Source organism: Gymnogyps californianus, chromosome 12 (assembly GCF_018139145.2).
Source record: "Gymnogyps californianus isolate 813 chromosome 12, ASM1813914v2, whole genome shotgun sequence".
Classification (NCBI taxonomy): Eukaryota; Metazoa; Chordata; class Aves; order Accipitriformes; family Cathartidae; genus Gymnogyps; species Gymnogyps californianus.
In genome coordinates this window covers 20,254,147-20,326,235 of record NC_059482.1, presented here as the reverse complement: position 1 = coordinate 20,326,235, position 72,089 = coordinate 20,254,147, and positions in this window count along the sequence as shown.

Genomic DNA, 72,089 nt, shown 5'->3' with positions numbered 1-72,089 from the left:
AACTCTTCATGTTTGTCATAAGTTACTTATGCAGACTGTTTTGGAAAGTCAAAACAGTGAACATATGAAGGAATACTTACTTCATGCTGACCTCGTGATCTGGTAAGGTAGTGTTATGCACCTGTAGATTGACTCTTGCGTTCCATAGCCTTTTCTTGCAGGACCAAAACACAGACTAATGTAATTAGATGTGGGCATCAGCAGCCTATGTGCTGTGTGTCAGAGAAACTTTCAGTAAAGGTTTCTATGTTCAATAAAGATTTAGCTGTGCCTGTACCTTTTCACCTTACGTACTTTGGATACATTACTGTTTTGCTTTGGAAGACATAAAGAGGAGAATATTGGGCTAAAGCTGGAGGTTCTGAGAAGTGATCAGAAGGCTGGCTTTAAAAAGTTGCAATTATCTATTTCTGTCACTCATGTTATTTGAAAATTAATAGTTTAACAAGGAAGCTGAAATGACAAATTCAGGGCCTTCTCTCAGTGAATAAAAATAATTTTATACCCAAGATATGCCCATCCATTTCCAGCAGTATACAATTGGAATTAGGTATGCCAGTCTGTGGTAGCCAACTTCTCGTGCTTCATTTCCATTGTACATTGTTCTTTCAAAGGAATGCTTATCACATAACTGATACCCTGGCAGCAGCTAGAGTCATCTACATAATTGCACCTTATCAGGACAGGCTTTTTTCAGTAATTTTTCTACCTTTGGTGTGGGAGTAAGAAAAGTTTCCCCAGGACTAGAAACAATGAAGTGCTGTTTTTAGACTGTACAGTCATCTTTACTTTTGCATTGTCTTGCCATGTTTGAAGGGTACATGCAGCTTAAAGTTAAAACTCTATAGAGCTTTAAGTTTCATCAAGAAAAAGTGATGGTATGTGCATCCTCTATGACTAGCAAGAATCCTCATCTCCAGTGTGTGTCAGCAAAATATGCATCCTTATGCTCAGGAATTAATTATGGGCACTAATTGTCAGGGTCTCTTTCTCCCTCTCTTTCTCTCTCAAAGAGGCACTAAGGGATTCCAACATGGATTTTATCCTTCTTCCCTCTCACTCATGGGGACAAGAGAACACAAACTTCTCTCTACCCTCTGAATAAATTTACTAACATATCCCAGCCCACACAGAAATAATAAATTAACAGGATTCTTATCTTTCTTCATTGGTCTCTGCCAGTTCTTTAGCTTGGATAAGAGACTCCTGTCTATGTTGTGTTTTCTGGACTCACTCTGTCTTTTCCTTCTGCTGGTAGGGTCATCAGTGGAGTTCAGCTTTGAGTCAGATGAAGCACTGCTATAGAAAAAGCTATGAAACTCTGATCTCTCATCTGTATGGCAGTACTGATTTCACAGAAGTAACTGTGCTGAGGAGTCAGGAACTGAGTAGTTTTTCTTCCAGTCTCTGATATTTGAAGGGTTTCAGGGCACACTCACTATTTTAATGTATCTTCACTTCACTTGTCATTTCTCACTGAGACAGAATTTCTCATTGTTTTCAGTATCAGTGGCAGACAGTTCTGCTTAGCAATATGGGAAGGGTAGAGTAGCCTGTATAGAAAGCTACAGCCCCTCAACTGATAGCTGCTAATTTTTTTAAATAATATTATCTCTTCCCAGGCAGGGTTAAACTCTGCCTTTTCTCCATCCAGTAACTGCTTAGAAAAGAAAGAAAACAAAGTTGCACAACTTCTTGAGGTGAGTGATCAAGAATCTTCCTGCTAGCCTCTTTGCAGTTACCCTGAGGGAGTCTGGATTTTTACACCTTTTTCCAACATGGCTTTGTCAATGTCTGAGTAAGTGAAGGCAGTAAAGTGACTATTTAACTCCTCTTTTGGCAGAGAGGAGATTAAAGCAAGACATCCTGCTTAAAAGTGAATAGCTTCTACTGTACTTGAAGCACAGTATAGGTGGGAAAGAACAAAAAGAAAAAAACAAAAAACCAAAACCTGTGTTGAAGCAAAACTGTTAATCAAATGTTAACTTGTTCAGAAATAGTCAAGAGGGACAGATGGAATCTTGTGATTCTCTCTCTTCTCCTCGAGTCAGTTTTTAAAATATATTAAAAGCTTGTGTACTTTTGAGTGGCAGATATGGCTTGTCACTTTAGAGGTTATTTTTGCTATTGTTAATGCTGAAATAGATTGTGCTTGAGTTACAGTAGTTGATAGAAGTCTTAAGTACCACAGAGAAAATACTTGTCTTGCATTTATTATCTCAGCTTTCAGATTTAAGGAGCTGTATGTGATTAAACTTTGAAATTATGTAACAGTAATAGAATCCTGTTGAAGTTGATGCCTTTTAGTAAGCAAGGGAGTGGTGTGATTATACAGTAAACATGTTAAACTTTTTTCTTAAGTGTATTCTTTAAGACAGTATTCAGCTACCCAGAACGGTGCCTAGGACATGCTCTCTGCAGTTTGCACTGACCTCATAGTGGATCCTGTGGTATTTTTCCCATGAGACAGTGATGTAAGTCTAAGCCTTGATGTACTTCATATTTAAATCAGAACTTCTCAGCTTATGTTGTCTAATTGTAACCCATTCTCTGGTAACATTTCTGGAGTAAACACCCTCTTGATTATCTGAAGAATATGCATTTTCGATGATCTCAAAACTGAACAGAGTTGTTAAATCTTGTTCTAATTCTGTAGTTGAGCTGTGTCATAAGTCACGTGCTAGTTTCCAAAGTGCAAGTTTCAACAGATGCTGTGGGAATGTTAACAAAGGGCACCTTTAAGAATCGTTTCCCATATTTTTCGGATGCCAATTTAACATTTATCTGCTCTGTATTTGCGACGCTGAAGTTTTAATGCACTTCCAAAGCAAAGATACCAAACCATGTCACCAGAGCTGCTCTCTACCTGCAAATGTAAGCAAGAATAGTCCCTATCTGCAGGCATAAAGCTAAGTGGATAGGCAGAGGCTAAACTTCTGAGTGGAATATTGGTTGTGCATAAATGACTCTTCTTTTATAATGTTTGACACATCTTGGGTCCAAATCTAAAGAAGAATGTATAACCATGTTAAACTGAAGCTAATGGAAATTCTGGCTGTTGCAGAAGTTTTAAAGAATTTGGTCCTGTGTGTTTCATATGGAGTACCTAAGATGGCTGTATTTGCAAATTTTGTAAAGTTGCATTTTTTGAGGACGAGTAGCAAGAGGTTTAAAAAAACCCCACCTGTAACTTTTTGATAGCAGCCTCAGTAAGTCTCAAAAAAAGCAAAAAAGAAACCTGAAGAATGATAGAATAAGTTATTTTGTGCAGTTCTCACGAACAGATGCTAGTCCAGGCACATCATCTATGCTACCTGTAGAATAGCAGGTGACTGAAGAATACAAACTACAAAGTAGCATTTAACCTGAAGCCTAGTAGGCCAGCAGCCAGAGGGAATAATCATCACACAGACAGAACAGCAGGCATGCTGCCCAGGCATCCACTCCCATTGAGGAGACTGGGGTTAGCTCACACACAGAGTGCTTTCTTTCTGTTCTTTAAATATACTTGTTAAACCTCAGACTTGTAGCATGAGATTCAAGACTGAGAGATTTCTCAGTCTCCCTCACCTTCACTGACATTTTCTATAATGATGAAGTTGCTTGCTCCTGCTTTGACTTAAGAGGATGCTTGCTGGTCACTTAATTAAGGTATGGCAGCATTCTGCCTGCTTTTAGAGTAAAAGCTGAGTGACCCTGACAGTGTAGCCATCAAAGGGCAGTATTTGCATGACTAAGTCAGGAATCGCCAAAATCTGGTGACTTCCCAGTGGATAAATACAACCTTATGTGCAGGGCTTGCCCTCTATCCCATCTTCTTCCTCTTCTTCCCCCCATCCCAAGCACTAGAAACAAAGTTGAGTAGAACTTCGTCAAGAAGGCAAATCTTGTATTCATTGCGATTCTACGTAGATACTGTCCCCAAACTACACATTTCTCAGAAACTAGTTGTTCAAGACAAAATAAAATGGAAGTGAATCTTTCTGCACAAATCTGTCAGCATTGTATTTTCAGCCCAAATTATGGACTGTTCCTTTTTACAATGGTACAATTCAACCGTAGTCTAACGTTTTCCCAGATTTTACAGTGAGTTTTACCTGCAGTACATAAAAGTACATGATTATAGCAATCATGCTTGGAGAGTGGCTACAATTTTCTTCTGTTTACTCCTGAGTGTTGCGGAGAACTTACTACAAATGCTTAAAATCTATAGTTAAATATTTGCAAGTTAGGAGCTCCACCTTCAAAAATTACTGAGAATATTACTTGCTACTTGAAGCAAGTCACTGGGATTACTCCTTTTAAGTTAGCAGGCCCTCTCTTGTAAGAGGAAGCAGTTCAGTAACTGCTTATTGCATTGTGCATTTGAATATCTTCTTTGAAGGGTAGACTTGGGAGTATCATACTAACAATTTAAAGACATTTATGGGGATAAGTAAAATCTAGTTATATTTAATGCCAAGCATTGCTAGAATTCAAGCAGAAAACTGGCACTATACAATACATAAAATTATTTTTTCTCTTTTTAGAATTGTAGAAAATACATAGGCCATCTCAGCCACAATCCAGGGAACAGAACAGCATATTAAAAGATTTTTTTGGTAATACTGGGTACTTTGGTTCTCCTTCGTAAAGTTATGTGTCTTATCACTCTCCCTCATACAGATAGCAGTAAAAAAGCACTAGTTTCTGCTTTTCAATAGCACATGTTGATTTTTAACTATAGCATTTTTGTACAGATTGTGCTTATAAGGATTTTTTTAATCTTTTAAAAAAAAAACACCCTTACTGTGTTGCTGTATAGTGTGATCATAACAGTGGCTCTAATGCTAAAAATATTTCCAGGTCAGTTTTTTATGCAAGTCTTTTTGAAAAATAGACTTTTACTTAAGTGTAATGGAAACATTTCCATGACTTCAGCAGTCTACTATAGAAGTTAAAATAAACAGTTCCATGAAGAGATTGCAATTTGAGATTTACTGTACTGTGCTGAATGAATGATAACTGGACAGGGAAAGTTGCAGTGGATCCTACATCAGAAAAATATTGATTGTTTATTGCCCAAGCTGACATGTAAGTAATTAGCATAAATGTTCTATTTGCAATAGCCTTTAGCGTAAACAATGTCGGGGTAACAGAACTGTCCTTTTTAAAATATTTTGGGAAGACCAGATCGTTGGCTCTATTAAAAGCATGCTGCACTAGCTTCATTAGCACAAAGCAGCTTTGTCTTTGTCCTAACTGACCAGGTAAAAATATGAACGTGGCAGCAAGCACAGAGTCTCGGTTTATGAATTATGGCAATGTAGGGGTGTGGTCAGAGCATGCTGCTTAGCTCTTCTGATATTTTAGTGGCTTCTCAAAGGCTGTTGCAGGCAGCAGCAACTGAAAATATACAACTGAAATGTCTACAGTGCCCTTCTGGTATTAAGCCTCTTTCATTCCTACCCAAAAATGAGAACCTATTTTAAGGTTTAACAGTGTCCTTCTAAATTAGAAGCAAGCTGCCACAGTGAGATATTCAGACTGGGTTAGGCAGTGTATGCTATGGTTACCATCACTAAACAGAGCTAGATCTGTTAAGATCAAAATGGTTGACTTGTCACTCTATAGTAATTGTTCCCCGTGGAACAAATTCAATAGCATAGCTTAAATCGCACATAGCCAATGACTTGCTCTGAGGCTTCTATGGTGCTGAGACTAAAAGCCAGAGGTAGGGAGGAGCTGTGTCAGGAAATCTTTTAATTCTGCTGGCGGGGGGAACGCTTGCCTTGCATACAGTCATACACACAAATTGAATTTTAATTTTACAGTAATGCACTGTTATAATTGTTAACTCGATTCCTAAAAGGCTACTTTTAAGGGCCTGATGTTATGCCCCTGCATGTCCAAGGTGCCCACTGGAAGGAGAGTTTTTGGATGTGTGATGACTGTGAGATGGTACCCAATCTGTTCAACTTCTTTTTATTACAGTAAAGCACAAAAACTGTTAAACTGCAGCCTATATAAGACAGATTGAATGCATGCTCTCCTGGAAATGTATTACATATATGAACCTTAAAATCATTAGTACAAAAAAAAAGTCAAGTCAATGAAATACGAGAAGTACTAAGTTTCTATCCAGACGGGAGAATCTTTAGTAACATGGGAACTGATGCGAGTCCCATCAACTTGCTTTTAAACACCTGCCTTACTGATCCCAGCAATTGCCTTTCTGGCTCTTTTTCTGGTTTAATACATGATATAGTAACATAGGGAGCAGGGGATGCTTATACGCAAAGAAATTCTTTCTTGATACAGGGCAGAAGTGTTAATAGTATGCTAATTAGACTGCATTTGATTTTCTAAAGGAAGCAATCTTTTAATCTTAGTTTGGTTCTTCAGTTTCATGTCAAAATCAGCATAGAAACTGTGCAAGTTCCTGGTTTGGCTGCATGCAGTCTCCTAGGTTAAACTTTTCTCGCTATCTACACTCGAGAAAAGTGCAGAGTTTCTGTTTTGCCAGCCTCCCCCTTCCCATGCCACTCTGAGAAATTGTAAGTCAACCTGTATTACCAATACAAAAAAAAAAAAAAAAAAGTACAGCTGCAGCCTACTCTATCTAGAGTAAAACATATGGTCTTTTGATAGCTAAGGAATACTCACCAATCCTTTGACAACAGAAGCTACTACACATACAAGCAGTTAAGAACACTTGCTGCTTGATTATGCATATTTAATATGCTTGCTCAGTTCCCTATTCATCACCCAGCACTGAGAGGAAGCCTGAAATATCAGGTATAACAGCACAATGCTTGGCTGTAAATGACTTCATGTAGGATGTAACTTGTCATTTGGTCTTAAATACAGTGGAATTTTTTCCTCTCTTTTCTGACACCGATTCACAGAAACACTGTGTACACTAGTCTGTCTGTAACCTTTTGCTGCTTGTCCTAGCTCTTTGGGGCTAGTAATCCACACAGAAATAAGTAAGAAATTAGTGCTGTGCAACATCTACACAAGCACTACAGCTAAGGAGGGTACTCAAGGAAACCATTTTGCAGTCTTGACTATAGCACTACCTTACCTGTACGACAAACACTGCCTTTATCTTTTCCACTGCTGAACCATGAGAATAGGAACGTGATTCCAAGAGCAAATTAATATATTTAGGTGGTTTTTTATCTATATATAACTAAGCACAGACATTTGCAGTTAACCAGCCATCCCACTCTTCTCTTCCCTTCCCCACCCCCACAGAAATTAAAATAATGAAACTACTTAAAAAGCATATGCACTGCACCGCTTTGTTCCCCGTGGTCCCCCTCGCGGTGCTCGCTCCCCGCCAGACAACTCGCCTTTCCATCAGCCTTCGGCTCTCGGGTCGGCAAAAGCCCCTCGAGCCGGGCCCCGCAGGCAGCTCAGAGCAGAGGGGCGGGCGGGGATGCAATGCGGATGGGCGGGGAGGGAGAGGCTTTACCTGCCGCGTTCCCCCGCGGAGCCAGAGGCGCCTGGAGCTGCTGCATCCACGCCGGGGCGCGGCGGGCGGGCGGGCGCTCAGAATGCCTGGCGGAGGCGGCTGAGCGCCGGAGCCATGGCCGCGCCGGGGAGCGGTGGGAAGGGAGCGCCGCCGGAGCCTCCGTAAGCCGGGGGGAGACTCAGCACCTGGGCGCTGAACAGCTCCACGGAGCGCCACAGGCGGGGCCGGCGCCGCGCTCCCCGCCCCTGGGCGCGGGAGGGCCGCGCCGCCTCCCGCCTCGCTGCGCGGCGCTGCGGCCGCCCCGCCCCGCCCCGCCCCGCCCCGCCCCGCTCCGCTCCCGCCGCAGGCGGGGACCCGGCCCGCGGGCGGCGGCCGAGCAGAAAGGGCGGGAATGACCACACTTCCCAGCCGCCCTCGCGGCGGGAGGAGACGGCTTTGCTCCCGTGGGCAGCCGGGAGTTGTAGTCCCGTCGCTTGTGGAACGCTGAGAGGACCGGCGTCAGGGGCTCGGCGGGGCGGTGCCTCCCGCCGGGCGCCGTGAGGGGGGCTGACTCCCGGCCAATCTCTCCCGGTGTGGGCCCGCGCGCGCGGGAGAGAGGCGCTCGCGCCTGCCGCCTCAGGGCGGGACGCGCAGACGAACCAACGGTTTTCCGCTCCCTCAGAGCGGCAGAGCTCCTCCTGCCTGGCGTTCCGCGGTGCCGAGGCTGCCCCTCACTGGTATGTTGTCAGCGCGTCGCTGCGCTTTTTGTGGAGACTTTTCAAAATGTTTGACTGTGTTCTTTTCTGTTTGTTTTCTCCCCTCCCCCTCCTTTTTTTTTTTAATCAAAAGTCTAGTTCTTCCGCAGTGTTAGGGGCCTTTTTAGGGGAGAAAAAAAAAAGTGATATTATAGTTCTTATGGTCTTCGAGAAGGTCCTGAAAGCTGTGTTCCCTTCCTCCCTCCCACCAAGATGCAGAAGCTAGAAGATATATCTAAGCAGCTAAACAGTCAGGACTCCGCCTTGCTAATCAAAAGCAAAGCACTACAAAAAATGTAGCAAAAAATACTGTAACCCACTTGCAGTTGGCCTTCAGAAAGGCATCTCTAGTACCAATGTTTATACAGGGCTCTTCAAATAGTTATGAAGCATTTTATGAAGCAGGGTGTGTTATTAGTTAACTTACAAGTGAACTGATACAGTTTTTCTATTTACTTGCTCATCAAAAGAAAAAGTCATTATTCAGTGTAGTTTTAATTAGAAGTTAATTTACACTTTTGGTAATGGCCAGAATAGAAGAATCTTTAAAGAGTTGTTTAAAAAAACGAGTTAAGGTTAACGAGTTAATTTAGAAGTTTGAGCACTAGCCCGTCTCTCACCCTGAATTATGTGGTGTTGAAAGGTGCTGAAGGCTTGCATATAGAATCCTGTATGTTACGGTTGCATGCATGCCTCTGCTATTGCTGCTTTGAAACCCTGATGTCCAACCATTGCCCTCATCTAGGAGAAGGTTTTTAGCAACTGTACTGCAAGCTAGCAAGCAATATGTCAGAAAGCTAGGACAACCAAATTAAACTAAGTAGTATGGGTTTTTCATACTATGCTAGCAAAACCTTCCTTTGGATTGTCTTCATCCCTGTGTGGTTTATTCTAAACTAGCGGTGCGGAAGAAGTTAGGTTTACTGTTTCTTTTTTTCAATGGGTAGATATTATAATGATTTCTCATCCCCTTTCAGATGCTTTCTTGGATAGTTCTTAACTGTAACAGGTTTCCTTGATAGCAACTGGAGCACGCAGCCACGCCCTACCGGGCAAGTTCACTTCTGCAGCTATCCTAAAAAGATGAGAAGTTGACACCAACTCTGATATTACATGTTGCGTAGTGATTCTTGGATTTAAAGTACTGTCACATTTGTGTTGTAATGTACGCCTGCTCTGATACTACACTATATGCCACCAGCATACTAACTTGATCACAGCGTAAGTAAAGTCTGTGGAATACATACAGCTGTTTGATAATTATTCTAATCTTTGCTACATGATGACTACTAAATTACTTCCTGAAGTACCTTCCCCAGTGTTTTCACAAGACTCACTTAGATCAGAATTATGTATTCTCAGTTCCCTACCTGAACTTTTCAGCATTATACAGTTGTAGCAAAGTATAGTAGATAAGTTTAAAACAGTATTTACTTTATTACAACTTTTATTTGACTGAAGCAAATTGTAGGTGTGGAAAGAATTTATGGAACTGTAAGGCAAATGCTTCACTTTGAATAATGACTCTTGAGATTATTAAAAATGAGTTCTTGGTATAGTAAAGAAAAAATGAAAAACAATTTCTTCCTTTTGTCATTGCCTTCACATTCAAGTAACAATAGAATGTACTTCCTCAAAGCTGGGGCTTTGGTGTGCTATTTGAGCTCCCTCTCCAGGGGGCGTATGCTGTGTCTGAGACAGTAGGAAACTTGCACTGATAAAGAGCCTGGCTGAGGTAAACAGTATAGATGAGGAAAACTTTCAGTAGTATATGCAGCTCTAGGGAACTCCCAAGTTACAAGACCACAAATAAGCAAAGCTTTTGGTGCTAATGTGGAGGAGAGCCACTACAACTCCCTGCTCATTGCTCTTTGTTTCCTCACCCCATTAATCTTAATGAAGCCAAGTTTGTTCTTTTGTTAGCTGAAAGGGTGCTACTAAAGCAGTAACCATTTTCTGCTTTGCAAAGCAGAAAAATTGAAATAGAAACACATCCAAAATGCTTTCAAAATAGTTGTGAATAATCTAAATATATTAATTCAAACAGTAACACAGTTCAGATTATCTTTCAATTAAAGGATTTAGTGACTAAAGCAATCTTATGTAAGTTGCAGTAACTTAGTTAATCCAAACCTCAGATCTCATATCTTTCCTACTCTCCTCTTCTCTTTTGTACCCCCAGTTCTGAACTATATCTTTTTGGGCACCAAAATAGAAGAACAAACATAACTTTGCTTCCAAACTCACATAGAAATTCCTGAGAACTACCTTTGAAACTGAAGTCAGCTCTGCCTAGGTTAAGTTTATTACAGTTACACATGGTTCCAGACAGAAGTAAAAGTGGAATATCTTTATCAAATCAAATATAAAAAGTTCTTTAAGATCTTACACAGGCAGTTGTCAGCCATTCAAGTACAGACGAATAACTGGATTCGTGGATCCTGGTTTCTGCTAACAGCAGCTGTAGTGTGCTGTTGTCAGCAGCAACCAGCCTGCTTACCCTGCAGACAGTGACTCCCATTTTCCTGCACACATAAAACAGATTCAGGGAAACCCAGATAGAAGATGAAATTTCTTCCCAATTTCAATGAAATTCCTGCATTTATCTCAGCAGCTCATCTATCTTATGAAGGAAAGCAAGAAAAGATTATTAATGTTATTTTCTACAGATACTTCAATGTGTTGCTTATATTCAGTTTGTTGTATATCTAAATTCTTATTGATGGGCTTAGTAAACGTTTAATTAGACATACTGAAGGATCACTGATCATTCTGTCTAAGGACTGCCCAATTATGCTTCCAAAGGTTTTCTCTTATTAAGTGAAAGAACAGCAGATGTCATGATTCATCCTCACTGCCTCCATTTTCTCATCCTCGGTAAATTATACCCATACAGGGTCAACACTTTGTTTGCCTTGCAAAGAAATAAACTGACAAAATAAAGGAAGAAGAATTTCTGTCTAGTTGATAACAGAATAGAAAAGCAGAGATTGTGCCAAAAGGTGTAGCTAAAATAAATGGCACAGCCATATGCAGTAAGAGCCTCATATAATTGAAAGGATATATAAAAGAATAAATTCAAGGTATTTACTCAAAAGCGCAACAAACATTTTATAAAATCCTTCTTAGAGACAGCTTTGATCTGCCCTTAAGTAGTCACTATCTAAATATGTTTTTGAAATTATTTTTAGACCTTCCAGTTCACATAGAGAGTACTGAAAACTGATTTCAGATGCCCTGCATAACTCTTTCATGATGCTACCATTTGAACGTAAATGTTTTATCGGTAAGAGGTACCATGGCACAGTATTCTATGCATGTAGTTGTAATGGTTTGTTTATCACTGTTCAAGCGTAGTTATCAAATACACAGAAAAAATAGGCTGAACTGAGAAAGCAGTTGATTTTAGAATATCGGTTAACAAACCAGGAGTAAAAAAGCATGAAATAGTTGTAGAAGGGGAAGATTTCAGAGTTCTGAAAGGGGAAATGTCAGACAATAATGCTAAAAGGCATTAATTAGGCAATCTGACCTTTTCTGGTAATTCTCAAAGATTTGGGGAATCTGAGAAGATGATCAGGCTGGCTTCACAGAAGGTGACTACAGCTGTCATGTTAGCAGAAATGAAGTGGAGCACAATGCAGTACCTCTAATTGTGCTGTATTGTTGGAAAGCAGTCAGGTAAGGGAATTAAAGTAGAGAATGAAAGAAGCAGAGGAAGCAAGGTATAGTGAAGACTAAGGCAATGGGGTAGGTATTGGAATTATTGCCTGCAAGTTCTGTTCTGTCACTGCTATGAAAAGATATTTTTTAGTTATAATATGTTTTAATTGTATACTTTCATTTATTAGTATCCATAGTGGAAAGTTAATTTTTCCAGTCTAACTTTATGCCATGGCTTCTGACACGCTCACTGTGGAGCCCACATGAAGAGTGGAAAAACTTGAGTCAGGAATATTTTTTTATAAGAGAGAAAAACCTATGCCTTGTTCATCATAAGGCAGCTGTCCTTTGTGTAAAGAAAAGAGAATTGATTATACTAACTGTCCTACTGTCAGCAAGGAAGGGTAAGAGGTCTTGTAATGACTAAACTATATCTGAAGCTATTGGGAGGTAAAAGGTGATCAAGAGAATAAAGTTGGGTTGGTTTTCCATTAATAGTGTTGTATTGATAAAGAAAAATATTTTACGGGCAAGGTCCCCAAAAAGCAAGTTTGCTTAATCTTCTGCTGCACCTTTAGTTTAACTTCTTCAGTGGAGTGGCATTTCACGTCTCAATTTCTGAAAGGCAGGCAAACATGGCATGGCCCTATAATTAAGTTTAGTAAAAGGTATGTGCTAATTAAACACCAAATCCTTAAAAATAAAAATAGGATTTAATTCAGCTTCCTAAATACACAGTCAAAATAATGCCCATAAACCCTGGCTTTCAATATTACTTGGATTTGCATGACAAGAGAGTAGCAGTTGCTTCTAAATTCAGCTTACCATCAAGAACTGAAGGCCTGTAGTGTACAAAACCACTATTGCAGCCTTATAAAATTGATTTTAAATCACTTATTGGACCATACAACCGGAAGGCAAATTACCATAGATTAAGACACAAAGACATCCAGTACTTGACAGTTAGTATTCTCATTTGGTATTTATGGTACATGAAGTTAGCTTGAGGCTGCCCATAATTTATGGAGGGACTTTTTTATTGGTATGGATGAGAATTATCATTCTTTAGCAGGGGAAAAAAAATGCAATACTTATAATCTAAGAACATTTTTGACCATGACAGGTTATTTCTATTGCAGTGTAAGGGGAAAAAAACCCAACTCTGTCAGTGTTGTTGCTGGGTGCAGCCCAACAAAGGTTTCTTCAGGCCACTACCAGAAACTTCATTTTAATCACTTTCATGCTCTTAACTATAAACTTTTTTATCAAAAAGCAGTATGTTGTTGAAAAGTTTCATTAACATAAATTGCAGTCAAATCAACTATATAGAGCAGATTGTATTTAGAAAATGTTGAGAGTTAAAAATAGGATAATTAAAGCAACTTTCTTGTACTTTTTTTCTCTCAATATTTCTCTCAACTCTTGGAGTTTATATTCAAGACAACAATACCACACTTAATTTAGTTAGCTATCATCAAATACCTAGTGCTAAAAATTTTGCCAAGTTCAAAATCATAAAAGGTTTTGTTACCTCTTATAAGGTGACCAGGGTGGGTGATTTATCCAGTATCTGGATGATATCTTTAGGGAGCAAGATGTTTTGAGGTTTGTAGGTAGGTTGTTTTTTACCTCATCAGCTTTGAAAAACAGTCCGAAATCTTTTGTGGTTTTTTTTCTCTCTTAACTTCTATTTCTCTTATTTGTTCATTAGAAATCTAAGCAATCTCATTTTAAAGCCCAGCTGACAAATGTCTTGAGATCTTTATGTGGAGATCTTGTGGAAAAACAGGTAAAAGTGAAAGATTAAAATTAGAGAGTAACTACAGGAAAACACATAAGCTTAGGTTGAGGGCACACAATCCATTATTGTGTTCCTTGGTAGAGTGCACAAAAGACAGCGAAGCAGGGGTCAAATGTTTATTTTCAGCTTCAGATCTTTTTGTTGCTCAGCAAATTGAACAATTATGGTTGGATCTGTCAACTTTTAAGCAATGTACTTATCCAGACTAGTGGACTGTGCTTCAGATTTCTGAAAGAATGGGTATCCTTTTCCAAGTCCTATTGGCCGGGATAATTGTAGCATCCAAGTGAGCAACAAAAGATGAGGATAGCTATTAGCCTTGTCCTAATAATCAGAAACAGCAGGGCATCTCATGCTCTTGTCCTGTGAACAGTTTTAATGAAGTGTAATAGATACTACAAACCTGGTTTCACTGGATAAATAAAAATGGCTCCAATTTTTGACCCTCCTGTTCAGAGCTGTACACTCATCTGTATTCCTTCTTCTTCACTGTCCATCCTTGAGAATGCAGACAGATTCCTTCGTTATTGGATTTATATAACATACAAAGGTCCCCAGTAAAGGGGGCCATTCCCCTTTATTTAAAAAACCAAACCAAAACAAAGCAGAATCAGCACATGCCCAGTGCATGAAACACTCTTACAGCTCAGTTACTAAATTTGAGGATTTTTCTGATTAGTCCTTTGTACTTTTGAGTGATTACTGGTTTATGTTGATTTTTTGAAATGCTTCTCCCTTCTTGATTTTTGGGCTTGCCATTTAATCAGAATTGAAATTAGTATCAAGTAGTAGGTGTAATCTCCTAACTTGATTTTTGGCGATTCTCTCCCCTTGCAAGTATTGCCAAGTTTTGAGGATTATAGCTATTTCAAAATAATAGGCTACCTTCTTCTTAGGGCTCAAATTTTATTGATTATTTCCCTTCACGTCTAGTGTTTGAGTTTCCCTTGCAGAGAGGAGGGGTATGCACAGCTTCTATTTAAATCTTGAGAAAATAACATTAAAGCAATAATTTGTCAGCAAATATAAGGATTTGTCCTTGCATTTGGCTTTAAAGCTCTCCAAATCATGCTTAATATTTATTTTTCTGGATAGCCCAGTGGTGGGGGAACTTATGTGTGCCTACAGATCTATCACTCAACACTTAGGATGTATACTTTAATAACTTGGAAATTTAAGTAACTGTAGAGAAAGTGGAAAATTCAGGTATAAAACAAAGGTGATTTTTTTTGAATGAATGAAGTGTATTAACAGGTCAGATATTTTAATGTAAGGTAGGAGTTCTGTGGCTTTTTAACCCTGCTGAGAAATTGTTCTGAATTCTTTGAACATGATGGATTTGTGAGTTAGATTGTTACTTTCAATATTTCAGAAAAGTTTATTTTTATAGATGTTAAAATAGGTATCAAGGAACACACTTCACTGCCAGCCATCAGTAAAAAGCTCCTTGTTTTGGAATACATTACCAGCTTCTGTCTGTGAGATGTTTAAAATACTCTTCTGGGTAATCACGTAAATGATGGGTTGCCACAGAAATAGTGAGTGTTCATTCTGAGATGATTTTCTGAAGTGGTTCAGCAAAATCTCCATTAAAAACCTTCATGAAAGGTTACTCACTTTCAAGAAGTTAGTGACAAGGCATGATTTAATTAAAAATTTATTTTATGATTTTCTAAAGTCTGCCCGGATGTTTTACTTAAGATGACATCATAGAGATAAAATGTTTAAAATGTCCTGAAGTTCAATATAATTGATGTCCTATAACATGAGTACCTAGATGGGAAGCTTTTCAGTTATACTGGATGAATGACCGATTTTATAAAGGGTTTTCGATAGTGCCAATATCTGAAAACAACAAGAAAGACGTTTGGACTCCAAAAGATGTTTGGCTTTTGCTCAGAGAAATGGAAAATATTAAGATTTAGTTTGTGACCTGTCATTGAAACTGTTCGAAATGAGCGGCTGTCCTGGTTTCGGCTGGGACAGAGTTAACTCTCTTCTTAGTAGCTGGTACAGTGCTGTGTTTTGGATTTAGCGTGAGAATAGCGGCAACAGCAGCTGCATGGTGCTTAGTTGCTGGCTGGAGTTAAACCACAACAGTGGCCCTTCCCTGTAAACTGAGATTATGAGAGAACTTCTACCTCACTTCATGTCTTCCCAAAGCCTCTGTAGCACTTTACTTTTTTGGGTTTTTTTGGAACTGTGTAGCAGATACTTTTGTGCAGCAGTACTGCTTTTGAGAGAAAGAGAAGAAAAGGAGGGCAGACAGGCAGATAGGAGAGGAAAGACAAACACTTCTGCATTTGATACACAGTGCTGTCTATGCTAGATAGACATACGTTATGATTTGGAACACAGAGGAGGAAAAAAAGCATTTAAACAACTTAGCGTAGGTTAGACAAAATGGCCATGAATACAGAAACACTTCAAGGGGAAAAAATGGTTCCTTAATAAAACCTTAACAATGATTGTATCACAAAAGATTAGTCTGTCAGAGAATAAATATAATGTGAGCATGCTATGCAAATACTGTGTAAACATGAGATCCAAAGAGAATATCCTAATATTTTACAGGCAACTTTTAAAAGTACTAAGGAGAAGTTTTAATCTGTTGCTAGCCCTTAGAAGGGCAAATATCTAATACCATTGAACTGAACTAATCCATAGAATAACAGGGAAGTAATTATCACGGAAATGTAATTTTTCCATCAGATATCAACAGTGCTGTAATGCTAACAAAGGCTGAAAAGTCAGTCTGAATACTTATTTTCAGATTTTGCATCTTTTCACCTCTGAAAACTGCTTTTATTTGAATGCCTAAACCAGTTTTATTAGTGTACCTAAAAATGGAACTAGAGCTAAATTTCCAGTTGTAATTTCAAAATTTTGGATGCTTTCATTCTTGGGGGTGCCTGATGCAACTTTTTTATGGTGGACCATTCTGATGATTCTCTAAAAATGTTATCTTTTTAATGAGTCAGCCTGGATCACTTCTAGAAGAGTAGCTTTCTAGGCTTGACTTCAAGAGCACAAACTGGAAAATACTGGCTGGACTCTATAGTTAATATTTCAGAGGTCCAGTTAAATTGTTTTACATAGTTGGATGTTTGTCATGTTGTCAAAAGAACGGCACTAGTTAAAATGTGCTGTGTCTTGTATATTTGAGTCTTCTTGTGTCTGGTTCTTGCTGTTCCTAGGAAGAACACGTGTACCTTTTATCAGATGTGATCTTTTATTGGAATTTCGCTTTCTAACGCAACCAGATAATTTCTTACCCTGTGGACAAAATGACTCAACCTTCTGCTGGGCCCAAAACATGTTTAATAGCAGTAAAGACTGATAAGCTGAACTTGCCCTCTGTGTTGTGACAAACACTTCGCAGAAATCATAAACTCCAAAATGGTTTGTTGCTTTTTCTCCAAGTTCAAATTGTGTTAATAAGGTCCAGCCAGTCAAACAAAGCTTTAGAAGATTTGAACATCATCCTTCACAAGGAAAAGTCAGTAAGCTAAATGAGGGATGCTGGGAAATGTTTGTATTGCTTTCTCCTTTAAAAAAAAAACCCAACCAAAAACCCCAAATGAATTTAATTTCTGGCTGACTACTTTTGGCAATGTCTCCTGTATCTCACACTAAGCTTCTAGGAGGATTATTGATTGTGTATGGTAGCAGCTTCCAGTTTCCACATTAGCCCTAGGAGGAAATTAGGTGATCTATAAGTAAATATTGTAAGCGTAAAAACTGTGCTGAAGCCTTTCATTATTCATTTGAATTGGATGCTTTGGTTTTTAGAAGACAACTTCATCGATGTTATGGATGTTTTTACTGTTTTGTTTAATGTTTTATTTATGTTGGAGTATAAAGCCACTTATTATGTTACTTTTTAATACAAGAACATTAAAATATCATTCTTCTTTTGTGAGCTATTTGGAAAATGAAAACCAAGTATTTGCCACTTTCATAACCCTTCAAAAATATTAAGTTTGTGCAAGATTTAATTAGTTAAGCCTTATTAGGCAATAAAATAATTTTACTTGGCATATTTGAAAAGCCAGACCATTAATTTAGATACCTAAGCATAGATCAAGCTGCCTACATTTGGACATCCAAGTTGGGAAATTTCAGAATCCTTTGTAATTCAAATTAGTTTAATATTGAATAATTGCCATAAACAGTTTGCCTTATTAGGTTCTAGTAAAAAATTAACTTTGATTCTCAGATTAATTTTGAATAACAGATTATTTCAAGAAAATTTGATCTGCGCATACATTGTTAACTAGTACAGGGAGGGAGGAAAGTATTAAGCAAAATATTAAGCACGGATTAAGTAAAACAAGATTCATTAAGTATTAGTCCATACTGAAGCCATATGCTGCCTATCTGGTGAAAAAATTGCTGTAATAAAAAGTTAGGAAAAAGTTTAACAAGATTCGTGAAACAGACTTCATTATCTGCTAAAACAGAAACCTCTGAGAAAATAATATTAGAGATGAGATGTAATTAACACATTGCATAATGAAGCAAATCAAAAGATCAGACCAAAGTCTAGAATTGAGCAGCTTCTCTATTTCCTTCTAATTTTCTTGATGGAAAAAAATACATTGGAATGTATTTGTGGCTACTTTTCTTTGTTTTGGGTGATCTTGCTTGTTGGCTTTCTTGGTAGATTTGTTTGTTTATTGAAGATGAAAAAAAGTTAAGTAACGATGAGCTGTCCTCTACCACCCAAATACTCTCTATTATATGATTCTTTCCTTTCTGTTTTTGGAAGAAAGATTTCAGCATTTAAAGCTGTATGTTCTACACGTTTTTGATTTAAGTTGTTCCCACTAGGTGTTTAGTTTTAAAAACTTACTGATTATTTAAATCCTTAATTCCTCTAAGGACATAATTCAACAAGATAATCAGGAGGTATAATGAATGTGAACGTGAATTTGGTAGAAATCTCAGTGACTTGCTGACTCAGTATTTGAGAGGTTAATTTTTTTCTAATGTGACATGGTATTCTCTTCCAGTGAAACATTTTTAGTTTACACTATCAGAGAGAGATTTGTTTTTCAAGTGATAAACTGCCAAGTTCCTTGCTTTTATCTCCTACAGACACTTGAGTGCCTTTTTTGAAACTGTTAGCTGTGGTAGGTGCAAAAATACCTCAAACTGTACAGTAGGTGAAAGATCATCTCAGCTGCAGAATACTGTTCAGGTTAAATGCTAACTGAAGACTAAAAACTTGTTCCAGACTGGATTTCTGTGCTAAATACTTCCTTTCTCCAATGCTAACTAAAAGAATACAAAGATCATATTGAATGCCCTAATTTATTTTTCAGAGTTCTTTTTCTTTGTGACGTCGTCCTTGAATTTCCAGTTTTAGTATTTTTAGCAGTTTCACACCCTGTGACATAAAAAATGGATTGTGTCAACAAAACAATGTAATTAGTTTCTTATAATTTTATGATACTTTCCAAAATATCTTCAGTTAACCAAAAAATAAAATGAATTTGAACAGCAGGCAAATTATTATTAAAAGGATTGTGAACTTTTATCTCTGCTGAGCATTTGCCACAAGCCATTTAGTTGTGAAATTGAGAATGAACAGAAATGTGTTTTCATTTAAAGCCATTTAGATAACTCCTCGTTTCTCCTTCTCAACTCTGTTTCCTTTTTTAAAATTGTATCTTCACTGAATTCTGAATCAAGTATTGGATTGGCGGGGGGGGGGGCGGCGGAGGGGGCAGGTCATTACTCCAAGGAAAATTTTTCCCAGTCTTCACTAATGGCTTTCATAAAGGCATACGCTCTGGAAAAGTAGGAAGTCAGCAGTTCAAGGGAATATGACAGTAGAAGTGCCAGAAATTGCAAGCTATTTAATCACTATTGCCATCAGAATATTTCCTGCTAAAAACAAGCTTTCCAGTACTCAAGTTGTATATTTAAAATCTAGAAGTTCTTATGATACAATTCTGCAGTTTTAGAAAAAGTGTTTACTTACCCTCTGCTTTAACAGGCAGATAAGCTTGTCAACCCTTTAATAATTACTTTAGTAAGAAATTTGCCTATGTCAACCGAATATGAAGATGTGTTGTTTATCTGTATACACTTGAAGGAAGTGTTTTAACAGATGTTTTAAAAGTTTATGCTCTGCATTATTCTTTCAACTACATTTTAAGTAGGTTGCTATTTATTTGAGTGACTGTTTCCTAGGTATAACAGTAGTCTTGTAGCTGTAGAGTTTCCTGGCATGAAGACCCCTGATTTTAATCCCCAAAGAACTGCAGTATTAAATAGCTTATTTATGACCGGCTTTGTACATCCTGCTTTTTTCCAACTTAAATTGTGAAGGCTTGGTAGGTTAGCACCCTTTAGTCTGGAAAAGAGACAACTAGAGGGAATAGGATGAAGGTCTAAGAAAATTATATTAGTTTGGAGAGAGTGAATAGCGATTGTCTCATTGAGTACAAAGAAGGGGAGGTCACTCAGAAATAGCAAGAAGCATATCTAAGACAAACAAAAATATTCTTTACCAAGATTAAGCTATAGTGCATCTGAGAATCTGAGCTAATTTACATATTGTGAACTGAATTACTGTTTTCAGGTTTATGAAGATAATAGAGTATATACAATCCTGCCCTAAGATTAGGTAATATATTTTTGGAGATGATTTTCAAGTGGCCCTAAGGCATAGTATTTGTCCATTGCAAAACCAGTTCTGAAATTCAAAATCAGAGTAGATTTTAGGAGATGAGGAAGTAAAGGTTAGGAAAGCTCGGTAGCTCGTTACGGCCACGAGCAGTAGACTGGCTGTGTGACAATATTAGTGTATAAGTAAAATGATATGGTTGCTGAACAAGCGCATCATGAGTCTCCCAAAGATTTAATACAGATTAGCACCTTTCTTGAAACTGCTAGCATAAAAAGGCCAAGGAATGAATGGCTGTAAGTATTTAACTATTTCTTTACACATGGAACCCAAAGTGTTGGATTTCCTTGCGCTGATGATGTATTAAGTACCTCTTATGCTAATTACTATATACCATTTGGGGCTGAGCAGTTTTGTAAAAGGCATTTGTCAGTTTATTGAACAGGCCTGCCTAATTTGTATTGTGCACCTCCCTAGATCATTGGTGTCAAAGGTTCTGTCACCTATTTGGGCAGATGGGTGAAATATCTTTCGTTTTCAAATGCTTAGAATGTCCAAGTAATCAAGGGAATTCTGCAGCTTATGCAGAAATAAAATATACTCTTTTGGTCATCCTTATGTGTATTTATTGAACACACTATTAAGTTAATTTGTGCGGATTTTTCTAAAGGATAGAGAATGAGAACTGAAAAAAAGCTTTAGCTCATCTAACAGAATTTTAAAACTCGTAGTGTAGAGTTTGCTTTAAAGGTTTGTTCTTAATGAGAGCAGGCTCAATATTAGCCAAAAGAGGTGGGCTGACTGTTGGAGGTTTCATTATCTATTTTTGTGCATTGTGTCCAGAAGATTTTTGTCAAGATATGTATGATTTCCTCATTAAGCTTATTTACCACCTGGCAGTTCTGCTTTTATTAATGCTGTGTACTTTGCATCATAAAAAACTTATTTCCCGTATCTTGCAAGTTCACTTTTTTCCAGGTCACTTCCTCAGGGCTAAACAAAGCATAGGTTCAGAGCAAAGGAAGGCAGCACGAAACCTTTCCATTCTACAAACATACCTTTGTACAAATACCAGACACACTCACAGACTTTCCTCTAGAAGATCACTTCACATTTATGCACAGTACCTACCCAGGAAAAGTTTGGGCCCTCAAGAGCTCATCTAAACAAAAGGTTACAGGGGGGTAAATACTCAAGCTGGATTAAGTCATACCAGCTGTTACTGAAACAGTATGTTTCAGTGTCCTCTGTATCCCAGCAAAGTTCAGCAAATAAAAGACATGATATTGTCTTATATTTTAGGAGTTCACAGGTGGGTTTTAGAGCAGAAGTTGTTCATCTGTTCACTATGAAACTCCTGCAAGCAGGTGCTATCCAGTCTCATGACAGAGATGGGGAAATGCAATTTCTGATTTCAGGAATCATAACTTAGAATTATCTGACTTTCATTTCAAACCTAAACTAGCTTAACATGATATTAATTCTGATTTGTATATTTATTTCCTTATCTAACAAAAAATTTTCTTTGTACCTGATTCTGTCTTCCTTCTGATATGAAAGGTGCTCTTCTGAGGTAAGCTACCATACAACAGAGTGACAGTGGCTCTCCTAAGTTGGCTGGGAAACTGAACATAGCATGTAAACCACTTCACTATTTTCTGAATCCAGTGAGATGGATTTTTTTTTTTTTACTATACTTGGTAATAATTACCATTACCAACAGTTGTATGCTGTGGCACTGGTACACTGTTCGCTTAATTGGTTAAGACTTGTTGGAATGATTTATGCATCACCCAATTGTCACTTGATACTAAAACTTACCAAGAAATGTATTTACTTACCATTAATCTAACTCTAATATAGAAGAGGTGCAGAACTAATCATAGGTCATGAGCTGAAATCAGATAGCTGTTCTTTGTGTTGTTAATAAATCACAGGGTTTTTCTGTTTTCTTAACATCAGAATGTTGTCGTTAGGCATCATCTGCCAAGACTGGTATCACAGGTCCAAAAGAAATTAAATTTTCAGTCAGGAGACTAAAATAAAAAGTATTGAAAAATACTTGTAGTCCTCTGGAAACATGTCTTGGACATAGATAGTGAACAGCATTAAAGTTTGGTGGGTTTTTTTTTCCTTTGACTCTGTTTTAAGATAACTGAGTATGGAATGTATTTAAGAATGAGCTAGCAAGTACAAAGACTTGATATTCTGTACATTTTTTCAGACAGAAAATTTAAAAATCATGTATGTTCTCATATACCTTCCACTTACTGGAAAGGAACCCAGCACAATTGTCAAGTCCTTTTATCTGTGTTTATTAACACAGAGAATGTGAAGTGGACACATAACTTCTGCAAATGAGAGAGACTTTCTGGCAAATTTTCATCCTTTTCATTCCTTCTTACTGTGTGTATCTTGACAACAGTGCATTTTGCATAGCTTCTGTGTGCAAAAGCCATGGTGGGACACAACACAACTTGTTATTTCTTGAAAATTACTGTCTGTGAGCCAAAAAATAGAGAGTCACTATCAACAGCACATTGAGAAATATAATCTCTTTCCTGAACTTTGCAGTTTTGCATTTGAGCTCTGATCTCTAAATGATTTACTTTCAGGGTGCATGTCCTAGTATTTGTTGCTTCGTGAATATTTATCTGTTAATGTATGAAATCCCATCAACAAGGAAGTACTGAGGCAAACATACTGTCTGGATGGCCAGTAGCTTGGGTGTTAGGAGCTAGGTTTGGATTAACTAAACCAAGGATTTGCATCTGAATTCATCAGTGAATACCTTGGCTGCAAACCGGGTGTTTCTGGGACAAGAGTTCCCTCTCCTTATACTTCCATGAACACCTGTAAAGTCTTGATTTCATTGTGATCTGCAATGGATTCGTTTTTCATGTCAGAACACTGAAGACTAGGAAAAACACTACTCTGTCAGCTTTACTTTTAACAGTAACTCCTCTTTTTCCGCTGACTAATACAGACTGTTCCTACTTTCAGTAGATTTTTATGAGATTATTTTAGACTTATGTATATGCTTCATTAAATAAGAGTTAATTTGGTATTTGAAATATGCTAGTTGTCTTGCTCATTTCAGAAATTCTGACTTGCAGGTTAAGTTTCTATTAAAAGGCATAACATTGAAACTAATCTTCCAGTAAATTAATTAAATGGTCTAATGCCATGAACACTGTTGAAGTTTTAAGCAAATAAAAGTATAATCTCTGTGCAAAATGTTCACGTCTCCTTTCACTAGGACAAACTAAGCCTGGGTTTGTTTACTTTTTTCTTGTACTGTTTTCCATGACCTGCAGCAGGGATCTTCCTGGCTGCCACAAGAATTCTCGAGAGACACCTTATTTCAAATGTGTAAGTGGTTACATTATTATGTAGAACTAGCTTCTTTTACAAATAATTAAGATGTTCACCTTTGTCATGTTTTCCTTTACCCACCTTTTGCTCAGATGCACTCTGAATTCACTTGGTATATCAAAAAAATACATTTTTCCAATTTTGTGATCTTCTCTCTGTTTTTTCAAACTGAAAGACTGCGTTATACAACATGGTAAATTTATCCAAATATAGTATGCTACAATGTAGCGTGAAACCTAGTGTAGCTCTTACTATAACTAAAAGTAGAAAACTGAAATAAATCCAGTTGCTCTGGTGTCTTAAAATGTGGTCATACCTTTGTAGGCAATTCATGTGTAGGAACTGGGAACAACCTACAAGCATCATAGAAAAGGAGGACTAAAGTGTTCACAGCACAACGGCTTTCACAGAAAGTAGCACTTAAAGTAGTTTTGAAACAAGTTCATTATTTAAGCTCCTAGTGTTGCCTTCGCCAATAATGTAGATAATCTTTCTCAAGAAGTTGGGTCTGAGAACCTGTTAGTTTTGTGTTACCATGGTTGTAGCCTAAAGGAGGCTCAAAAACATGCACAGATATTCAGACTTTGTTGTACAGCTCCACTTTTTAGTTTAGAAAGGACTGCCTTTTCTAATACATGTACTTCCTATGAACAGTCTTCTCTGAAGCCTTCCCCAGTTCTTTTCAGCCGTGACCTTTTTGTGTTCGTTCTTGTCGACAGACTGGGTTCTGCAGGGCCTATTAAGTCTGCCATAGTGTTCTCTTCTACCACAAATACTATAAACCATTTTATCTTCTCTCTTCAGTAGGCTCCCAGTCTGATCTGTAAAATACTGCTCCCAGTATCTAGAAGCAGAATTGGTAAATAGTTGAGAAGTAGACTTTAGAGCCCTCTGGAAGACAGCTGCTCCTAAGCTGACATAGGAGATGATTTTTTTGTTTTTTTCTGGTTTTAACTACAGAACTAAATTTTGCCTTTTTATGTATTTTAGTATGCTTCATACTACATTAATGTTGGTTTTTTTAAGAATGTGCTGTACAACTTTCACCTATATAGCAAATGAAGACTTGGAGACTAACACAGTAACGCCCTAGTTTGTCTATAAAGTGGATTCAAAATTCCTACTCTTTTGCAATCAGTGTCTGATACTGGCCAGCGTCAGAGGCAAGACTGAGCTAATCATAGGCATTATCAAGCTAATATAACAATTCTTGTCTTTCTAGTTTCTTGCTCAGTATGGTAAAAATATCATCCAAAAGGCCTGATTTTGAAGTCTTTGCTCAAGTAGATAACTTAATCCTCTGTGTATAAAATATCAGTTGAACAGTATTTAAGTCTAAGAAATGTAAAATAAAAGTTGCTAAAACATCAGTCACCCTGGATAGATCAAGATAGCATAAGGAAAGAGAACAAGTCCAGTAGTCTTTGGAAAGCTACTATGCATCATCCTCTTTCTCTTTTCAGTTCTGAAATCTATATGCAAATGTGATAGACATAAGTGGTATGGTTTTGTATGAGATTGAAATCACTTTCTTTGCATCACTTGGCCTAATTCTAATCTCTGTGATTATATTATGGAAATGAGAAAACAACACAAAAGATAACAAGAATAGTTTAATTTTTTCAGTTTTACCAACTAGACCTCACAAATGTCTACATGTGAGAATGCAAAACTGTTGCAGTTCTTAAGCTTGATTAATTTATGGGTGGAAGGCAGATGTGTATTCCGTATAGTATCTGACACCTAAGGATGAAATCTTCCTTGATAAACAGCAAGAAAGCTTTGTTTGGCAACAGGCTGAAAATAAGGCAGAAATGAAATTATTACTTTTGTCATTCACATGAACCTTTTTAACCTTTATATGCTGGCTTTTTTGGGAGGACCCTAAACAGCCCAGAATTGAGTTTTGGCTTTTGTTTGCTTTTTGTCAGCCAGAGTCATTTCCAGAAGAGGTTTTGTAATGACTCAGTAGTCTGTGATTTCTTGGCCTGTATGTGTAGACAAGCAGCTGCATTAGCAAGAATTCTGATTGAATGAACTGTTGTAACAGTTTTCTTGAGGTTAACGTTAAAGGATTTTTGCAGACTGTTCTAAGCATTCACTATCCAGAGAAAGGTTAGTTAGGTTTCACAGTAACCCTTTGCCTAATCTGTCCACTTAGCAAATCAGGAACATATACTTTCACATGTACTAAACATGGCCTATTAAAAAGATTTAATGATCCTACCAGAGAATCTGTGGGATTCAATAATGCATTTTAAAACCATGGAGAGCACTACACAGAAATGGGTTTTGGTTTTACTCAAGTACAGGTGGATTATAAAATACACAAACCAGTAAGAACTCAGGCTATACTTCCTAGGAAGCTGAAGGCAAAACCCAGCCATCTGTGATCAGAAGTTTCCAACCTGCTGCTGGTCTGACACTGATGCATATGCAGTACTGTGATTGTGCTTTTCAGAAAACTGGTCTTGTGTGGTGAAGATTTAGTTTTCCACTCCCAAATTAGTTAACTGTACGTGCCTGTGCTGGTGGAAGGGAAGGGGCTGAAATAAACATCCCTTACAAAAGAGAGATAGCAGGAATGCAGAAGCCTGTATTTAGCTCACTTTGAGGGTGCATTTCCATGTCATTTTAGTGATTATGCATTTGTGTTCTGTTTGACTTGGCATAAGTGAGTGCTTTCCTTGGGTACAAGTGCTAGGTCTGTTCCGACTGACTGGGATACTGGCAGCTGTTGAGCTGCATTAGCATGGCATTCTCCTTCAGCTAACACATCCCTAACCTGAAGTAACTGAGGTAGATGAGACATTTTGGTATGATACTACATTGGTTTATTTAGATATAATGCTCTTTAAATCCTAGAAGATAGCAGAAATCAATCAAGTGGCATGGATAACCTTGGTAGAGCTACACTTTCTTGCTGAGCTGGTCTGTTCAGGCTGGAATAGATTTCTTACTTTAGATCTTTTGAAGATGCCAGTATTTCTTTCAGCAAGAAGTTTATTATGTTCATTTGCTGTGGCAGTATCACAGGGCTGGCCGCTACAGTTTGTCAGCCTTGCTCATTCACAGGATTTTGCTAGCTGTTCTGGTAACAGCTGTGATAGATGACATCTTTCTTCTTGTGATATGTGGTCCAGTAATGATTAAAGTAGAAGGGCCAAAGTTCTGCTTAGGTTATGACATTGAGTAGTTCCAGCTTTTAAAATAATTTTTACAATGAAATTAAATGGAGTTTGAGTAGCAACTGCAGTGGCTGTGTTGCACTCAAGACACCAAAATCTAGCTTGAAACCAACTGACCTGTGATTAACTACTGCTGAGGAAAACATTTCTGTGCTACTTTGTAAAATTTTACTTTAGTATGCAAAAGTACTTTTACTGCTCTGCTTTCCTGTGCTCATGATAACTGTCACCATCTTTGCAATTATGTTGAGTGTTGTCACATAGAAACAAGTTTAAAAGTTTTCCCAAACCATGGAAATTAAAGGCTGGTGACCATGATGTACTAGTTTAAGCCTGTCTTACTTTTTGGTTTGTGGCATCTGTGCAGCCAGCAGCTAGCAAGAGAGTGTTTTAAATCCTTAATTTCTTGCTGTTGCTTAAGCTTTATTTTTCTAATTCTGAATTTACTGCCTGTCTGTATAATAACAGCTAGCACTTCTCATAGTAAAACACTAGAATTACTGTGATTTTTTTAAAGCAAAAATGTTTATTCTTAATTTATCAAGTTAGGGGAGTAATTTCAGAGATGTATGTGGTCCAAAACATCTTTGCTAACTAGTGTATTTTCATTTTCTAATTTAAGCAATAAAGAGTGAAACTGAGACCACGGAGGAGTCTACCATTAGTTTAAGGAGAAGCAAGCCTTGCAATTCAAGCCTTCTGCTATAGATAGACCTGTCATTCAGATCAATTATGAGATCTTTAATTTGGACTGTGCAGTGACTTTTATATAATTATGTTTTCTTTGAACTGCATTGATGTGGCTCGCTAGCAAGCATTAAAAAACAAATATGAAATCTGAGATGCTGTGCTTACAAAGAAAACATTGAGAGCTGTGGTCATGACAGTGTAATTTCTGTCTCCCTTGATCTCCTGGGAAATCATAACAAATGAACAGAGAACTTTCGGCTTCTGAAGCAAGAGGAAAGAAGAATCATCATCCTTCAGGGAGCGATGAGAAATGAGGAAGCTGCACTCTCTTTTACACCATTAAGCTTTCAGTTAATACTCGGTCAACTTCTAGGTTTATGTGTTTTAGAAACAGTTACAGCAGAAGACTATCAATATTGAGACAAGCAGAAGAAAGCTTACAAATATGGCTCTTGTTCTAATGTTGCAGAACCATCATACTTCTCAGATTTATGCACCATGTGTTCTGTCTTTCCAATGGTATTCATTTACTGGTGAGCTTCCAATTGGTGTCTTTCTCAGAAGTAAGTCTCAAGAAGGTGCTTATTTATTGATAGTCATTCCAGTTATTTTTCCAGAAAATACAACTGTTTAATGTACTGTTAACTCTTGGATCAGTTCCTTTGATGTGATAATTTTAGATTTGGTCCCAGGTGAATTAATTATTTCTTTTTTAGTTGAAACTGTTAGAAAGTTGTGTGAAGACACAAATGTGATTGTGTATAAGGTCCTATGCTTTGCTTTTGTAACAACCAAAAGATCCATTATCAAAACTCAAGTCTTCCCCTGCCGAGGCTGCTTCACCAGTATAAGATAATGAAGGTAGTCTTAGTAGAACATAGGACAAGTCTCTTTGTGGAAAGCTATTTATTTATTTATTTTTATCACATCAAAATGCCTGCCTTCTGTCTGTCTTCTAGAAGCAATACAGAAAGGTTGGCTGGAATGTGATGCTCTAACATTCACTGGAAAAATATGGCTCCTTTAGTTTTCTGTGGCCAGTGTCCAGGTTTGTGTCAGTAACTGGAAGGTCAGGAAGCACTCCTAGAAATTCCTTTTTCCTACAGTAAAGGATATAGCTCATCTAGTATTTCGTGTTTGCACGTTTTGTCTCTATCTAGATGATACACAGCCAATTTATGTGTTTTATGCTTCTTCTGTTCTCTATGGTACACCTAGGCCAACAGGAGGGAGATGATGATGTTCTTTGTGCAGGTACTGAAAAAAATGCAAATGAAGGAGTTCTTGTAACATTAACTCGGTAATTTGCGGAAATAGATTCTGAAATACCTTAAGGAATTTAAACCATGTCTAACACTAAGTAAAGTATCAGAGAGCATAGGTCACAGCAAAGGAATTATGCACATTATTCTTTTCTTACAGTAAAGGATGGAAGAAATACAGATTATTTACCCACCACCACAAGTTAGCAAAAATCACTCAGAGTACACAAGGGAATGGAGTAAAGGTTGCCAATTCTAGAGGCATTGCACACACAATGTTACGAAGGTCTTTGTTTTAAACTGTTGTGAAGCGTATGAGGATTAGTTCAGTAATTTGGTAAGTGTTGAGGAGATGAATTGTTTGAGGTGCAGAGATTGCTATGCAGTGGGAAGTCCCTTAGTTGATCAGAATGTGAAATTATATGGTTTTCCAGTATGAAATGACAGCTTATATTAAGGAAAGCGTTTTCTAATACTTCTTGTTCTAAGGACAATATTTTTAGAAAACTTAAACCTTCTAGCTTCAGTTCCTTTCTCACCTAGCTGAAAACATGGTCATGATGAGCAAGGAACAGCTCATATTCCTTTGTCAGGATGCTTTTTTAATGGTTGGCATTATATATATTAAAATTTTTTTTGGTATTATTACTGATCTCTAGGGTGAACTATTCCTTACCACAGAAGCTGACCGACTCCCCTATCACAGGTCCTTTAGCAGAAACCATTCAATTGTAGTCTGACGATAAAGTACAGTGAGTCTCTCTTCAGATAAAAATCCCACTTTGCAAAAATGCTACAGGTTCTAGGGACTATGCAAGTTACAGCTTAAATAAGTGATGGTTTTCTTACTAAAAAAAAAAAACAACTTTTTTCCTCTTCAGAAAAGTTTATCAGAATTCCGGATGTTCAACTGCTAAAACCTTGTGAGGGATTTTAAAGGTTTAGGCATTTGCCTTGAAATACAGCAGGATAATGGAGAAATTTTCTAGCTAATACTGGTCACAAGAAGGTTATTTTTCCACAGCAATTTTATGCATTATCAACTCTTTAATTGGTCTGGAATTTCTGCTATCCTTTTAATGCCTTTTATATTTCATTGGGCGCTGGAAGACTGGTCAAGTACCCAAAGGAATGGAATGAGTAGCATATGTTATATTCATGGATTTAAGGACACATTTTCTTTGATAGATGTGTGCAGTGATGGAATAAAATTACAAAAAGATGTTTTCAGACACTTCAGTCACCTAAATTGGAGCAAGTTGGAAATTCTGATTATCTAAGGTGGAATGATCTTAGAGCTACCTTTGGCTCACTCATAACAGCCTACTTCTAACCTAGGATGTAATTTTTATTTCTTCCTCGTACTTTCTGTTTACCTGATCCTCATTTTCTGTGACTGGGTACTTGAGACAGTACAAGATATTATTGGGGATAAAATTTTTCTACCTCCTTCCCCTCCCTGCCACCCCCAGCTTGTGAAGGCCTGAAATTTTATGGTGTATCTTAAATAGCACTGTAGCTCCTTTTTCTTCATTATACTTCCATAAAGTATGAGTGGTTGGAATGATAAATTCAGTATGAGAAGTATGGCTGATGTAGACTCCTTTTCAAAATTTATAGTTGAGCTTTTTATGAACTTTGCACAAAGATTGCACGTGATATAAAACAACAGAAGATTGAGGGGGACGGGTTAGGACAGGTTTGCTAAAATTGCTCAAATCCTAGATCATGTTTAGTTAGAATTCAGGGAAACAAGTAATAAAATGATCATTCCAGTGTTCTGGAGCTTTGCTGTAGAATATCGTACTTTCAAAAACAGATGACTAGACTATTAAGATTTGAATGTTCTGATGAAGTTTTGGAATGCAGCAGCAAAAGCATGTCTGTCTTTCTATTAGATTGCAACCTTTGTAAATGAAGTTGGTATGAAACCTTCAATTTAGATTCCAGAACAGATATGGATTCAAGACAATGACTTTTCTATACTATATGTAGGTTTTTGTTTTTTTTCATTATGGGAAATACCACCTTAGTCCATGACTGGTCTCACTGCCTTGAGTAGAGCTACTCATAGTTACAAATGTTAGATTAAGAATATATACTTTTGAGGAAATATTTCAGTCTTCTGTACCAAAAAAATCTTTGAGGATTATGACAGTGAATACCTATCAGTTGTAAAAAAATTACTTGAGAAAACCCACAAGGAAGTTGGCATGCCTAAAAAGAAGGGCAAACCTGACTATGAGAAGCAGAAGGCATCTTTCAGAAATCTGAACTGCCTCCAAATGAGGAAAAGATAAAAGATCACAACTCTGGCAGCTTAAATGTGCATTGCAAACCTTTTTTTGACTTCCCATATAAGTTTGCACATGTACCATGCTCATAATATATTGTACAGTGAGGCCATTGTTTTGCTGGATTTTCCAGAGATCAGAATAAATTCATGTAGGGGACTTGAACTTCCATGTGGATAGTCCCTGCTCTGACTGGTGCTGTTGGAAGGCATGGTGCTATCAGAGTACAGCAACAGAACTCTTCTGGCTCACAACTTCAGCAGTGCTGGCCAAGAGGCTCCACAACTTCTGAATCTTTGTACCTTGAATTTACAAGAAAACACACAAAAACCCCAACAAAAACAAACCACCCCTTCCCACCCCCAAAAAACCCCCAAAACCTCAAAATACTGCCTTTGTCAAGAGAAGAATAGAACTTCAGGTAGCTGCGATTCTCCTGTAGAGGAAAAAACTGCAGCAAGGAGTAAAACACAGTAGAAAATAATCCATACTTCAGGGCTTTGCAGTTGACTTTGGGTTTCTTTGGCTTTGGACCCAATTCAGACCCAAAATCAGTCTGATCCTATACTGGCTGTTCATTTTGGAACTTAAGCGATTCCGCTTTTAGTAGAAAGGTGATCTATGCAGATATCATTATGGCAGAAATATCAGTTTTGAAACAAAGAATGCTATTTTCTGTATTCTATTAAAAATCTTTGTTGTTACAAAAATGATAGCTTTTTTGAGCAAACTCATGCTGCAGTGAGCACTCATATTGTCAGTGTTGCCATACTATTTCCACTCCTTTTTCTATTGAAAGAGTCAGGTTACTATAGTCGGTTAGTAATCACTACTATAGTTAGTGAATTACTCAGTAATTCACACTATGAATCATATCAAATCAGTAATTCACACTAAGAAATATATTCTAAATTTTAACTACATATAGGAATTAATGTTGTTGTTACTCCTTACTTGTCAATTATGTAAGAGCATAAGAAATACTATACTGGATTAGACCATTATTTCTCAGATGCCTTAGAAGGGACGATGGAAGGTTGTTTAGTAAAATTGTTCAGAGGAGATGAAAGAACTGCATAAATATAGGATTACTCATGCAGGTTACTACCTATATTACTTCCGTAAAGGCTTTGCTCTTGTCCTCAGCTTTGTTGGCTGTGTAGTTATGATATTCTCACACCAAACTGAATACATGCTACTGAAGTTCACATGCAAATACTTGTGTGTGGAAGATGTAAGTATATATGCCCATGAAATTTTCTCACAGAAAATATTTAATGCTGTGCAAATGGAAAATCCTGATTTAAACCAAATACTTTTTTTGCACTCTGATCTGAAAGTAATTGTCATGTATTTGTTGTGAAAAGAGTTACTTAGCTAAAGGTGGTTAAAGAATAGGCCATTTTAGTCAGTGGCTGGCTTGATTTCACTTTCAGTACATGGCATTTGAAGGCAGCAATGATCAAGAAGAAAGGAATTTTTTTTTTTTTAAACTATGCTGAGTAACATGTGCCTGTCTGGTACAAGACTTGTACCTGGTTTAAAAGCTCCAAGAATCTTTTTATTGAAAATACTCTGAGTATTCCCCTTTTTTAGGTGGTTTAAAAGGATTAAGTCAGTTTGAGCCATATACTTCTGTTCATTAGTAATCCTTCTGAAAAGATTGAGTTTTAAAAATGGTGCTTCTTTAGGAACTTTATACAAATACGAGTTCACATAAGACCTATTCCTGCAAGAAAAATGAAATTTTTGGTCATGTTTTTGCCTTTTAATAGAGGTTCATTGGAAGATACTGCATAATACCGATTTCTTTTCAGTGAGATTGCACCAATGAGCATTTTGTTTTGACCTAACATATTCACACAGTAAATGGCGCTGCTGGTTTCCCCCATTTGCCAGGCTGTTTGCATCCTGCCACCTTAGATGCTTGTGTTTTGTAATTCCCTTGGAGCCTGTGTTTTCTCCAGGAATGTTTTCATTTGTCTGTGATAATGGAAATGGCACGTAGGAGCTCAGCAGCAGGAAGCCTCCAGGGCTGATGATGTTCCCCAAAATCTCAGAAGTTTTGCTGGAATATAAATTCCATAAGCATTCTTAGTTCACATTTGGCTTCTTTGTGGACAGGTAATAGTTCATGTCAGACATATATGAATACATACTATAAGTTCTTTGCAAAAATTAAATCACTTTCCTGCATTGAATAACACCCCTACCCACCCCACCCCACATTGTAGAGAAAATAATACTTCATATATTTAACTGTGACATTGTCCTCCCTACTTTCGTATGTGGTTGTTGTGGTTTAACCCCAGCCAGCAACTAAGCACCATGCAGCTGCTCACCCTTCCCGCCTCCCAGTGGCATGGGGAGGAGGATCGGGAAAAAAGTAAAACTCATGGGTTGAGATAAGAACAGTTTAATAACTAAAGTAAAATAAAATATAATACTAACTACTACTAATAAAAATATAATAATAGTTGTAATGAAAAGGAATATAACAAAAAAAAGATAAATAAAACCCAAGAAAAGACAAGTGATGCGCAATGCAATTGCTCACCACCCACTGACTGATGCCCGAGCAGCGAGCCGCCTCTCCCGGCCAACTCCCCCTGTTTATATACTGGGCATGATGTTCTATGGTATGGAATATCCCTTTGGCTAGTTCGGGTCAGCTGTCCTGGCTGTGCTCCCTCCCAGCTTCTTGCACACCTGCTTGCTGGCAGAGCATGGGAAACTGAAAATCCTTGACTTAAGATAAGCGCTACTCAGCAACAACTGAAACATCAGCATGTTATCAACAGTATTCTCACACTAAATCCAAAACACAGCACTGTACCAGCTACTAAGAAGAAAATTAACTCTGTCCCAGCCGAAACCAGGACAGTGGTCAAAATCTGTTAAAAATTATACGGTTTCTTCTGCATCTGCTTATGCTTTCAAAATCATCAGGTGTCTGTATATCACCTTTAGACAGATGTTTTTTTCTTCACCTATTTTTTCTGTGTTTCTCTCTACTTCTCTGTCTCTTCTTCTTTCACAATTGTCAATAGCTACTTTGTAGTTATGTATTTGCCTTTAAAAAGTTCTTAGTTTGTGAAGTGAGACAGATAAATCTGTAAATATTTTGCATTAATAACACATTTTAAATTTATTGACTTTTAAAAGAAGTAGCTTATATTTACGAAAATACTTAAAAATTATAAAATACTACAAAAATTGTATTCCAAAGCCAATTTAGTTTTTTATTAAATATACATTTGATCCTTTCTAAATAAAATTAATTTCTAGTAGTTAAAAAACAGTAAATTTGGGTGTTCTTCTTCAGAAGTACAAACATGTACTTTAAATGCTGTATACTTATGCTAAACTTGGAAATGTGTAGTAGAGAGCCTTGTAGAGTACCTCTCCTAAATACTGATACTTAGGGTGTTTTCACTGTACAGGATAGTATTACATTTCACATATCAGTGTTCTTACCATAATTCAAATTTCTGATCTCCTAGGCCCTTTTTAAATAAACTCAGTACTTTTGTAGTTCCTGATGATGTGTGTGCATGTATCAAAAGTTATAGCATTCACACGTTGCCTGGTTTGCAAGCCAAAAGTGGAGTGATTTTATGTGGTTGTTTTTGCCTGTAATTTTTGTAGGATTGCTGATGTTAACGTAGCTGTCAATCTTGGAAATTTAGCCAGGCAAATAACATTCCTGATCCAAGGTGCTCATGAATAACTTTTTGGGATTTGGTTAATGGAGAGTTTGGGAAACCTTGCTTTACTGCAGTGCATAGGTTTTAGAAACTGGTTCATTCTTGTGAGATTTGAGGGAGGAGGGGGGAGAATACTAAAAGAAAAAAAATTCTGGAGTTGCTCTAGAAACCATGTAAAAGTGGGTAATGGTAAACTTGCCTACAGTGCACTGATGAGCATACAGCATTGCTTCACTGTGTTAATTGTCCATCTTGATAAATAATACTAAATTTATTGTTAGCATAAACGGCCACAGTAATTTAGTTAAGATTCTTTTTTAACAGATTTGGGTTTGGGGTTTTTCTTCATATTTGCAGTCTGGTTATGGGTAGAGTAGATATGTAATCTCAGAAATACTCTGGTGCTGCAGGTTCTGACAGCTGCGTTCGCTAGATTGGGGCAGGGGGAAGGCAAAGAATGTCTAAATGTGTTTAGACACTGAGTACCTCTATATGCCTTCCAATGTGTCGATTACTTATATTTGCAATATTGAGAACATAAGGTTATTAAAAGTCCCTATGTCAGTAACTGATTTCTATTGTACAAGTAATGGATCTCCTGTGTAGGAAAAAGATTAATTTAGTGCCTTAAAAAAAAAATTCTTTTTTTAATCTTTCTGCATCCTACCCTAAAGAGTATGCCATGAAGAGCTGTGAATTTAGCTTTAGTACTTGATTGATTCATTCTAGCTGAAAACTGAGCTGGATGCTCAGAATTAATTTATGCTGGAATCTCACTGCTTCCCAAGTCAAATTATTCAGAAGTGGAGATTTCATTACTTTGCTGTTTTCCTCACAGACTGCTGCTGATTAACCAGAGCTTTAAGATTTTCTTTCTGTGTCTGATGAAGCTATTTTTGCTTCTTCAAAGTAAAACCTGCTGAGATGGAGTGGCAAAGACACTGATGATATAAATGGCACACTGTGTCAGCTCTTACCTCAATCAGCTTTAAATAAACATTTGTTTCAAATGGTGAAACAATTAATGTAAACACGAAGTATCAAATTCAGCTCTGGAATGAGCCAGTGCCTGTCTACTGACTCCAGCTGGTTTATACCAGTGTTGAATATGAACACGATTATGTGTCTCATAACTGGTAAGGTTTTCAAATGAACCTCCCTTCAGACAGACATTGGTAGAAGATGATCTAACAATAGGAGAAGGGATAAAATAATAGTATTTGGAAAATTAATCGAGAGCTCAGAGTTGGGCAGAGACCATTGGAAACAGAAATAATTTTACTATGCTGAGACCTGTTTCTTAGGAGGAGTGATGAAACAAGGAGGATTCTTCCAACATGCTGTTTTAGCTAATATGAAGTCTTAATAGAAGATGTTTGGAGAGAGGAATTCTGCAAAGGCAGCTCAATATAAGAGGTGAAGGATTATGCTCTATATTCTATATACTGTAATGTATTGAAAGTTTCCATAAATTTAAAGGTTTTTTTAGGATAATGTTTAACGCTTGATCAAACACAGGCTAGTCTGACCCTCTGTAATCAAATGGGCTTCGTACGCTTACTGTGTTCTTCTTGACTCCTTAGATCTTCAAAATTTAGCCATCTCTCATCTACGTAGACAATTATTTAAAGGCTGGCTTCAGTTTCCTCTTTCAGCTGTGAACAATTCCAAAACTTCAAACAGGGAAAAAGAAGTATCCAGAAATAGAACTATGAATTAAAAGTGTTTTAAACACTGTAGTGCTAGTGACTTCAGTAATAGATGCTTCAGTACTACTTAATGATTCTTACTTTACAAAAAAGAACATTACACTTTAATACTGAGTTTCAACCCGAATAGCCCTTTTTCATCAGCAGAAAGATGTTGAACTTGAATGTTTTTCACTTCTGTGCAATAGGCAAAGCTGGAGTTCTGCATTATTTTTGGAGCAGAGCCCTTAAATTCAGTCACTGCTAAGTGGTAGTGTTTATTCTGTAGAAAACTCTCGCCAGAGCTGTGTCCACTAAGAACTTTTCCAGTCTCCCAGTTGATCTGTGTTTCAGATGTCCGCCATGCCATTTTGGGAAAAGAGCTATTTCTATAGAAAACCCACAAAATAAGATTCTTTTGAAAAAAATCAAAGAATGCATTTTTTTTAAAAATGCAGTACTTTTACCATCCCACTGGCTGTCTAGTTAGGCACCTTGTTATTACTGCTGTGTTGGAAGTAAAAGCGATAGTTCCTTTTTTTCTGTAACAGATGACTGATTTATGTATACCAGATCAGAAAAATGTGCACAAAGGCTGGGGAGTTGATTTTTTTTTTTTCCTTTGTCTCTGCCCTTGGGTTTTAATATATGTTGTTAAGATATACCAAAAAAAGGATTTAGGTTTATAAATGAAAGGAAGCTTCCAGATTAGCTCAGTAAATTTGGATTCTCGCTAGTCAAAGAAGCATTTTCACAGGAAAGGCTTGCTACTTCTGTTGAAAGTAACATGAATGTTGTGAGCCATTGTTTGGAACACCTTAATTTTCCTTAGTCCATCCTATATGCAGTCTGCTCCAGGCAGAAATGTTTGGCTATATGAATCTTGGAATAAATGGGATAAATTGGAGGTGATCTTTTAAAACATAGGATTTAATGTTTTTTTCCTGCCTGTTTACTGCTAAACTGTTCAGTGTGTAGTCAAATAATTTTCACAATAGTCCTTCCCAGCAATCACTTATTCACTACAGCTGAACAGTTTTGTCTCACTTAACTCATGACATATGCCTAACCAACTACTTCACAGTGAAGACTGAATTGTTTGCTTGATCTGTAGTTCCATATCAACGGCAAATGCACTTCTAGAAAATATTAATTTTATCCATAACAAAGGAAGGTATCCTGAAGCCTCAATGCAAAGCCAAATAAACATATTTAAAATTACAACAGGAAGATTCTAACTCGTTGACCATACTAGTACAGTGAAAACCTAATTGAAAGATGAGCTTGTCATACCATTTATAATGAGCTTTATTTTGAATCCTTCATCAAATTAGTACTGTTTCTTTTTGCAAGGCTAGCCAAGGGAACTGAAGTTTTGCATATTTAGTACAAATATCACTGAGTTTGTAAAATTTTTTAAATGGAAAATTGTTACATATTCTCTATATCCCAAGCCATGGCTATATAAATGGAGGTTGCAGGGCTTGAATCTCATTTTGTATAGAGGACTTTTACAAACAAGGCCCTGTAAATTCAAGGATGATTCAGTCATGGAATTAAAGTAAGAATATATTTATAAATTATTAATATTAAATTATGTGCACCAGAAATACTGTCTTCATTGCTGTACTTCATATGATGAACATATACATTAGCTTTCTCTATACTGTATTATCTACAGTACATGATATACCTTCATTGCCACACTTCTTTCTTATTCAGTGACATTTTTCCTTCTTTCATTCAGTTTTATCTCTAGTCATAAAAGGTAATCTATATTTAATATGGCTGTATCCAGCCAGGGGATTAAAAATCTAAAAATATTTTTACTCCAGCATGTGCCTGCAGGCTTGTATTTCATTGCATTCACTGTCAGAGCAGAGAAGGATGTGGTCAGGAGGAAATTGGCTAGTCTTTTGATCAGACAGAATATTACCTGAATCATTTTAAGAACTGATGGGGAAAGGTTTCTTCCCAGACCAAATTTGCTTTGCTGAACAAGGCAGCCTACATTAAAATGTTGTTAATAAATAATATCCTGTCTCTCAACCCCTCTCTAATAGTTTTACGTATATCCTAAGGGAGAGTGGCTTGCAAGTATTCCATATTGGTGTCTAAAAAGTTCTATTAAGTGTACTGTGAGTTCTAGAAATTTACTTATAGAATAGAAATGAGTAAAGGATGTATAGACTATTTATCTCCCATTGAACTGTGTGTTGAGAAATTAATGATTACTAGGTGCCTATACTCAACACTGGTGAGGCTGTGCCTGCTGTACTGTGTCCAGTTCTGGGCTGCCCACTACAAGAGAGAGATCAAGCTCCTGGAGAGAGTCCAACAAACAGCCACAAAGATGGTTAAGGGACTGGAGCATCTCTCCTGTGAGGAAAGGCAGAGAGAGCTGGGACTGTTTAGCCTAGAAGAGAGAAAGCTCCGGGGGGACCTCATCAATGTGCATAAATCTCTGAAGGGAGGGTGTAAAGAAGATGGAACCAGGCTCTTTTCCGTGGTGCCCAGTGACAGGACAGGAGGCAGTGGGTGCAAACTAAAACACAGCAGGTTCTGTCTGAACATAAGGAAACACTTTCCTTTTTCCTCTCCTTTTTCCTCTCCTTTTTCCTCTCCTTTTTCCTCTCCTTTTTCCTCTCCTTTTTCCTCTCCTTTTTCCTCTCCTTTTTCCTCTCCTTTTTCCTCTCCTTTTTCCTCTCCTTTTTCCTCTCCTTTTTCCTCTCCTTTTTCCTCTCCTTTTTCCTCTCCTTTTTCCTCTCCTTTTTCCTCTCCTTTTTTCCTCTCCTTTTTCCTCTCCTTTTTCCTCTCCTTTTTCCTCTCCTTTTTCCTCTCCTTTTTCCTCTCCTTTTTCCTCTCCTTTTTCCTCTCCTTTTTCCTCTCCTTTTTCCTCTCCTTTTTCCTCTCCTTTTTCCTCTCCTTTTTCCTCTCCTTTTTCCTCTCCTTTTTCCTCTCCTTTTTCCTCTCCTTTTTCCTCTCCTTTTTTCCTCTCCTTTTTCCTCTCCTTTTTCCTCTCCTTTTTCCTCTCCTTTTTCCTCTCCTTTTTCCTCTTTCTGTGTGGGTGACTGAGCACTGGAACAAGTTGGCCAGAGGTGGAGTCTCCATCCATGGAGATGCTCAGAAGCTGTCTGGACACAGTCCTGGGCAACGAGCTATAGGTGACCCTGCTTGAGCAGGAGGGTTGGACAAGATGACCTCCAGAGGTCCCTTCCAACCTCAACCATTCACTAATTCTGTGAGCAAAAGGTTTCTCTCTGCACTCTCCATTAGGATTGTTGCAGGTAATGTTGCATGCTCAGTTAAGCTGATAGACTGTCAGCTTCAGTACATCATGCATCCTTGTTTCATTATCTGGTAAAACTTCTGCATGTTGTCTGTACTAGTGGCAACATGTCTCACTGAGCTTTATGATTTGGGATAAGAACTGTACAAAAGTGCCTGATGCAGGAATGCTGTAATCCTGATTAAGTTCTTTGTGAATACTTACAGTAGAAGTTTTATTGGAAAAAAAAAAAAAAATTAAAAAAAAATTTACTTGAGGCTGAAATTCTACATCTCCTGTAACAAATGTGTACTCAGTGTTTAACAGATTCTGCCTTTTCTGCCTTTAGTGATTCTCAAGTTTTACTCTTCATACTACGTAGAAGATTTTTCAGTAGAATTCTGAAAATATTGACCATAAGTGAGGCAGCTGTGAACAAACAGAAAATCATGTTTGACCTTGTGAACATAAGTTTAGAGATGTAAAATATCATTTTGGTGCAATTACATTTATGGTGTGGAAAAATGTCCATTTCCATTTTGAAGTGTAGACTGATTGTATAAACAGGTATACTTGCCATCTTAATCGGTTTTTGCCATCTTAATGGAAAAAGAACCAAATACTCTGCTTTTATCTTTCTACTTGAATGTCTTTAAGATTCCTTGTTATATTTTACTATGTACAATAATTTTTAATGTTTATTCACTAAATGTATTAATGACTAAAATTGTAGAAGAAAGACTTGAAATGAGGAATAAATATTTTTGATGGATCTTGCTGAAAATATGTGTCTATAGATTGCTGGTTTTTAGAAATTCATTGTAGGTAAAATACAAAGGGTACTGCTTTGAAGAACTGGATTGATTTAAACAATATAAACTTGAGACAACCTGCTAATTATGTGCATTATCGTGCTTAGTGAAATAAATGGTTAACTCCTTGTTCTTCATACCCACCCCACCCCCCCAAATCCTTAGAAATATTTGCAAAATGTTACATTTTTATTTATGCCATGGGCCCATGAAAATCAATCACGCTATTCATTTAAGTGCAATTTTCTGGATCACTTTCCAGTTATTGGCAGATTAATGCAGTAACTCTGCTGAAGTCACATGCAATTGCTCCTGGTTGCTCTTGCATGCTTAGTGATAAAGCATAAATGTGGTGGTAACCAAAGCTCATCTCTTGCTGACATGGATAGGAGGATGAGTGAAGAAAGATAACAACTTGAAAGAAGGTTTCAGAGATACAAGGGCAGGAGCAGTGCTGTTGTAGCAGATCCTAAATAAAAGGCTAGCACTTTTTCCGGATGGCCAGATGGATTTGATACATGTAAGGCTGTTTCTGTTTGTTGTTGTGTTCCTCACCATGCCAAGTATAGTGAAATACAATGAAAGCACAAAAGCTATCAAGAAAATTAACAGCTGCCTACAAAAGACACCTGAAAGAAAGTAAGCTGATTTTCTTATGTGTGCAAAATCTTTCTGGATTTCACAAAGAACTGGATCTTTCCCAGTATTGTCTGCATTGTTCTGTAAATGCTTACTCTGGAGTCCCAAGAAGGTTCAAGAAAGAATTCAAGTAGTCACTATTCATTAAGTAACCTATGTGTAAATACCATAAACTTGGTGAATAGTTGTTTGACTGAATAATAATGATTTCTTAATAGTTTTTTTTCTTTCCCAGTCAGGACCTTAAATCACTACTCTGTGCTGGTACAAGCATAAAAGATAGAGTGTAACAGAGTTCTCCCCACCTTTCAGGCGTGTTCCGTGTAGCAGGAGGGAACCAACAACATACATCAGGATAATCTCTCTGAAGTTGCATATTTAATTAACCCTATCAAAGACAAAGATTCTCTCACCTACTTTCCCTGAAATTAATAAGAGATGCAGCCCCATGTAAATAGTTCAAAAAAGAGCTATAGAAGTATTTTGCAGTGAATTTTTTCCAAGTGGCTTGTCTTTGAGTTCATTCAGCCTTGTATGATTTTATAGTTCATCCAAAAAAACCTGTAACTGCATAGATTACTTGTCTTGAAATGTTACAGGTGTTTTTTACATGCTTCAGTTTTGCTCCTTTTTGGAGGAAGGGCACTTTTCCTGCTGTTCTTATATTGAGAGCTGTAAATTATATGTGCATGCCTGGTTACTGGTGTAGCTAGAGTCCTAGGGAAACACAAGGTACTGATCTTGCTACTTGGTATTTGGAATGTGAAAAGAATGCCACTTTTGATGGACTGTTGGTGTCCAAATTCTAATTATACTGCTGTGCTTTGTATCGCTATGTTGTCTGTTCTTACCTAGTTTTCATATGTCTTTTTGCCACACTGTATTCTGGTTAAGTTCAGCTTACAAAACAGTGTATTGTGACATGCTGTAGAATTATTAAAGAAGGTGAAGTATTTAACATCTGTCCATAACAAAGTATTATGGGAGTCAAGTTAACTGCTGAAATATGCCTAAATTACTCTCTTCCAATTATGGTCTATTTATTTTTTATTTATTTTAGCTATACTTGCTCAAAGCAGACACTTGTTAAAAAAAAAAAAAAACAACCAACAAAAAAAACAGCCAACGCGACTTCACTGATCATGGTCTGTTTCTGTTCCAAGTCACAGCTCAATGCCTGGCCTGAGCAAATGAGCCAGGTTGTGGGCAAATGTGCCAAGGTCTGAAGAAGAACAGGAATCATAGTCACAGCCATTTCCAACTTCATGCAGCAAGCCATATTTGCAGAGAACACTGTTGGTTTTCTTTCCACTGGGTTCTTTTCAAATGGGTGAGAATTAGAACCTTGTTTTTCCTCTCACATAGTTTTATATATACTTGCTGGGAACTGAGTTATTACCAAATATAGCTTATAGGGCTGCAGCAGAATCTTTCCAGTCTGGCTGTCTGCCAAAAAAAAAAGGTTCAGAAAATATAGGGCTATCATATTTGCCTGAGATTTACTAGGAAGTTATATGTGTATATGCACTATGGAGCACACATGCAGTAAGCTTAATGTTTCCCCAAAAGACTATGCTTACTGTTTTGCTGATATATTGTTAAAATTATAATTGTGATTACTGTATTTCTGAACAAATGTATGTGCTCATTGTAGTAAATCAAATACATTTCAGAATGTACATGCATAACAAATATATGTGGAATTTTTGGACATATGGTGACCTGCTTGGTGCTGCTATGTGTGCATAGCTGACGTGACCTAAACACAAAATAATCAGGGTACGTATGTACATATATATGAATAACAGCATGAGGAATCCCAGAGGAATTGGGAAAGCCTCAGTAGTCAGAGACATGCAGGGATATGCTACATAAAACCTCATGACTAAGAATCTGTATGTTACAATTCTTAGGATCTGAGGAGAAATGATTAGTGAAAGAACTGTACAGGAGTTACGTGCGTCGGTGACTCTGTATTATCTGTCCTGCAACAGCTAATGTCGTTATTGGTATTCACGAATTATACCACTGTCAACGTTTTGTCTGTTATAATTTGCTATGTTCACAGATGGGACCTCTAAACAGACGTTTCCAAGTATAATTCTAGTCATAATTCAGTTTTCATAGTACTTTGCATAAATGTCTATTTTTGATGATACACTGCTCTAATTCATTACAGCATATTTGTCAGTTCTAAATTGGGCAAATTGACAAGAAAAGCCAATTGCTTTTCATATAGTATTATTGGTTTCTGAGAGATTTTTGGAACCAAATTGCACAGACGTCTGTCAGAGGGAAATACGATCCTGTGTACAATTTATGTACTTTGTGTTGAGCAAGTAAGGCTAAGTACAGAAAATAATGCTTTATAGTTAACCTGTAAACCTATTGATTTGAAGCACCTTAATTTTAAGAAAAACAACTGTCTGCTTGGCTAATCTACATTAAGCATTGCAGTTATCCTTATAAAAAAAAGCTCATTAATATTTAAACTACACGTTAGCTGCATCTCTTACAAGGAGATAATATTCCCTGTAACTTCCATTAATTATAACCAAATTAACATGAACTGAGAATAACTGATTGAGAATAAATCTTTCATGGTTCAAGCCAAATCTTAGGAAAAGTTATAACAATGCTTTTAATATATGTAACAGTTATGATAGTTATTCCTTATTAACTGTACACTAAGAAAGAGCACTCCACTCATGTTGCTCAGCTCAGCAAATTATAGAACACATCTGAAGTAAAAGTAAATTAGTACAATGCCAACACCTGTGTAATATCCATTCACATGTGATTGCCTGTTCTTCAAATAATCCTGAAAAGAGCCAGTTTAGAGAATTAACAGAAAGTTGTTATGAAAAACAACATTCCCTCATACTGTCAGAGAGCAGATTAGAGTAGATTTTGTTTTGCTGGTGTTTCACATGATGCTTAGATCTTGTTTGGGCAAAACTTCAGTGTCTCAGGTGAGACTTAGTATTCAACTGTCCTCTGTTAGAAAAGTTAAACATACAAAGCTTTCTCAGGTTGGATTTGTTCTGGCAAATGCTTAGGTCTGAAGTTGTGGTAGAGATGTCAAACCAAGGGTGTACAAACTGTCAGAGCATCATAGGATGGTTTAGATTAGAAGGGATTGCTGGAGGTCATCTTGTCCAACCCCCTCTTCAAGCAGGGCCACCTAGATCAGATCCAGAAGACTACTGATTATCTCCACGAATGCAGGTTCCACAACTTTTCTGGGCAACCTATTCCAGTACTCGGTCACCCTTTCAGTAAAAAAATGTTCCTGTTCTACTGTTTTACCACCTTTGTGCTGAAAAAGATGTATTTTGATCTGGCTGAAACTTTTCATGTTCCAAGCTGGATCTGTTGCCCCTTGTCCTCCAAGAAGAGTCTGGCTCCATTTTCTCTGTACCTTGTCATTGGGTAGTTGAAGTCTCCCCTGAGCCTTCTCTTCTTAAAGCTGGACAAATCCTGTACTCTCAGCTTCTCCTTGTATGTCATGTGCTTCAGCCCCCTGAGCATCCTGGTGGTCCCCACTGAGCTTCCTCCAGTCTGTCACGTCTTTCAATACCGAGTCACCAAAAATAGGACAATTTTCCAATTTTCTGCTCTTCTCATAGTCTACTTTACCAGTCCATATCTCACCATTTTGACTCTAAGGATACAATGGGAGGCTATGTAAAAGGCCCTCAGCTAGTTTGCTGGTGATAGCAAACTGGGAGGATTGGCTGATATACCAGGGGGTTGTGCTGCCATACAGAATGACCTCAACAGGCTGGAGAAATGGGCTGATAGGAACCTCACACAGTTCAGCAAAGGGCAATGCAAAGACCTGTACCTGGGGAGGAACAACCCCAGGCAACAGTCCATACTGGCTGACTGGCTGGAAAGCAGCTTTACGAAAAAGGGACTGGGAGTGCTGATGAATGGCAAGTTGACAATGAGCTGGCAATGTGCCCTTGTGGCAAAGAGGGCTAATGGTATCCTGGGCTAAATTAGGAGGAGTGTTGCCAGCAGGCTGAGGGAGGTGATCCTTCCCCTCTATTCAGCACTGGTGAGGCCACACCTGGAGTACTGTGTCCAGTTCTGGGCTGTCCACTTCAAGAGGGAGGTGGAGCTACTGGAGAGAGTCTAGCATAAGGGACTGGAGCATCTCTCCTATGAGGAAAGGCAGGGAGAGCTGGGACTGTTTAGCCTAGAAGAGAGAAGACTCAGGGGCATCTCATCAATGTGCATAAATCTCTGAAGGGAAGGTGTAAAGAAAGTGGAACTAGGCTCTTTTCCGTGGTGCCCAGTGACATGAGAAGAGGCACTGAGTGCAAACAGAAACACAGCAGGTTCTGTCTGAACATAAGGAAACACTTTTTTACTGTGCGGGTGACTGAGCACCAGAACAGGTTGGCCAGGTAACTCAAAAGATGTCTGGACATGGTCTGCTCTAGGTGACCCTGCTTGAGCAGGGGAGTTGGACAAGATGACCTCCAGAGGTCCCTTCCAACCTCAACCACTTTGTGATTCTGTGAAATTAGTACCCAGATGAACTAAAAGTGTGGTACACTTCCTAAATTGAGACGAAGCTCAAGTTTGATATAATACATGAAAGAAAACTGTCAGTGCTAGCCAGTATGTGTTTGTGGGTTAGGAAAGATGGCATCCAAAACCACCAATGATCCCTACCTGTCGTAATGTTCTGTGGGGCCATTAACTGCTTATTTAGAGTACATCAGTTTTAAAACTGATGCAACCTAATTTTGGGTAGGGATTGGATGACCCTGGAATTCGGATAGTAGTCTTCTTATCCCATATTGCTTTCACTTATGATGTTGTTTTATGTTACTATCCACTTGCATATTCTAAATGAGCCTAAGTTTGAGCATACATGTAATAGCTGTGATCTCACAGAACTGCAGTATTTACATTTACTTAGTACCCGTTGATCTGTTTATAATATCAAGGTTAAAATATGCAGTTGTGTAGAGACCTATGTTAATTGTAAGCATATGATATCTAGCTGTACTTTCTAGAGAAAGCTTGCATTATGGATAGGATGTCAACGGAATCTCTTCTCAATACAATCCAAATTTTATAAGCTGCCACGTAAAAACCAGTTTTTCTGCAATCACCTGACTGGACAGTCTGAAGCAGCACTTGGTGCTGTGCCTTATTTATTTGTTTTTCATATGAAAACAAAATTCCTGCAGGGAACTCTATTTCAGCCACAGAATGAAGGCCTGTGAACAGCTCTTCTTTCTGCCTGAATGTTCCCCTATGAATTGCTGATGGTTAGGAAAGCTCACAGTAACAGAACAGGAGACAGCAGCTTTGTGCTTAGATGACAATAGTCTGTATCTGTGCTAACTGCAGCTGGCACCATTAACTACCTATCCATAGACTGAAATAAAAACAATTATCGCTGCATGCATTAGAATGATGAAATACACTCTGTTTCTATAGTAACAGGAGTGACAATTTATATTATGACCTTAAGAAAGTAGAATGTGACCTTTTTTTTTTTTTTTTTTGCAGTTTTACAAGGAGCAGCAATTCACAGAGAAAATAATGTTTAAGATGATGCACATAATTGACAAAAATAAAGGTAAGATGTGCTTTACCGGTAACAAAAAGATGCACAACATACCTTCAACTTGGAATGTTGATTTTGACTTTTAAATATTCTGTTATGTAGAGACATACCTAATTTAGTGCTGTTTGAAGTAGATTCTTCTTTTTCTGTTTATTACAAATAATCTTTAAGTGGAAGCTTTACAAAAAATCAAGAGTAAGAGAGAAAATAAAGTGAGGGCCTTAGCACGTCAAAATTTTTAAATTGTTTTGCCATCTGGTCTGACTTAAAGTATCTTATGAAAAAACAGTTTTACATTCTGAGCTTTTGTCTTCAGAAGCACATTGAGGTATCAAAATTCTGTAAGAGATTACTTTGTGGATATGTTTGTTATATTGCAGCATTTTTAAGCCTATCCAAGCTAGCATTAATCTAGTTAGTTTGTTTATTGGTAGCAGGAAAGCTGTGGCAAAATGTTGAACAATCCTGGATTGGATTTGGAGGATGTATCTCTCTCTACGCACTTGTCTTGCCCAAAATCTCTTTCCTCATTATGTGCTAAATATATAGAGTGCTTCTATGAGCAACTCTGGAGCTAGGATCGTCTCTGCTATGAGTAAAGGATTATGGAATATCTCTTCAAGTTACCTAAAGCTTCAGGAGCGTGACAGTAATCCATGCCTGTTGATCTTTCCTTGCATGTAGCAGAGATGATCAGATAAAGAAGAACTTAATTCTAACTCTGTGCTAAAATATCCTCTTCAGTCACTTGGTATTCTTTCTTTAGATGTAGTAATTAATTATCATCTTGAATTTATAGGATTTTTTTTTTTATTAAGGTTAATGATTATCATTGATTGTAATTCCAGAGGTGTCTATAACCATGTGTTTTAGGGAAGTTTTTAACCTCCAGCTCATTTTTAAAATTAATTTCACTGCAGTAGAGCATAAAATACGACATCATACTGTATCTTAACATCCCTTTCTAAGCCCAGGCTTGGATTGCTGATTTAACTGCATTTTTTTAAGTGTATGGATGTTTTAAAATTTTTTTATATTATGCATCCCAAACTTAGAAATAGGTCTTTTTGGTACCTGCAGTTATAGTAATAAACACAGACATTCTTCTCTAAAAACTGCAAATAATTTAATTTTAGACAATAAGCAAGTATTTTGTAATATTCAAGTAATATTATCTCCATTTCTAAGAGGATTCAACTGAGCTTATCAGAAAAGTTAAGTAAGAGTAAAAATGCTGAACATTTCTAGCATCTAGATTTACACATTAAATATATAGTCAGTTATATCAAAATAAATCTTGTTGTTTATGAGCCAGATCATACATCAACTGAATTAGGAGGTTATGTGAGTGTCACCAGAGCCAGAAAGGAAACTACTTAAATAAAACAGGAAGAATGAAGAAGACTGCTTTTGTTCATGTAAAAAGAGCAATACTTTAAATCCACCTAACACAGTTCCTCTTCTGAAGCACAAATAGAATAAAGAACTCTGTTTAAGGCACATAATGGCACTTCAGTTTCTAACTTGGTGAGATCAAGTGTTGTCTGAAAAATTGAGAAGTCTGGTTACTCTAACTGTACATTCTTCATTCTGATTTTGATGATTTTTATGTACGTATGTATGTTCTGTACTCCTGTGACAGTTCATCTCTAGATGGAAATATCATGGAAGATTAGCAAGAGAATTTGTGTGGAATAGAGAAAAAAAGGAATGTAGGTTGCTTATGCTGTTCTTGGAATTCCAATGATAGGATTATGTTTCATAGTTACATATTTCACTTAATTTAGGTTGCCTTCTTTTAGAAAAAGTGTGGAAATGTTCATTTGTACTTCCCTGTTTTTTTGTAATTACAAAAGCTGGTATATTCTACTGAAACCATGTAGTATTTCGCGGTCACTTTGGTGTTTAACTTCTTGAGTTGACTGCCTAAAAAAGGCATGTGGGGCCAAAAGGAGAATTCTGTGAATGAAGAGTTAAGGTTACAATTGGCATGCAAGTACTATATAAATCTTCCAAATTCCAATTAAATTTAGAGTTTAGCAAATCAAAGTCCAGCTAATAATAAGATCCCTAGAAGAATATATGAGATTAAATAGTTAAGCTGTGAACGCTCTTGAGTACACATTGCTTTTTAAGCCAGATATTTTCCTACCATAAAAAGCTGAAGGATCATAACAATGGTTAACCAGTAGATTCTGTTCCTACACACAGCCATGCATCGATAAAATATTATTGTAGAGAGATTTATTACCTTACATTAATGAAGAGTGTGTTGTAATAAGCAGTAAACTGAAGAGGAGCCACGGTAAGGATAGGTAATCACTGTGTTTTACCAAGGCAAAATCAATAGCTAAATATGTCTGGTTTTAGTTAGCACTTTAGTTAGCACATACCAGATAGACTTTATATTTTAGCGACAGTTTTCTATTTGCTGAGCATCTTTTTGTTCATTCAGTTTTTAGATTATAAAATCATTCTTTCTTAATCCCTACATCATCACAGCTACAATACCATCATTAATAAATACTCCAGTTTTTTTCCCCACATTGATAGATATGCAAATATATGTCATCATTTACTCACCGATCCCTCAAAAACAAACACTAGTGAAAAAATTAAACTACACTTCTCTTCATGAAAACATCTCAAGGAAGTCTTCTAGCTTTGGAAAATCATAGAGAGGATCAGGGAACAGGATCCTTTTCAAACTAGGTGTCCATTTGGAAATTAAAATGAAAAAAATAGAAGTAAAGTGAATGAATCACAGCTCATTTTATTCTGCTGGATATGATCATCTAGGACTAACATACATAATATTTGCAGTTCATTCTTGTTTGCCATCTTGTTTGCCTAAAGAATTCTGCTCAAGATCCTGAATGTTAACACACGCCTTGAATTCCTATTAGTATCCCTGTTTAACCTCTGCTGCTACAAAGGTTCATAAATAGTTCTGCCTTTTGGCATGGAACTATGCAGAGAGAGAGTCTATAATGACAGCCTTCAGTGATGAGCAAGTACAGAGAAAGTTCAGTAAATAAAGTGCAAGATTGTGGTTCCAGTTTCCAAAAGTATAGGAGGGAAAGGCTATATGCAAGACAACTGTGCCACATTCTAAAAGGTACATGGAAGAGCAGAGATTTACAGCCTCCTTTGAGTCCCAATAGCTATTGGATAGCATGGTTTTCAATATAACTGGAATTTTCCATTCTGTGGTTTTAAACATATGAATTTCAAATGAAGTCTAGGGTGGCTTTGATCTGGTAGGGTTTTATTAAATGGAATCTATTTCTAAATCTTCCTGATACCTTTGTTTATCTGTAATCTTGCCTTCTATTCTTTATAAGAATTATTCTTAAATTATACAGACCTATAAAAGAGGAAAGTATTTTTAAATTTAAGTAATGAGAATGCCAAAGGCTAATCTAATTAATAATCTGATTTTTACCCTTGCTCCACCATTTCTTCAACATCCTTTAAAATATTAATTTGATATAAAAACAAAATGTCACACTACTTGCGTACGCATATGAATGCAAGTCATGTCTTCATGGCATATGGTGTTCAGTTAAGCCTGGTATAGTTGACATATGTCTAAGTAAAGTCTTTTTCTGGTATTAGATATTTAAATTTATTCATTTGCATTTTGCTGTGGATAAGATGACAGTGGGCATTTATGGCACTTATAGAGATATCATTTTTCTTGAACAAATGATTCCTGTTTATTTAAACCTTTCAAGAGACTTACTGGAAAATTTTTGCTATGCAGAATGAAAGTCCCAAATCTCTACTGTTGGTAATAAATTCAATTTGCAATAAACTGGAGTCCAATCTGACTTACTCTGGTGATTTTTACTGGACTTCTAGTTTTGTGGGTACTGGTCCATAAATTTACAACATCTCAAAGAATGGCAGACTTTACAATGTCTCCCTCTTCTGCTGTCATTGCATGCTGTTCTATACTGAGGGAGTTCACTGACATTTTTTGGAAAAAGGTATTGGTAGTCTGCTCATTGTAGTCTTAAATGCTTTACCTTTGATTTCTAGTTTGTTTCTAGGCCAGTATTAAATGTGTGAACATCTGCAGTGTCCAGCAGAGTGCCTTGCATAGTTCTTTTAACCCCTCATTCTTGATTGTAATAAGCAACACTGGGTCCCAGAACTGAACTGCTAGCTTGTCTGCAAAAAGTCTGGATAACAAAGCTTTCCAAAAATTGGACTCACTTCTCTAACGTTGCCATAGCAATATCATTCTGCAAATTCCTAAGTGAAAGTTTTTAACTTACTGTGAATAACTTAATTAGGGAAGAGCACTTAAAAGTTCTAGGTCTACATGTTCTACTTTCCTAGACATCCATAATAACAATGTACTTTAACTTGGATTTATTTTAGGAAAAGGAATGAGAACAAATAATTATTTAGTGGGAGAGTATAATGTGTTTTAAATATGTAGTCTGCAATGAGTGCAAAAAATGGAGAACACCGTTTGTAAAGTTAAATTGAAACACACTAAAAGAAAGTACTCAGTAATTTCATAGCTGCATGAACTACACTCTTGAGTGATAGTAGTCTTCTGCTCTTAGCTTTATTTCCTCAGAACAGTAAGATAAATTCAGATAGGGTAGAGGAGATCTGTTCAAATTAAAACTGCATTGTTCAGCATAGGATTAGTGAGAAGCTTGAACTAATACCATGAGTTTGAGATGTGTTGATCTAGAAAAAATCTTTGGGGCCTCAGTGTCCCTAGAATGTGATATAGCAAAAGGCTTTTCAGGAACTAATTTTGGGAAACTTCAGATTGTACTTCAAGTTGGGGGTACAGGCCCATATCTGACTCATTTTTATTCTCTGGTTAGTCCAATCATTTTTGGGTTAATTTGTTTGCAGTATACATCGTGCTCTATATAACTGAGTAGGGGAAAGGTTGTTTTCCTCTAAAAGGTAAAGAATTTATACTATTTATCCAAATACCGATTGTTCATCTGGTGATCATGCATATACCTGCTGAAAAGATATTCACCTAAGATCTGCTTTTTGATTCCATAGCATTTTGAAATGAAGGTTTAATTGAGTTTGTTGTGCAAAGAATGGATGATGCATAAGCATCAGTTTTGAGTATTCGAGGTTTATTAATTGAAAAGAATTGTGTCTACTACTGTGAACAGATTCCTAATCCAAGCATGTACATCGTCTTATTTTATTTCCTCCTTAATCAGCTTTGGACTGTGATCAACATTCCAGCTTTTACTTTTTGCTGATTTATACACTTGGAATGTTAAAAAGAAATACACCCTTTACAATGAAAGACAGAAATCAGTATTATCAGGATAAATCCACCAGATCTTTAGCTACCTAGTGTTTATTAAGGATGCAAAGCTAATGACTGCACCTAATTGGCATGCCACAAATCTCTACTTCTACGTTGGCAAATCTGTAGGGCTTTTGTTGCTGCAAATAAGGTAGTACTGCAGCATAGTCATTGCAATACTGTGGTTGCAGTAAGAGACTAGATGACAACTTGCTCAGAGTGGTTCTAGTTTTTTACAACTATGTTTTAAATGAAAATGTTTTTCAAATAGCTATTCTCCACACTGCATCAAGGATCATATTTCACAAGAGCTTAATTCATATTTAGACCCCAAAATTAAACAGTGATATTTTAAAAATACATAAACTGATTGGAACTTGCTGGTTGATCAGCATTTTAGGAAACTTAGCTATTTCCTTTTCTATCCTAAATGGAAACTGCTGACTTCTTTGAAAAATCTCTCCCTATAATTGTATACTTTGATTGCTAACAGAAGGCTGAAAATCTGGGCTTGAAATGGTAAAGTACAAAGCACACAGCTTCAGTGATTTTTGAAAGACTGGCTTTTTAATCTGGTTATTGAGTTTCATGTTCTTTGTTCTTCACTATTTAAAGTTTGCACATATGGTTGTGCTACTGTATGATACTACTGTGACCTTAGAATAGTTAGTGGTAGTTATCCTCAAAGCCTAGACTGCTGTCCTTATAGCACAGGAGTATGTCATTAGTCCAGGGCTATGTTATTAGCTCTGAATCTTTTTGCATCCTTAGATTTTCTGCTTATAAATTTAACACGATCACTGACTGGAATAACACAAGTAAAATGAAGTCTTCCCAAACCGATTGATAATTGTCAGCATATGTATCTGGATGCTTACTAAGATTAGAGATAGATCTCCCTAATGCTTATTATTTGTATTTGATTTGTCCAATCCTAGGACATAATGCTACAATTAAAACATAATTTCTATATAAAATATGTTAAAAGCACCCTAACACTGTGACAACACAACAGTGAACATGGCTGTTTCATTAATAATCTGCTAACATCCGTTGCTCATGAAGAAGCTGACCAGTCTTCCAACTTCCATTTTGCCCCTTAGGTTACATGGGAAAAAATGGCGTACACTAAACTGACTGACTAAGAGTGTAATTTTGTTGGAAACTGAACCCCATTGATGGGTAGTACAAGCCAGCATCTCTCTTTAAAAATAATGGAATTCAAGGGATTATGCTGGTTATAGCCACAGCAGTACAACAAGAGAGAGGTTATCTTTAGATGACATTATCCCAGCTACTATTTTGTCATTTCAGAGTCCCAACACATTTTACTAAGGGATTGGTTTATTTTAAAGACAGAGGAAACTTCCTTCTACCAAAAGGACAACATAAATCAGCATGTGTGTATTGGGAAGGAAAAAAAAGCCTATATTTTTTGTTTGCCACAAAGTTGTTTGCAATGCAAAACTGCCTGTAATTTCAACATACAAATACAAGCCTGATTACTGTGTTTGAGGGAAAGCTATTTTTGACAATTTGACCTCCTTGAGTGATACAGTTTTAACCACATTATCTTTGTGGAGCCCACATCTTTGTAAGGTGCTGTTGCTACCAAAATAGCTATGGTTAGTATGTTGGTTGCCTAACTGTACTTAGAGCACCATGGGCTTTTTTTCCTATGTTACTGGAGAAAATCATGTTATACAGCTGGAGAGTCTTATTCTAGGCTTGGTATCTACTCAGAGAGAAGAAAAATCATGCTAAGAAAATCAGTAAGACTGTAACTGTTTAACCACAGTTATTTTTGCATAGCAAAGGAGCTAGATGTTAAAGTACTCTTTTCCAGTCTTGTTTTTAACATGTAAAACGTTGAACTGAAATGGTGAACAGTGAGATTTATTATCCCAAGGTTTTCTGGCCTTATCAGTTTAAGAGATTAAGCAGTGGAATAGACTTCTGAAGCAAAACGGCTGATACGGCAGTAAAGGAGATAAATTCAGAGTTAGTTTAGAGTTAAGATTAAATATAAAGAAAGGAAAGCATTTGAACGCAGATGTGGCAACAATATAACTTCTCTGTCTTGCAATTACATTGTCATTTAAAACATTTTAGGTTTTGGTCTCAGTTTAGATGAAATTGAGTTCTAAAAATTATTTTTCTTTTCCAGAAAAAATTACACTTTGTCCTATGTCCTAACTCTCATTTCCTTGCCTTTGTATGAAGGCAACTATAAGTATTGTTTTCCACTGACTGAATTATTTCCCTATGAGATCTTGCTTTATCTCCCATTTTGAAAGGAGACACTCTCTTTTTTTATTCTTAGGGGTAGTTTAGAAGAAGTACATGCCAATTCTTACTCAAAGATTATTTTGCGTTTTGTTACAGGATTCATGCATCAGACATCAGTGTAGCTTAAAAATACTCTGCCTGCTAGATCCTAGATTTAAACGTTTTCAAGCTGTTACAAGGCATATATACAGGTCTAATTTGAAGGTTTTTGTGCAGCCATGTATCACAAATGTAATAACTAGGTGAATCGTAGATATTTATTTACAGATCTAAAAATACACTTAGTAGTTGCCTTGTGAATAAAATATACTGGTTGCCTAGAAAGCTCCAAACCTTGAGCAGTAAAGCTTTCACCATCGGATCCATTGCGATTAGAAAAGGTTACTGTTAAAAATTATGCTTGCAGTGCATAGCTGTGACGTGGGGAGTACAACTGCACAAATAAATTTGCATTTTTGGGACTGGAATCTTGGCTCTTTAATGGAGAAAGAAGGTAAAAGAGAGAAAAGACCAATAAGATAAGGAGTTTCCATCACTTGATAACTGGGTGGAAGGAATCACTGTGTTTATTATGATCCCTGTCTGGTGCATTTAATTGATCTGGCTGATCATGACATTTGTTTATGCAGATAAATGTTTAAATATCTAAATTGTGTCCTGCACTGCAGATTTAGAAATACAGTGTACGGAAGTATGAAATGTGTGAAGGACAAAATGCAGTAAAATATCTCAGTGTTCGAGGTAGATGTTAGTGGGTTTGTAGTCCATGAATTCTGAGCTTTACAAAGGATATTGATCTCGTGTTTGTTGGACTGATGTTTCAGTTCTATATAATGCTGGTTCAGTGGTACCCTCGTGTCTCTTCCTTATCAGCATTGTTCAGCATGGTAGTCTTGTCTGGAGAACAAGACAAACTTGAAAATGATTAAGGACTACTCACGCAAAAGTAAAAACAATTATTAACATATCCTTAAACAAGAATTTATTATTATCTTTATAGTAATTTTTTGCCATATTCTTGAAATCTAACTGTGCTGCCAAGGACTGTGGGAAAGCTAGTGAATTAAGGCTGTGTGATAGGGTGAAGGCTTATTTTTATTTTTGTGTAAATTCTTCCTTTGATAACTGGATAGCTCACACAAAAATATATAGGAATTCTACCAGCAGTTATATTTTAAAGAAAAAAATTCTTGTAGACTCATAAAATTAAGACCAAGACATGTAAGACATGATGTAAATAGCTCCAGTGTAATAAAATCCCTCTTAAATAAGAAACATCTTTAGAAATAATTGTATTTCTGTAAGAAGCAAGGAAAAAGTTGTTTATTACAGGTTCATTAAATACAAATAGTTTCTGATATGTTTTCTGTTCACTAAAGTGAAAAACTTAGATTGTGTGAAAAATTAATGTGTTTATGATATATATATATATAGTATTTTACTTAGTTGATAGTTCTTTTTGTTCACATGTCTTTACCTATAGTATGTGTATGAACATTTATATTATGTTAATGGATTGAGGCATCAGTTGAAAATAATGCTTGCTTAGCTTCTGAGCTTTGTGGTTTATTTTGTCTGTAAGTGATCCGACATTACTTGTGAATAAATGAGGTCTGGAGAACAACAGCTCAACTTTATAGTCTTACTAATTTTTGATATGAAAAAATCACTGTGTTTCTATCAGTCCCAAGTTCCAAATTTGGTAATTACATTCGATGCTCTAAATTGTGAATTAAAATAATTTTTTAAACAGGGATGCATCAGTAGTGAAACTAAAACATGGTGGTATTATTTTGCAAAAAATTGTAAAAGAAAAGCATGACTTAATACTTATGACTCTCCTGTGGATATTGAACTATATTTTAGCATCAGCTAAAGTAATAGATGTTTAATATATAATAAAACCTGATAGGATTAATCTAGTAGTAAATTGAAGAGAAACATCTACCTATGCATACTGTATGAAATTTATTCTTCAAGGGCCTTTTTCAGAAGTTGACCTAGCGTATTTAGTACTGTTATATCACCTCTATATCTGTCAGCCACCTGTGAAAAACAGAATTGAAGTGTACCTTATAAAAATAAGAGAAGGAGCTGACATGGAAGTGTTACTCTGTTGATTTAAGGAGCTTTTTAAATGACTAGTCTGGTCTAGTGCAAGCAATGTTTGCTTACACTTCATTACACATTTCATGGTGTGATATGCCATCTAGTGTTAAATTCCCCAAAAGGAGCAAAACACTGCAAAATCCTGATACTAGCTTCATCAACAGTACACTTTGAGGGTTAGTGGATTTTCTGAAATGTTAGGTGTTCAGGAATATACTGTGTATATACAGTAGAGTGAAGAGACAATGTTTACTTCTGTTTTTACTGAATGTTTATTTTAATATTTGCCATCTAGTACTCTGTTCAATAACCCTTGTTGTCTGTGGATATATATCTATCCAAAACTGTCTTCCCAGCTACAACCGTGCAGTTTGATGTTTATGCCTCAGGTGATGTTGATACATGCAGTGTCCTTTGTAAGAGTGCATGCTTTATGTTATATTTACAAAGAAATTAAATTACAAAGAGAAACAGTTTTCTAAGGGCTTCTAAATGCACCTAGCTGGGTAGGGAAAAAATTTAATAACTCCAGAGATTTTGTAAGGAATACTCATAGAATACATTTTGTAATGCAGCAGAATATCCTTGTAATAAGCTGAATATGATAACATTGACTTACTCTGCTTCTATCATACAAATAGAGGTGGGATTCCATGCATTCAAGTAGAACGTTGTTTAAAAAGTGTGTTTTTCTAAGGAAAAAATGTGTTGGGGGTGTGTGTGTCAAAACTTCGAAAAACTACGGCTAACAGTGCACAGTGAGCAATTTTTTTTCCTTTCCTTAGTTGAAATACAAAAATATTATGTTCAAAAATATTATCCCAATGTTTGGAATTAAACATTCAAAACTCAGGAGCAAATTGTGCAGATGAGTTAATTTTCTCTGAATAAGGCAAAAAAAACTGGGGGACATGGTTCTGTCCCCCAGTTGAGATTTAAGCAAAAGTAAAATTAAAAAAATAATTCCTAGGTCCTATTTCAGTAAAGGTTTTAAAAACATTTATTTGCTTTGCTGAATCAGAGCCATAAAGTGTCTTTTTCATTGGATGCTCAATATATATTTGAGGATATAGATCCTCAAAGTGTTCAGTAAATGGTCATAACTTACAGATTTTTGTCACCAATCCACATCATGGATTTAACTAAAAAATTGTAATTTGGTGAGCATCCATTTCAAATTATGTATGAATTTCAATTCTAACAAACAGGGCTAGTGGGTTGAAGAGATTACATGTTGATATATTCAAGAGAGATGGATTGAATACACCCCCATAGTGATGTTCTGCAGTAGTCTTAGGATTCTGATTAAACCTGGAAAAGAACTTGTAATACCTCCCTACTTAACATCCATCTTAAAATCATTCTTGCTTTGAAAAGAACTGAACCTTACTTCTAAAAGCCAACATTTTTGTCCTAAGGGCAGTGCCAGTGTGTAAGTAATGTTAAACTAGAATTTTTAGGTTGAAAACTTAATTCATATGAGCTTCTGAAATAATACTGTTAAAATGCATAAATTAAAAAGTTTTCAAAAATTGTTATTTTAAGAAAATGAAACAGAGCCTTGATATTTTAAAAGGAATGTCTTCTTGCTTAGTAAGCCTGATCTTCAAAACAACAACAAAAAATTAATTTTGGCACTTCTTGAAGAATCTGAATTCACTACAGGAAAGGACATTCCCTAGTTTGATAGGTAGTTGGGTATGTCAGGCTGTTGTTGGCATCTTAGAACACACTCAGAAGCTATTTTGGTGTTCAAGTCCTTTTACAAAGTTGATTTTATTAATACCTGGTACTTTTTTTTCCTTCTTCACGCAATAACTCACATAAGGATATGTCATTCTTTTTGATCAAAACAAGAGGGCGAAATGAAGAAACTCACTATATCGAAGCTCTTTGCATGTCCAATATTAATTTTCTGCGTTGTGTCAATTTTCTAAATTAGCCTCGTTTTTTAACAGTTTCAGGCGAAGCAGTGTAGAAGCAGCTTGTTTTGTGGTCTGGCAGCCATCTAATCTGAAATGGGAACTATTTAAAGTACTTGTCAGACAAATATAACGTTCTCTTGATTCTAGTTGAAGAAGGGAAATGGCTTTTATAGTGAGTAATCTTACTATGATGGCAAACTTCAGAATCCCTGTATTTACGAGTTAGCAGCAGTTGAAGTAATAGAGTATAAATGGAAAAGACTAAATGGTATCTCTTACAAAAATGCAATACACTATTTTATTTGAAAGTTAATGTCAGTTGAAATATAGTAGAAAACTGCAGATCTTCCTTTTTAATTAACTGAATGCATTAAGTGTAAACAGAGTAACTCAGAAATCTCTTCTATTTGTATATGTATAAGCCAATTATAACATTACTCTTGTTGCATGCTAAATTTTGTAAAAACTTGACTTGAGTCTTCTGTGTTTCTATAAACTATGCTATAACCACTAGTAGACCTTCGTCCACAGCTGGATGTGAATCTGTGGACATCAGTTTTCATTGATCCAGTTTAGGTCTTTCATAATTATAGGCTAAATGTAGCCCTGACCAACCTCATTGGGAGTCATAAACTTTACCTCCTTACGATAAAATGAATATGACTCTTCCTTTAAGAGGAAGGTAGTGTTTCACTTGTACAGCAAACCAGCCCAGATAGGCACTGAGAACTGAGTGTCTATAAGTCATAGAAAAGTGAATTTTACTATCATATATAAAGCTGTTATTTACTTCTTAGAGCAAAGCCAAAAAGTGAATCGTACGATTCACTATCACTCAGCCAAATTGGTGTTATACACCTATTCAGTGGATATTCATTTAGACATGCCACTCATACTCACAGTTTTTAAATATTTATCAAGTATGCACATGAATTTAGGGTTATCTGACTAAAATTCTGATTCACTGAGATTTAAAAGTGTTACCTTACAAAATTAGTTTTTATGGGAATTATAATTAGAGTAATAGTAAGAGTGTGAAAGAGCAAATTGTTCTGTTCTGCCTGTAGATCATTAGAAAATCTGTCTGCAGAATTCTAATTTCACAATATTTATTGGTAGTGGTGGTGTAAGTATTGTGTATAGCAGAAGGAGCTCAGCTTGACTGTTCAGATCCCAGATGGAACTTGAGCTGCTGGCAGTTTAAAAATTCTATATTTGACTTACAAATTCCTGCAAATGTTGATGCAGAGACATAATCATGGAACAAGAAGAAATCAGAAAACTGGAAAAGCAGAAATGAGCTGAATATATTACCTTCCACTTCGGATAACGTTTTCTTGACACTGCCAATGTCTGACTAACAGTTTGAAATGTCAAATAGAGTACAATATGGCTTCCATACCTAAGGGCAGGATGCTATTCATGCAAGTTATTAGTATATAGAGTTCTTCAATGCATATTAAGTCTTACTAAGACATGAAATACCATTTTTTATGTCAAGACATACAAAAATCTTTAATAAAATTTTCATGGACATATAAAAAGAAGGAAACGATGAAGCAGATTTCTGGAATACTGCTACACTGACACTGTCTTTAGCTATTCTTAACCTGGCTGCCTGTGAACCTTTTAGTTTCAAAGCTTTGGGGGATGTAAGCTTTTGAAACACTATACTAGGATGTAAACGTTATATCATATCAGTTTACGGAAAACATCATATCTGCTACTATACACAGTAGGAAAAAAACCCTGCAAAATGGATTTATTGAGGGATTTTGAAAGAACAAACTAAGATGTACCTCTTTTGCTATAGTTCATTTACTGCATAAAACAAAAAGCAGTGATGGTGTCTATTTAGAAAAATAATATAGAGTGTTCAATATAGCTTTTAATATGATTCTAAGAATGCTAAAGCCATGTCTACAGTCTTCAGTAAATGCATATTTAAGGGTTTGGGATAATATCCAGGGCAAATCTTTACATTGGTTTTCACTTGACATGTGGATTAAACTGACAGAACTAGTTTACAAGTCATATAAATGTATCCCAAACCAAACTTGGATTAGGTTATCATCTTCGAATACTTAGTTTTACTTTTTCTGTAGATCATCTCAAATTATTTCCATGTAATTCTACATGCCATCTGCTATTATTGATAAAGTACTGACTGAAGAAATTTGGTCTCCTGGGCAGTCACCTCCCCTCTGCCAGCCATGTAGAAACTGAACCAGGGAGAGTAGAATTAACTCTTATGGGTGCATTTTGCTTGAGGATTCCCAGAGGCCCCTTTTCATGAGAGAAGTGACTCTATCTCTTATGTTGTCTTTTGAGGAAATGGGAGGAAGAAATACACATTCAGTTTTGTTGAATGAAAAAATACCACTCCGAGTATTATTACTGTGGCTCTGCATGTATGTAGGCCTCCCTGTTGGAGGAAATGTGTATAGCGCTATGTGTTTTGTCAGGGGGTAACACTATGAGAGAAGGTAGACTGCAAAATACACAAAAGAGAGTTGAAAAGTCCCGAAAAAAATTTACACACTAAGAAAGAGAGAGAAAGAAAGAAAGAAAGAGAAAGAGGTATACAATAGACAGGAAGAATGAATGAGCATTATGAATACACTTAGGGGGAAACAGAACAAAAGGGGAGGACCTGATAACAAGATAGGAAATTACAAATGAAAGGTAAAGAATATAAAGATGAGGGAAAAGAGTTCTTACACACCTGGAAGGCTGCACCTGGAAGCAAGCAGTGCTTTGTAGAATCCTTAAAAAAAAAAGTGTAATGCAAAATTATCAATGGAACCTCATTATAGGTCAGGGCATGTAAGACTTTAAGTTAACCTTATGCTTTGGCATGTTTGCTATCCACCCTGACGTAACATATACAAAAACCATCCAAAAATGTGCTGCCTGTCATGTGTGATCTCCTACTTTTGTTGAGAACCTGTTCCCATAGCAACAACGCTATTGCATTATAGCCTAGGTACGTAAGTATAGCAAATTAAATTTACATTTGTATGTGTGCACATACTTTTTTTTGCCTGAATAAACACACACACATATTGTGTGGGTATTTGGATGGCATATCTTTTGGAGCCCAGGACACTTGGTTGGGATCTTTTCTCATCCAGAAATAAATGTGTACTCTAACTTCATGAAGAAATACATTTAAATAATACCACAGACCCCGAGGCTGGAAGACTAAAACTGTAGATTAATTTCATAATTAGCCGTATATTTTGAAAGGTTTCAAAACATATTTTTGAAGAGAAGAAATATTCTGTGGGAGTAGGTTATGTATTGCAAACCTGAAATTCTGTCTGTTTTAAAGATTTACATTTAACTTGTGTATATATAAGTTACATCTTGAGTTACAAATGTTGTGATAACCCAGTTTCAGTTTTGTACAGTTCTACATACTGGATTGCTTTAATGGAGAACTACACTGTTCTGTGATCACGCCTTGTAAACATTATAATTGTGCTTTTTTCTAAATAATCTAATCAGGGTTCCCTCTATGGTAGGTATAATAACCATTGTCATTTTACCTAGCTGAGAGAGTTAAATTGGGTATTTTAAAAGGTAATTACAGTGACGGGGTTATGGAACTAGAATTCTAATGAGAGGTTTTGGTGTTACTGAGAATGCAAAGTGTGTTTAACAATTCCTGGTCCAAATACTAGGATGCAAAACCGGCAAGTGAGAAAGTAATAAAATAAAATATACAGTAAGCTTAGAGGGCAAAAATAAATTTTATACCAGCTCTCTTCCTTCATGTATTAGTGGGAAATATAACAGTAGCATGCCGTAGTAGGAAATGTAGTATGCTGCAGCCATCTCATACTTGAATTCACTTGAATACGGTGCAGCTGTAGTTCCACATCTTTTTCCAGCTCTTTCAAAAAGCTATTGAGTGTTTTCATGGCAGTATAGCAGCTGCCCAGGAACAGCTTGTCTCTACTAAGTCTCAGTTTTACCATGCCAAACAGTTGTTTCTCAGCAGCTGCAGCAAAAAGAGTGCATTATTTTCTCACAGGTGAATTTAGTGGAGTAATTAACTAATCATTAACGTGCCTTTTAGGTGCTCTTACGTAACAGCTTTGGATGCCTTAAATGTTCCATACTTCATACAGTACTTTGAAATATACTGTGTATTACATTTGTAGAAGGATAGGATAAAATTACAAAATGACAGTATGTATGAATTTATTAAGGCTTAAGGGTTTCTGCATCTAATCAGTGCTAAGTGTTATGATTGATAGCAGTCATGCTAATACATATTTAGCAGATTAAGTGGCTCCCTGACTAGTACTCCTCTTTTTTTCCCTGTCAACAGTATCATTTAAGGAACTGCACTGTCATAAAGAAAACTAGCAAGAATAGGAAACAATTGTCCTTTGCTTCAAGCTTTAGATGATGTGCTAACATTCTTTTGGTATGTACAAGGCAATAGTGATAGATTGTTTTTACATACCTGCTGAAGAGAAGACAACTTCTGTGTACTTTTGTAGCAGTTATGGTATGAGTTGGGTATATGGCTTTTTCTTTCTTTGTAACTAAACTTTATAACAGACTCTTAAAAGGACTGGAACCTCTATTGATAGAGACTTATAAAAACCAAATTACATAAAAAGCTGCTGCAGATAGTTTAGGTGTATATGATGTAGCTTCATTGCCAGGGAAATGTAGATGAGTATTTTCTGTCACTTTCCTGGTTTTGTATTATTCTGACACGTTTCCTGAAATGCAGTTTTAGACTGTATCCAAACACTACGATTTAGTGCCAGCCATTATAGCTGCTGATGTAATATTACTCTGTAATTAAGTGCTTTTCTTTGAAGGTAGGGAGATAATAACTTTTTAATGAATTTCCTTTTTCTAGAAAGAATTATTACTTGATCCAAGAGAATTATGTGGTGGTGGTGGGTTTTTTAACTGTATATATAAATTCTTTTTTTTAGCCATTGACAAAGAAAGAGAAAACGCGAGATGGAACATACCAGAAATATGAATAAAGGAAGAGGAACTGATTGATGTGTTGCAAAACCTTTTCAAGGTAATTTATCAACATTTCTAAAAAATAGGCAATTGTCAACTGTGGTTTGAGACTCCTTCTTTAACAGCTTATTTCCAAGTTGAAGGAATACAATGAACTTACTTTTAGATTCATAAATCCAACAGATTTTTAGTTATTGCAGTTGGATCACAAATTGAAATATCTGAGGAACTACTGTTCTAAATATTAGCCTAGATTTTTAAAAAGTTACTTTAGATTAAAAAGTATGGTTAGTTTGAATTCTGCTTCTGTCTAGTGCCTTATTTAAAAGAAAAAAGATATGGCTGGTATATTTTATTGAAGTGTGATACAGAAAACAGTGGATGTGGGGAATTACTCTTATCGTACTAGAATCTTTTTTGATGTAATGTTGCCCTGAGCAACCAATACTTGGGAGACTCTGTAAATCACCTGATATGAATAAACATTGGCACTATTTTATCATTCTAAGTCCAAGCACATTATAAACCTTATAATAATGATTAAAATACATATATTAAGTAGCACAATCTGCTTTATAAAGTTAAAAGAACCTACCAGACACTGTGAGGTTACCTGCTGTTTGCCGTTCTCTATGCAATATGTCTTAGAGTGTAAGTGTCTCTTAACAAATGTGTACTAGTGGCTCAGAAAAAAATGCTACAGGAGGTGTTTTTTTTTACCTACCAAAGCAGTTTGAACTCTCTTTCTAACTGCATGAAGCAAAGGTATATTCTTTTATTACACAAATTATTAGAAACAAATTACCGAGTTCTTTGAATAATTTGTTCTACCAATGCAGAATAAACAAGTATATGTAAGTTGATTCTAGCAATTCTTCAAGATATAGTTGTACGTCAGAGGCAACATTTCCATAGAAATCTCTTTATTTGCCCTGCACTAAGGGAGTCCATCCAACTTTGGTAGAAAAAAGTAAAACCAAAAAGCATGAATAATGCAGTATTGAGTACAACTTGTGGTTACAGTTCAGCATTTTCCAATCCACAGTTTCTAGGAACATTAACATTTCAATCTGCATACATTTTTGAATGTAGCAACACTTGATTGATTAAAAATTTACCAAGGTTCTAAACCACAGCATATCACAGTGGAAACCAGGGTTAGTAGTCTGTGATGAATTCCCGGAACCAGGTACAGTGTGCAGCATTAACTGAGAGATTTTTTGTATTGCTTTTTTTTCTTTTAATCAGGTAATGATGAAAATATAAATGGTAGCATATGTAATAATAATAATATAGTAATAACTGATCCAAAGCTGCAAAACAGTATTTCTCATGCCAACATTTCATGTAAACTTGCACAAATCACTTTACACTCCTCCCTCACTTAATCCACCTGTATATGATGACAATGCTACTTGAGTGTCTTATGACTGACTGTAGGTCAAAACTGAACAAACTTTTTTGTGTGATGAAAAAAAGGGGGGAAGGGTCTCTGTTGACTCCAAAGGGAACAGGATGATATCCAGTGTTTGTATACTATTATATAAATGCTAAATAGACAAATCTGGTTATTTTCCTTTACAATTTCCTACATGAAAAACTTGTAGCCTGCATCATCTACTTCCATGTCTAGCTGCATTAAGTACCTCAGAACTTTGGTTTAGTAAAGAGCAAGTTGCACAGATACAGGTCAGATATGTTATCTTGAGGTGTATACCTTGTATTGTATAACAATATTACCTTTCTAAAAGAAATTACATGAAAATCCTTCTGAATTCTAGAGATGCATATTTAAGGATTAGCAGATTGTTTCTGCAGGGAGGTGCCTGCATCAAATCAGCCCTCATCTGACAAGCATGTGTTGCTATGGCAATGGAGACTATTGAATGTTAACACACTGCTTCAGCTAAGTGCCAAATATGAAGTCTAAGATGTGATACACATTTTCATTTTTTAAAGCATGTCTGCTATACTTTTCCCTTAAAAATTTGATAGCAATGAACCTTTTTTTTTTCTTCTAATATTTTCATTGGTTGCAAGTTCACTTTGGCAAGCTTCAAACTTCCCTGCAGTGTGTTTATAAATAAAACTACTGAATAAAAAAAGCACAGTGTTTTACAGGTTGCAGGTTTATTGATGCTCCTATTAAACACTGGAAGCTTATATACTATTTCATGAACAGTTTTAATACAATTCTTTGTATAACTGATATTAAATGGCAGCAAAGTTGGCTTTACAGTAATTACATTCGGTATTAAAGTAAAAAAAAAATCAGGTATAAGCTGTGTTAACTGTCTATATGCAATGAACTGTCTCTTTCAAGTTAGCTTATTTGTCTTTCATCCTTTGCATGTCTTGATAAATAATTCTCTGCTAAATGACAAAATATGACTTGAGTGTTTGTAGAGAAAAAAATGAAAATTACCATCATGTAAAGGAGGTATATACTTTAAGTTTTTTCACCCTGCTAATGTTGCTGGACATGTCTAGAAAGGCAGGAATTTTTGGACACTAGTCCTAAACAATATGTTCCCTGAAACTTGATGTAAATGCTCTTTGAGCATTTGAGTGTATTCTTTCTTAAACACTGTCCTTGAAGGTCTATGTTAAGGGAAAAAATGGATGACTTTTGGTGTCCGAATATCACAATCCCTTTTACATCCAGTAGTCTACTGCAAATAAATTGGATATCAGTGGACAATTTTGCTTTGTAGGCATTTCTACAAGATAGATTTGCTTGATTCTGTGCAAAGAAGCTTGACTCTTTGCAGTCTCAGAAATACATACTCCATTGTTTGCTCTGATAATGAGATTAAATGCTTGTTATTTTTTTCCCTTTCCTTGCTATATTCTTTTTTGATTTTGTGACTACTCATTTCCCAAATGGTATAGTATTCTTTCATTGTATACGCATGAATCCCACAACACACCTGCTTCCCGCATGGAATCATTGTACAATGAGCATCCACAAATAAAATGTCTGTTTCCACAACTGCTATGCATGCCCCAGTAAGAGGATGGGCCTCAAAAGGCCCAAGAGGGTCTAGGAAGATTTTCAGTTTTCACCAGAGCTGTATTTGTATTAACCTCACTTCATGTCATAAATCTTTGACAGGTGGGTTAAAGATCAATTTTCCATGTGTTTTCAGGGATTGCTTTGTAAACCATCAAGTGCAAAAGCCATAATGATATTAGTTACCATGAGCTTGCTGTTAGAGCTAATCACAGGGGTTTTTTGTTCAAAGAGGATGTTAATGAAAAAAGGCTGTGCTTAAATGTGGAACTTAGTGGCAATTTCCACAGGTTTTACATTGCTGTAGTGTAAAGCATTTGTTAGATAATGAAATTACTGTATAACATAAGAAAAGAATTTTTGATCTGGGCTTATACCTAATATCCACAGTGACTACAGACAGCGTTACCCTCCCCCCCCCGATTAACTATACTGCACAATTGCTATAGAAACTAATGATTTTCTAGATCTCCTTTATAGCATACTTTAACAATTTTTACTGCAAAAATAGTATATTTCTATATCTCAAAGGGCTTTACCACAGTGTACTAATGATGACTAAAAATGTCGTGATATCTCTCAGTGACAGAAATTTACTTTCCTAATAAAAAATTATAATTTAATTGAAGAATTTTTAAAAATTTACTTTTTTTTTTTTGCTTTCGGTGTGTAAACCACTACTGATTTGGACATTTCTGTGGCTTTGTAAACGAAAGAAAGTTTCCCTCCTTCCTATTAAAGTTTTCATATCTTTTGTCTCAGAATTTTGCAGTGTTTTAAGCAGGCATTCCAAAAAGTATTTGCTTAATAGGCAGTTAACTGCCTGGTATGGAGAACTGACATCTCCCAGATGCAAAACTTTTTGCAGGAACCTCCTTTAATTAAAAATTAATTTCGTCACTTACCTGGTATTTGTATAGTAATGCTATTACTTAGGAATACGAATTTTCTGAAGGTGAGCCTAGCCTGTATCTGATTGAAGTCTATTTTATGTGATGTTTTGAATTTGGGTCTGAGTTCAGAGAGAGATCCAGGTGTTTTCACTCAGGTCAGTCTCAGATGCTTTACTAGTCATTTTCATCTTTGGGGGCTTTGCTGGGGAGGGCAGGGGGAGCAGTTTTTAAGTTTTTTCAGAACAAATTATTTTTTTACCTTAAAATGAAGGGAAGAATTTGATCATCAGTCAGCCTTAGGAGATCCTATGTTAACTTCTAGAGTAGTAAGAATTTTATAACTTTGCTTTCTATTCTGCAGCAAAAGCAGTAAGCTTGTGTGCTTGATGAGCATGTTTGCTGTAATAGAAAAAAATATAATAGATAGCTTTCCTGTTTTAGTTTCCAACTGCAGAAGATAATAGTAGCACTTAAAATGGAAAATAATTTGTAAAGCAAAGTAGCAAACATCAATCTTTGTAAATACATTCTTGTCTGTATATTCAACCTGTCTTAATCAATGCATTAGCTATGCCAGATCATCTTCTAGCTGGCAGTTACATGAAGAAAAATTAGTCAGTCTGAAAAGGAATACCTTAGTTTCCATGGAGCTACTCTAGTCTTTATGGACATGTTTGTAGATTAGAACTGTACTGTAGGTAGAAAAAGCAGCACTGAAATAAGTGAGAAGCAGAAAGGCTGTGTAAAAAGATCTTGAAGAAGAAAGAAATGAAACAATAAAGAATATTTAGCATTAGGCACTTAACAGGTGAATACTTCTACAAGAATCAAGTTATCATCAGATCACCTTGTCAGGTAGATAAATGTTTCTCTCAACCTCTCTGGATTTTATTTGTGAAGAGTCAAAGACATTGCATATTATTAGCAACGTAGAAATAAAACATCAGGCATTCCTCAGTCATTCTTTTCTGTTTTGTAGTTTTGTGTTTAGTTGATGCTGTATTGTGCCCCGTTATTTCTGAGCTAGCCATCATGTGTGGTCCTCAGCTATTCATATACGTGGTTCTAACAATTCTGAACGAAAGGAGAAGAACAACTTCATCTAGTCTCCTCCTTGGGCTAAGTATCTTGGTGAGTGGTTTTCCTAGTAAAGATACCACCTTCCCCCAAAATCCCAACTAACCAAAAATACTGTTGAACTCAGCAGCAACACAATTGAGGGACAGCTTGATTTTTAAAATAAATAAATAAATATTTCCTCTAGCAGAGAATCACCATTTTTATAGTGGAATATGAAAAGTAGCAGTATTCTCATTAGCTTTGCAGATTTCAAGATGCCAATTCTCAGTGGTCAATGATCTTTGTCAAAAGGCAATTGCGTCTGACTGGACATTCAAATCGACTGCTTCAGCCAGCATACATGCACCCAACTGTATTTGAACTAATTGAGTCTCCCTGTAAATCTAACTACCAATATAAACAATATCATCAAGGGCTCATTAAGAGGGTAATTACTAGTTTTGGAAACATCTATAATGAAACACTGCCATTCTAGAACTGCAGTTTAAAGCCACAAGCTAATTTTGAAGCATCATCTAATAAGTCTCTGGAATAAATGTAGTTCTTTCAGGCAGAAGTTTTGCAGATTACCAGAAATAGAGAATTTGGTAACAAATTATAAGACATGCTTTCTTCTATACTTGGCCTATTATTTCAGTGCAAGTCCAACTCAGTGAGCAGAATTGACAGTAAAGCTAATGGGACTTTTAAATGTAGTAAGCTCAGGTTTGAATTTTGTCTAAAAGGAGAAAAGCATAAACACACAAATTTGGAATCAATTGTGACTGCTTAAAAACACAGTCATTGGTCAAGGGTATAAACACAGTCTGTCCAAACAGCTAGCCTTGATGCTTTTGTTGCTTTAGAATCATGTAGACACACAGCTATCTTCCCCTTTTATAGCTGTGCAGTGTTAGGATTCAAACACCGCTATTTTGTTAGGATAGCTTTTTAACCAATAAACAATTCACTTGCCAACTCTTGGGCAGTTATAACACCTGTATGAACTAAGAAGAAAAGTTGCATTTCTTGCCTCGTCCGCTGAAAGCTTATATTACAATATGTGCTATATATGTGATATATAGATTACATTATAAATTATATGAATAGCAATTAGTTGGAACAAGTAGGCAAAAGTGGCTGTAATAATGCTACTTGTATGAAGCCATCTTTTTCATACATTAGTGAAGATGATAATTTGTTACTGGTTTTCTAAGAGAAAGGTGTGATTTTTAAAGCTCTGCACTGCGTTCCTGCCCTTATACATAGGAAAAACTCCCTGATAAAATCTAAGTCATTGTTACCACCTCAAGACTCACCCTTGCTATAGTGCTCTTGTTTCAACCCTCTTCATCAGAACTAGAGATTTTCCAACTCCAGTTGTTACAGCTGGTTTTAACACAAAAAAAATTGTCAATTTTTCCACCTTTAATTACATTTTCTGCATTGGCCCTTACCTTCTCATTTTTGGTTGTCTTTCAAATATGTAAGTCCTTCATGCTCTTGATTATCTCTCCTGTTTTATGTGATCTGTAGCACAACAGTACTTGTTGGTCTACCATAAAATAGGAATGTCTTTAAATTCAACTGTAGCAGAATTGTGCATCTTTGTGAATCCTGGATAGTAACTGAGAACAGCAAGCTAGGTTTGGAACTTGCTTTGGGAGCTGGTTCATCATCTTTCAGTAAAATTTTGCTTGTTAAATTTAAAAAGAAGAGGAAGTGGGAGTAAAGACAGGTTTGCATCAAGAATGTAGCACTTCTATTCAGCCTTGAAATAACCCTGTGAAGTAAGAGTGCCTAGGAGGTAAAAACTGGAACAAGTAATTGAATACATAAATAAAGAGCAAGGAGAATTTTTCAAGTGATTCAGTACCTTCCTCTGTTCTGAAGTTTGCCCACCCACTCCTACATACCGCCTCCTGTGGTGCAGGACATTTTAATGCAATGTGGGAGGTTAGCATACAAATTCCTACTGACTGCGTTTGTGCATAGCTTCCCACACACCTTTTGAAATAGGGTCCCTTATTTAGAAAAGTTAATGAGTATTATAGCTGTGTCCCAAACTACAAATGCAGTGAGTTGAAAATTACCTGTTACATCCATTTTTAATTACTTGGCATTTCATAATTTTTAACTTTGTTACTGAGACAAGTTTGTGCACCAACTATGAGCAGTCAGTAACATGGAGAAAGGTGGTATCGTGCTGAGGACTGGAAAGCTAGATGCTGCATCTTGAAACAAGTACCTTGCAAAGGATGCTGTCCAGTGAAGTTAAATGTGCTCCAATGTTGATTCACTGCTTGCATTGATGACACACACAGAGCTTAGGAGAAAACAGTGATTTCCTCTGCAACTCCTTCATAACAGTAATATAGTAAAGATGACATAAGTCAACACCAAAGAAGTAATTAACAGCTTATCAGTAAAACTTAGTGACAAGTCTCATCAGCTTTCCATGACATGCATGCTTTCAGCTGCTTCAGTCAGTTTTCTGTCTTATAAGCAGCTAACATACTCTACTCCTATTTGTTGAAGGCAGGCAGAGCTTTCTGGTCTGTTTTGGTGTAATAGGTTCCTGGTTCACAACTAGAGCTCAGAGCTGTTATAGTAAAACAGGTGGAATGTAAGGTCAGGTCTAAACCCTATGGCTCTTATTATTTATCACAACTTGACTAATTTCAGCAGATAAAATATGGCATTTCCTGTTTTCAACCTGCCACTACTCTGCAAAAAAAATATTTTTATGGATCATGTGTTTGTACATTTCTGAGAGGTCTATCTGAGCCAGCCCATACCTTCTACTGATGAGTGAAACCAGACAAATCAGTTTAATTTCTTAATTTACTAATTGGAGTACAGGAAATAATAGAAACAAACAACAAATGGTAACAAATTAAATTGTTTCCTCTATTGATCTGAAACATTCAGAAAAAAATACTAACTGAACTTACACTTAGCATTACAAAAACCTTTCTGAAAGGAATAAGCGCATACTATCTTACTCTATTCCATTAATGTATCTTGCTTCTTAAGGGCCTGATGCTAAATTCTTATTCCCAAGAACAGCCCCACGTAAGTCTAAGAAGACTTTTTCAAGTAGATCAAGGTTTTGATCCCAAATTCTGGCTGCTTCATTGTACAGGAATATGGTTATGTTAAACCTTAAGAAGTATTACAAAAACCATATCTAGCTGAAGAACTAAATACATTTGTAATCTACCTAACAAGGACTGGGGGTGGAGAATCATCGCAGCAGTATTTCTTCTTGTGCAGTTCACTGTTTTGTGCTTTTGAAAAAACCAAACATATTGCTACTACTTTGTCATACTTGGACACGCATCTGACAGGTGTCATTATTACCTTGAAAAAATGGAGTCATTTTATGGATTAACAAAACTTGGGATTTTTTTTGGAAATAGATTAGGTAAAACTATCTCTAACTTTTGCTATGGATCAAACTGTTTCCTCACCTAAACTCTATGGGATTTAATCCTGAAAGATATAAATTTTACTTTACAAATTGAATCCTTCTAGATTAATAATAAACGTGATAGAACTTGTCTTTTATTCTACTGTTGAGCTGCAACAGAGACAACTTCTTATTTAAATTAGGAGATACTCCTTTTTTAAGAGATGTATACTACTGGCATGTATGTTTATGTCCTTGTCTCAGATGTACTCA